We start from the raw sequence: 72089 nt of genomic DNA on the forward strand, positions 1-72089 counted from the left end.
TTATACTGACGAATGTTCCGGAAGTAATATTTGGTTTTACTATCATTCTTTTCTTAACTGATAATTACAGCATATTATAATGACATAAAACAGGCGTCCCAGCGGCCAAAATATGAAGTGGACAGCAATAATGGCGCGTATTTCCGTACAGCAATAGTATTTACAAATCGCACACTTTGTCCAATTTTTGTAAACTCATTTTTAAAGGAAATTATCGATATTTATGAAATGAGAGTGCAATTCGTCGCTTCTAATGTCTATTTTCTTTCTTTTGAATGCCCATTTGTCACGATCGGTTACTTGTGAGCGCCACAAAAGGGATCTATACTACTGAAATAATATATATGATAATTTACAGACAAAAGTTTGAACAGTTCGCGCTGTTGTCTTCAAGTTGTCTTCAAAATCTCAGTAATTCTATGGGAAGTTCATACTCGCAGTCACAGTGCTCTTTCGGATGAGACAGTTGGCAGACCTGAGCTGTTGAACGAAAAGCAGAGTTCCCGCACTTTGCGTGTTGCCGTGAGTCAACCTAGTGGGATCTACACAGGAAGTATTTCTGAGCGGTATATTTCCTTTCTTTTTTTCTCTGAGTGCCTGTGTATGTGTTGAGGGACTGTTATTCTTGCTCATGTTATTCTTGCTCATGGAAGCCAGATAATGACGCTAAAGCCCTAATTTGTTTTCTTACCGACACAAGGAAAGGATGTCCAATTTCTAGTGTGATAATTAGTCACCTTTCTTAGGTAACCAATGTCATCGGTGTTGTAAGGTTGTCGTTTGACTTAGAGCACGAACAGTAAGTTTCGCAGAACTTTTCTATGAAATAATAAGAAACTGAAAGCGATACTAATTTCTATATCAGATACACAACACAAAAAAGGAACCCATTTCCTACAGCATACAGAGTCTGGCACTGCTTCCACTTAATTGTTCCAGGTGGCCTCCTGTTCAACATCCGTTTGTTTGACCTCGATGGCATTAGATTTGGATTCTTTCATTTTCCTACTTTTCATGGCCCTTTTCTTTCTTATCCGAAACCCTCGTTCTTGGAGGAGTCAGAACTGCCTAGGTTCCTTCTTCGTCCTTCGCCTATACCTCCTAGTTAGAAACGGAGTGGCCACTACGCGACCTCTAGCTGAGTTTAGTATTGATCCAGGTTTCTCACTTTGATATTTTCTATCCGACCTCGCTTAATCCACCCTCTTTCTTTTCCGAATCTGATGAATAAGTTACCCAATGGCCAAGAAGTCTTTCAGTCACTTAACGACCCTTCTCATTCACGGGATTTCTTTTCTTCACGACCGCATTGCGCTTGAAGTAGACTTTCAGCTTATTACGTCAATTTAAGCAGAAGTGTCCAATGGAACTGCCTTGAAGCTTGACTCGGGTCATGGACGTGAAGAACGGGCATGGTGGGGAGCACACCGTGACTCAATGCAGTGACGAGTTCATTTACATGTAATAGTATTTCAATATTTTCGAAGAAATTCTTCTAAGAATTACATGAAATGTTTCTTTTCACTGTAACTTATTATGAAGATATAACTTAATTATTCTATGGCTAAGTGGTTAGCGTACTGGCCTTTAGTCACAGGGGGCCCGGGTTCGATTCCCGACAGGGTCGGGAATTTTAACCATAATTGGTTAATTCCGCTGGCAAGGGGGCTGGGTGTGTGTGTCGTCTTCATCATCATGTCATCCTCATCACGACACGCAGGTCGCCTACGGGAGTGAAATCGAAAAGACCTGCATCTGGCGAGCCGAACATGTCCTCGGACACTCCCGGCACTAAAAGCCATACGCCATTTCATTTCAACCTAATTATGCCTTTGCTGGCAAGATGTGATATTTACAGTGCACTATGTCTTCTGGTATGGGCTAGAATAAATTTCTTACTTTCATTGAACTGTCTCAGTCTCATCCTTGGCTTTGACGATATGAAAGTGACCGAGGTATGAGCGATTCTAGTAATACAGTTCCTTATGCAGCCAGTCCCTGTTATGAATGGTGTAAAATATCGCTCACCGGGCAAGTTGGCCGTGCGGTTAGGAGCGCACAGCTGTGAGCTCGCATCCGGGAGATAGTGGGTTAGAACCCCACTGTCGGCAGCCCTAAAGATGGTTTTCCGTGGTTTCCCATTTTCACACTGGACAAATGTTGGGGCTGTACCTTAATTAAGGCCACGCCCGCTTCCTTCCCATTCCTAGGCATTTCCTGTCCCATCGTCGCCCTAAGACCTATCTCTATCGGTGCGACGTAAAACAAATAGCAAAAAAATATATATCGCTCATAGGGTCGGTCGGTGCATGCCTTTCAGTGGGCATGACAGACTGATATGTAATAGCAACTTCTGGCCCGGTGAGGAAAGCAACGGGGAAACTACCTCACTCCTCATTTCCCTAGTATGTCTCTTCAGTAACACCTAGGCTATCTATGACAGCTGTTGGTGGAGCTGTGGAGGATCAAACCAGCCTTCGGGTTGAATACCCATCATACATATATAAACTAATTACATATCATTATAGAACAAATATCTTGCTTGTAACAACACAGAGACCAATAATTTTACGAAGAATGTATTAAATTTGCACTACAAAATAAATTAAAAAGGGCCATTTTCTTACAAGGTCATACAATTACTGGGAATTCTGTACCGTTTTACAGAAATCTCTGATCCCACAGCTCGTCACCTCTTCTTCCTCATCACTCGACCTCTATTGAATTATAGCTATACCCCCACCCCCACCCCCAACCCTCACCTCTTCAATATTAACCAGGTAGTCAGGAAACGTGTCCTTCTTTGGTGTCATTGCAAGGAATAGAAACCCCAAGCTTTGAGATCAGTCTGTGGAGCAGGTATTAAGGGTGATAATAATGAGTCACCGCTGCACATTAGGTGACAGGCAGCTGACCTGAGTTTCCTTCATGGAATCTTAAATGTATATTTCCATTCAAAAATCTCATTTCACGGTTCTCTCTCCGTGTTCCTTCACGCTTCACCAGATGTTCTCCGCATTCCCCACTATCAGCTCACAAAATTCTACTGATCCTTTCTAATCCGTCTCCCAACTCTCTTTAACAAGATTAATAAGAGACAGGAGCTTGATACAGCATAAAGTGAAGGTATATTCAAGAGGAGTGTAAATAATTTGTTAAGTTCTGTTAACACTAATTGTTAACTGTGTGACATGATTTTTAGTACGCCGAGATGGCGGTGCTTTTTTATCACCTGATGACACACACGAGGTCAGTCTATTGCTGTCCGGCTTCATGGCTAAATGGTTAGCTTACCGGCCTTTGGTACAGGGGGTCTTGGGTTCGATTCCCGACCGGCTCGGGAATTTTACCTTTCATAGGATAAATGGGACTGTGTGTTTGTGTCGTCTTCAGCATTATAATGTCCGACTCGTTGGCTGAATGGTCAGCGTACTGGCCTTCGGTTCAGAGGGTCCCGGGTTCGATTCCCGGCCGGGTCGGGGATTTTAACCTTCATTGATTAATTCCAATGGCCCGGGGGCTGAGTGTTTGTACTGTCCCCAACATCCCTCCAACTCACATACCATACATAACACTATCCTCCACCACAATAACACGCAGTTACCTACACATGGCAGATGCCGCCCACCCTCATCGGAGAGTCTGCCTTACAAGGGCTTACGCGGCTAGAAATAGCCACACGAAATTATTAGCATTATAATTCATCTCTGGTAGGGGCCCATCCTTACAGACACTCAGGTCACCTTTACGGCGTCTACTCGAAAGGACTGCACAAGGCCTCTCCGGAGTACACAAGCCATTGTATATTGTATTTTTTTTGTTATTATAGTCTCTCGCTACTAGATACATATTTTATACTTTCTGTTTACAATGCTATATTGCACAGTGCCTGTGTTATCTAGAAATTATTTCCATTTTAAACTTTCATGTTTTTTAAATGTCAACGTCCCATTTATACACGTACTGACAAAACACTTCGAACGATAAAAGGCTCAGAAATAAATAAGTAACCAAGAAAATAGCAATTGTATTTTGTAAAACCTCGGTGAGTATCACAGACGATGGAATGCTGACCTTTTGAACTCCAGTTGACTAGTTCGTCCCGGCTCAGTCCAGTGATATTTGAAGACGCTCAAGTACGCCAGTCTCATGTCGGTAGATTTACTGGCAGGTAAAAATAATTCATATGGGAAAAATTCCGATACATCGCCGTCACCAAAAAAACTGTAAAATTAGTTAGTGAGAATTAAAAGAGTAACATTATTTGTTCTGTAAAAATCCATACTTTTGAAACTATCCTTCTCGTTCATCACTTTGGCGCCCGCCGGCTGAGTACAGTCCTGTCATCTGCAGCAGGGAATTACCTCCGTGGATAGGAGGTAGAGTGTTTGATTAATGATCCGAAGTTCACAGCTTTGATCACGAGTGCTTTTTGAAGGGCGAGCAGCGAAACTCCTGGCACTCTATTTCATAGTTGCTGGCATGTTAAACACCTCTGGTAGTACAGTCTACGTCGACCATACCAGAAGACCTAAAACCCGGTTGCTAACCAATTATTATTATTATTATTATTATTATTATTATTATTATTATTATTATTATTATTATTATTATTAGTACTATTTATTTTTAAAAACATCCATCCTCCAGTGAGGGTGAGCATAATGGTCCGCAATACATAACTTATTATTGTCATTATTAATCCGTTTATCCTCCAGGGTTGGTTTTCCCCTCGGACTCAGCGAGGGATCCCACCTCTAACACCTGAAGGGCAGTGTCCTGGAGCGTGAGACTTTGGGTCGTGGTATACAACTGGGGAGGATGACCAGTACCTCGCCCAGTCGGCCTCACCTGCTATGCTGAACAGGGGCCTTAGTAGGGGATGGGAAGATTGGAAGGGATAGACAAGGAAGAGGGAAGGAAGCGGCCTTGGCCTTAAGTTAGGTACCATCCCGGTATTTGCCTGGAGGAGAAGTGGGAAACCACGGAAAACCACTTCCAGGATGGCTGAGGTGGGAATCGAACCCACCTCTACTCATTTGACCTCCCGAGGCTGAGTGGACCCCGTTCCAGCTTCGCACAACTTTTCAAATTTCGTGGCAGAGCCGGTAATCGAACCCAGGCCTCCGGGGGTGGCAGCTAATCACGCTAACCACTACACCACAGAGGCGGACATACATAACTTACAGTACATAATAATGAAACATTTTTTTTCAGGAAAATTCATCGAAAGAAGATTACGAATTCAGGTATAAATGCAACTGTATAATTTGTAGAGAATCTCTTAGTATGATTTGTAATAAGATTGCCTCTGTGTTTTTCGTTTTTCGGCAGGGTACCTGTGGATCCAAACAGGAGACTTCTGAAGAACCTCTGACCAAGCGGAATATTAAATTTGGCTGATATATATGGCAGGCGCATAAATTGCCTGTTTTCCAGATTTACATCCTGAGTCTGTTGCAGGTCCCTTCGGTTCAGAGGATCTCAGGTCTGGCAAAGTCACAGATTTTAATAGCATGTGGTTAATTCCTACGAAACGAGAACGGGCTGTTTGTGTTTGTCTGAACACACTCCTCTTCATATACTGTACAAACAACACATCACACTACCAACCAACAGAGAAACACGCAATAGTGAACACATCCCTCCACACAGATTTGACGTCAAGAAGGGCATCCGGCTGTAAGACAGGGCCAAGGCCACATGTGCGACTCAATTCAAACCCATGACCCTACCACGGTGTGGGAACATAGGTCAATTATCATCATTATCATCGTCTGGATGAGCGGTGGTTTCAATGCTGCTGGCGCTAATCACTCTACTGGTATGCAACCCGCAGGACACTCAGATCAAGAGGAAGGTAGATTGAAAGGGGGGATTAGCAGGTTTGTCCGTAAAGCTACTGGAGTTTGCTAGTATCTCACGTTCACATTTACAAAATAGTTTGTGTGGAAGGAAAAACAGAAGAGGCCAAGCAAGAGAATACGTCACGGTCAATAAGTACGTATGTAATCAGTCGTCAACGTGTGTTGTTCTGTGGTCTAAAGAATTTGACAGTTGCATTGGTGTTCATGGATATTCCCACCAGGATAGAAACTGGATAACTAGACTTGAGTAGTTCATTTAAATCCATGGTAACTCACAGAATCTGTCCTTAAGTATATACTATATTTCTCATATCAGTCAGGCATATTTCAAGTATATGTTGAGACAGTTTCGTATTTGATCTCCCTGGGTAGACCAAACATCCTGGATGGACTAAACGTTTACCAACATACACAATCATTAGGCTATAAAGGGTTTCCTAAGCATGTGAGGTTGTAAATCATTATTAAAAAGAGCTGATTAAAAACCATAGAGTGGAAGCATATTTATCTCAATAATATGTTTATACAGTTCTTCCTCTGATCACTGAATTAACTAAAAGACAATAGGGAACATGCGTAATTTTCAATTATTTTTGAAAAGTACTTTAATGAAACAGTAAGCAAACGTATTGCACTGCGATAAGATACTTTGTTTTCTATCATTTAAAAGATGTTTAAAAGCCTTCTTCCGTAAGGCGAGTAAAACATCATGTGACGTAACGTATCAGCTGTTACTAAAAGCCGAATATCTATTATTTGTGATTACGAATAACTTCGAAATTACAGAAGAAGGGTTCAAAAAAGCACAGCTAATCTACCATGTGTAGATGCCATTACAGTGGCATCATTCTTGAAAAATGGCGACTCTTTTGTAGCTGCAAAAACTCGCGGAACAAGAGCAAATTGGCATATTTTATGTATAAGGATAACAAGGAACACGAACATATGCAGTTTATTTCCAGATTGGTTCCCACATTAGAAAATATATTAAACTTTCAAGCTTTCGCCCTTAGTTAAGTAACAAGTCGGACTTCAGCAGCTGGCACTATAGTACCATAGTTCGATAACCTATCATTCCTGAAAAATATATACTGATTAAATATCTTTCGTTCATTTATCTGTTTTTTTACAAGCTGAGAATATTAAGTAAGAACAGCGTCGTGGTGACATTTTAGTCACTCCATATAGGAACGTCTTCTGTCCCTACAATGAATCGTCAATAACATCCTCCAATTAATTTCAGATAGATGAAGGTAATACTGTACATTACCCAATGCTCGAACTCGAGACCTTCTAGAAATACAATTTATTTTATTCATAAACCTTTCATCAATTACGAGTGCAATTTAACATATGTAAGAAGAAAACTCTCTGAGAATGAAAAAATAAGTATTTATTTATTTATCTTTGGTCTTACCTTTTACATGCAAAGTAGTGTGTACCAGTGATTATCCTTTTCCCAGTTAACACAGGAATTTGATGAGTTTTGATAGGAGGTTGTAAGCTTACCTAAAAGAAACAAAGAACATTAGAGAACTGGCTTCAAAGAAATTATATATCAAGTTATATAATAATACTACATTCATAATTCAAATAACAATTCAGATATTAGATCGTGTCGAATACATTCAGCACATGAAAAATCATTAAAGACTGAATTTAACAATCATCACATGGTTCTCTTTCAGTACAGAAAAAAAGGACCGAATGTACAGCGATAAGAACCAAACCTGTAAAATTCGGATTTCTTGACTAATGCTCTACCCAGTGAGCTAAAATCAGATTGACGTTTGTGCTCTGTTGGCTAGGATGTCCGCTATAGGACGCCTTGGTGAGAAGCCACTCGGCTATCATGCCCCCTTTGTACAGTTAGCGCATAATGTAATCTCAAAGATTAATTCACATGCCGATGTAAACGATATGCCACGGTATGGATTCTCCTTTCTCGGCCGATATCGAACTCACAATCGTGGGTTCAACAAATCAGTTCGTTAACCATTGGCTCACAGATGCCGGTAGGTGTACACATAATACATGGGTACTAGCATTTTCTCTACTGCATTTCAAAAGCCTTAACCTGACAGCTTTTTCTCTTCGACCATTTTAGCAACAGGCTATCGTTGAGTTCCAATATTCTCTCGAAGCATTTCGTACAATAGGGGCTGCCTAACCAAGGTGGTAAAGAAAGTTAGATTCCCGGAAGGACTTGAGTTCGATTGTGCGTCAAGGAATCGAAAAAAATTGAAACGAGATTTTACTTCTGGATATGCCCTTGACCCTGTGGTTCATAAAATATTAGCAGGCCTAGAATTCACTCCAAATAAATGTCCTACGCGGTGCGCGAGAGGAGAAGTGTACACTCACTTACAGATCCTACTATGGTTCCTACAAATTTACAAACATTCCTACCGCTCCACCGGCAACATCCAACATCTCAAACCGAAAGACTTCAGGTTCGGTTTTCTTGGTTCTAGAGTAGATCAGAAAGTGAGAGCATTCCCCTGTAAAGGGGAGGTGCTACAGAAAAGCTTGCCACATCGTTCAGTCAAATGTAGACCTCAACAGCGTCAACGTAATTTACGAGCAGTGTGCTAATTACGAGCTGTTTGAATAAGTGACAGAGAATTGGCAATGGTGTAGTTTAGTTTGTTACTCTTTCTCTCCCTGTCCAGCAAGAGTCCCAGATGAGTGTCAAACCCTCGAACGAGCTTAACTCCACCCGGTCCTTCATGGACATGTTGACCACGCGTCCTCTACCATGAGGATGAAATACAGTATTTCAGCTACGACTATCTTAACTCGGGACGAATGTAAAATTTTCTTGTTGGTAAGGGAGTACGATGTTTGGTTTCTGCGCGCAGCGCAATTATTTGTATCAAGTTATATCAGGTTCATTTCTTAGGGTAAAAGTGGCCGAACATGGCAGGTTCGATCCTGGCTCATTCCGGTGGTTTAAAAAAAATACTATTTGTTCGGGGCGTCGACCCATGTGGATCTTTTGCCCCTACTGGCACCATATTGTACGAACCTGCGTGTAATTGGAATGGCGGTAGTGTAGAATGTTGTGTGTGAGGAAAGGAAGATTAAGGGCGTCAAAAACACCCAGTCCCCAGGCCAGGGATATTAATAATTACAATTAAAAGCCCCTGACCCGGCTAGGAATCGAAACCGGGGCCACCGGGTGACAGGCGGACGCGTTTCCTCCTACACCGCGGGGCCGGATCCAGTTCGGTGGTATTTGAAGGGTGCTGAAATATGTCAACCTTGTGTCCGTAGATTTACTGACACGTAAAAGAACTCCTGCGGGACAAAATACCGGCACCTCGGCGTCACCTAAAATCGAAAACGTAGTTAGTGGGGCGTAAATTCAATAACACTAAAATTATTAAACCAATAATATTATTACTATGATGATGATTATTATTAATGTATTCTATTACAGTGCGAGTTTTATTTTGTGAATCGTTAATACTTTTGGTTTCATTCTTTCGCAGCAGACTAGCAGTTCATCCGTGGCACACCGGTTGAAGACATGCTGGGGATGTACCTTCATTAAGGTCATGCTCACTTCCTTCTCAGTCCTATTCCAATGTCATCATAACAGATGTCTGAGCTGGTGCAACGTAAAACCAATACAAAAAACTCATTATCTTTAAGTAGCTAACAACTGCTCTGAAATCTACAGGAAAAATAAACAATTCGGAAATGACCAAGACTCTTCGGTCTAACCCTTAATTACGCTTCTGAAATGGATACTATTTCAAGTTAACAAAAGTAAATCAAGCACTGTATACAACAATGAACACGTGCTCCAGCGTGGTCAAGGTTCGCCAACCTGAAAGTAGCTGAGTAACTGTCGTGTGGGAACCTCTGGCTTGAGAGAAAGTGACCGTTACTCTCGTTCTGCAGTCAAACGAGAAAATCACAAAAAGACTGCTCGCTGTCAGATGATAGATTGCTACTCTAATCAGGATAATTCATCCGCACACGTCATGTCTTACACCATTTTAAAATCTTAACTTCAGTGTTTTGAATTACAAGCTACCGATTTAGTAGTTTGTAAGTAATGAATCAGAAACATGGATTGTTGTGTGAATTAATATGCCATTTTTTACTTTGTGAAACATGAGTAGAAAAATCTGATTTTGTGTACCGGGCGAGTTGGCCGTGCGGTTAGCGCCGCGCGACTATGAGCTTGCATCCGGGAGATAGTTGGTTCTAACCCCACTGTCGGCAGCCCTGAAGATGGTCTTCCGTGATTTCCCATTTCCACACCAGGCGAATGCTGGGGCTGTACCTTAATTAAGGCCACGGCCGCTTCCTTCCCACTCTTATACTTTTCCTATCCCATCGTCGTCATAAGACCTATTTGTGTCGGTGTGACGTTAAGCCAATTATATTAAAAAATATTTTGTGTAAAATCTGTTACGGTTTAGTATTTTCTTGTAATTCGTCAAAAATGCAGATTCCATGTATAGTGTTTGCTAACACTGTAATTTGTAACGAACTGATGGAAAATACATAATCTGTGTTAAGTATTCTACGGTTTCGTATTTTAGAACATTCTGATTTACGCATTTTGTAAGTCTTCTATGATTTCATATTTTGTAAAAATTGACTGATTCACAGATTTTATGTACTTTGTAATAAAACGATCGGAAATGCGGATTTTGTGTGGTCTTTTCCAATGAAGTACATTTCCGTGATTTCCCATTTCCACACCAGGCGAATGCTGGGGCTGTACCTTAATTAAGGCCACGGCCGCTTCCTTCCCACTCTTATACTTTTCCTATCCCATCGTCGTCATAAGACCTATTTGTGTCGGTGTGACTGAGTATTTTTGTAGAACGGGGATTTTTAAAAATCTTTTAAAAATTTTGTAGCAAATTACTCAAAAACACGAATTTAGTGAAAAGTATTTTGTAAAAAATTGATCGAAAATAAAGCTTTTTTTTTGCAAAGTCCTGAATTAATTAGTATTTTGTACATGAATGATTTAAAACAAGGACTTTATGTAAAGTATTTTGTAAGCAATTTCTTGAAAACATAGATTGTATGTAAAGTTTTCTCTGGTTTAGCACTGTGTAATAAATTATTCGCAAATAGAGATGTTGTGTGAAATCTTTTATGGCTCAGTATTTAGTAACAATATGATTGAAAATATAGATTTTGTGCAAGTCTTTTCTGATTTAGCATTTTGGAGAAAAAAAACTGGCTGTATATGCGCGGCCGTGGTTGTTGTAGTAGTGTCTTCACGACTTTACTCTCCATCATGTCAACAACAATAATAATAATGTTATTTGTTTTACGTCCCACCAACTACTTTTTAAGGTCTTCGGAGACGCCGAGGTGCCGGAATTTAGTCCCGCAGGAGTTCTTTAACGTGCCAGTAAATCTACCAACACGGGGCTGTCGTATTTGAGCACCTTCAAATACCACCGGACTGAGCCAGGATCGAACCTGCCAAGTTGGGGTTAGAAGGCCAGCGCCTTAACAGTCTGAGCCACTCAGCCCGGCCTGTCAACAACAGTCAAGCTAAACGACTTAATATGAGTTGAAATGTCCTAGACAAAAAAAAATCGACGTATTAAGTCACCAACCGAGTTTCCCTGACTTACATCTTCTGTCCGCCTATGTAGCGTAACGGTTAATGTTATTAACTGCCTTCTTGGGGGCCTGGGTTCCATTCCCGGTACTGCCAGAATGTAAGAATAGCAGGAGGGCTAGTATGTGACTGAAACGGTACATGCTGCCCTCCTCCATTCGGGATGTGTTTGAAAAGAGCTGCACCACCTCGGGATGAGGACATGAGGTATCTCTATTCATGAGAGACAAACAACACACTCCTTCCCTCTAAACAGTAAGCTGAGTCGTACTCACACGTGGCCTTCAGTTTACACTTACAAACGGGTATTTGGATATTTTTGATCAGATAGTGTTTGAATGCATTGTTGAAATATCTGAGTCTTCTTTCTTTCTTTCTTTCTTTCTTTCTTTCTTTCTTTCTTTCTTTCTTTTCTTTCTTTCGTAATCCGTTTACCCTCCAGGGTTGGTTTTCCCTCGGACTCAGTGAGAGACCCCACCTCTATTGCCTCATGGGCAGTGTCCTGGAGCGTGAGACTTTGGCTCAGGGGATACAACTGGGAAGGCGGACCAGTATCTTGCCTAGGCGGCCTCACCTGCTAACTGAGAGGGGCCTTGTGGGAGGGAAGGAAGCCGCTGTAACCTTAAGTTAGGTACCATCCCGACATTTGCCTGGAGGAGAAGTGAGAAACCACCGAAAATCATTTCGAGGATGGCTGAGCTGGTGATCGAAATCCCCTCTACTCAGTTGACCTCCCGAGGCTAAGTGGACCCCATTCCAGCCCTCGTACCACTTCTCAAATTTCGTGGCAGAGACGGGAATTCAACGCGCAACTAATCACACTAACCACTACACTACAGAGGCGGACTCATAACATCCTCAGTTTACAAATTATATTTTTCCTTCATGTATGCTGAGCAACTTAAATAGTATATGAGTGCTTTGCTGAAATATTTGAGTCATGCAGTACAAATTTATCAAGATGATTCGCGTATGTATCTCTTAATAAGAAAGCTAATTAAAAGAACTACTCTTAAATATTATACGTGCTGTACAACTTCAAATAATTTTCATAACATCATTCGTTTACAAATTATATTTCACCGGGCGAGTTGGCCGTGCGATTAGGGACGCGCAGCTGTGAGCTTGCATCCGGGAGATAGTGGGTTCGAATCCCACTGTCGGCAGCCCCGAAGATGGTTTTCCGTGGTTTCCCATTTTCACACCAGGCAAATGCTGGGGATGTACCTTAATTAAGGCCACGGCCGCTTCATTCCCATTCCTAGGCCTTTCCTATCCCGTCGTCGCCGTAAGACCTATCTGTGTCGGTGCGACGTAAAGCAAATAGCAAATTAGATTTCTCGTTATATCAGAATTTAAAACTATCGATAACGAAAAAAAAATTACAATACTGACACATCTCTCTTTTGTAGACGTGAGTGCAGTTGCTTGTTGCAATTTGTTTTGGGGTAAATCGAATTGTAATTTCTAACAAGCGTGGAGTAGCTCTAGCCTTGTACGATATATTCCCCATTGATTAGCATTAGTTATGCCAGTAGGGAAATTGCTATTCACGCTACGGTATAAAGTGGATGAGAGAGAGATCGACCTTGAGCGGTAGTGCTATTGGCAAGTGGATAGGGGAACATTCCTCGATGACCCTTCGAGAGGCAGGTAGTTGGTCCGTTGCTGGGTCATAGCCAGAAGAGGCAAGTTCCGGATTCCATCACCTTGACCTTCACCTGCGTAGCGTAGCGTAATGAGCAACGTAGCCACGTAGTTAGCCCCTCGCGAATGAACAAGAGCACACCGTTTGTTAACTGTCCAGATTATCGAAATACCTCCCCGTAGTCTACAGAATATGTCATGTGCGTTCCACCACACTGCATTAGGCATAGCAGTTCACGGGACCAAATACAGCCGGCTGACGTATGGAGTTCATTGATACTAGAGCTCCCTGTGTGGATCAATGGCAGAGTATCGGGCTCCGTACCCGAAGGTCGCGGTTTCAAACACAGCCGAGGTAATCAGAATTTTCAAGGGCGGAAAAAACTTCACTTCAAACTCCATATCGTCGAAGACGGCATGCGAAAGTTCTCTAGTGATACATTTGGTGTAAACCTGACAAAATTGATTGGAATTCAGTCATTTCACACAAGTGAGATCCGTCTCTCTGCCATCTGGTGATGTAAAACGAAACGTCAAAATTGACACGCTTGCAAACTAAATGGCATCAGTGCAAAATGCCTGCACACGGCTGCTGAGGCTACACGATTATTATTATTATTATTTTGATTCGTTGTGCCCAACTGTGGAACGCGTTTGAACATATTTTGCACAATGTTTCTTCTTCTTTTCTTCCCAATATCTCTTCATATTTTCACTGTGTTCCTTTCTGCGTGTTTCTGTCCAGCCTGTATTTTTTCTTGTTGGTTTCTCTTTAAATTTATTTTTGTTTACTAAGCTTCTAAATTTTTATTCTATCTTGAATGGTTTCGTCCTCAATACCCATTTCATGTAGATCTTCATGAATTTCTGCTAACCAATTGTTGCGGATTTTCAGGGTTAGAGTTAGATTTAGAATTTTCTTTGTCAGCCTGTTGCTATCCATTCTGTGTAGGTGTCCGTAGAATTTTAGTCGTCTCTTTCTGATGGTATCTGTGATTTTTTCTGTGAATTGAAAAATTTCGTGTGGTTTCTTTTTCATCCAAATTCCATTTTCCAACTTTGGTCCTAAGATTTTTCTGAGAGTTTTCCTCTCTTGTTTCTCAATGCTTTTCATTTGTAACCTGCCGCCAATGATCAGTTTCAGATGCATAAAGTGCCTCTGGTTTGATGACTGTATTGTAGTGTCGTAATTTTGCATTTTTTGATATATATCTTTTGTTATCTGTTCCATGTGATTTTGTAAGCCCTTTGGAGTTTAGCAGTTCTTTCTTTGTTAGCTTCCTGATTTAACCATGCTGGCTGAATAATTTCACCTAGATCCTTGAATTTGTCTACTTGGGAAATTATTCCACATTTGGTGATTAATGGTTGATTATTATTATTATTATTATTATTATTATTATTATTACATTTTATGTACAGTATTTATTTGTTGAATCCGTTTACCCTCCAAGGTTGGTTTCTCCTCCGGACTCAGCGTGGGATCCCACCGATACCACCTTAAGGGCAGAGTCCTGGAACGTGAGACATTTGGTCGGAGATACACTTGAGGAGAAGGACCAGTACCTCGCCCGGGCAGCCTCACCTGCTATGTTGAACAGGGACCTTGTAGGAGATATAAGGTTGGAAGGGATAGACAAGGAACGGGGAAGGAAGTGGGCGTGAACTGAAGTTAGGTACCATTCCGGCATTTAACTTACCTGAAGAAGTGGAGAAGCACGGAACACTACTTCGAGGATGGCTGAGGTGGGAATCGAAACCCCTTCTACTCAGTTGACCTACCGAGGCTGAGTGGACCCCGTTCCAGTCCTCGTACCACGTTTTAAATTTCTTGGCAGAGCCGGGAATCGAACCAGGGCCCCCGGGGACATTTGGTGTTCACCAGACAATTTTTTTTAACTCAGCCATAATTCACCCAAATGAGATCCGTTTTCTTGCCATCTGCTGAAGCAAAACGGAACTACTACTACTAATACTGCAAACTAAATGGCGTCAGTACAAAACGCCTACACACTGAAGCTGAGACTATACGATTACAACAACAACAACAGTAATAAAATAATAATTTCCATTATTACTACTTCGTGGTCCGACTCCTTGGCTGAATGGCCAGCGTTGAGGCCTTCGATTCAGAGTGTCCCGCGTTCGATTCCCGGCTGGGTCCTGGATTTTAATCGCATGTAATTAAATTAATTCTTCTGGCTCGCGGACTGGTTGTTTGTGTTTACCCAACTCTCATCTTCATATTCAGACAACACACCAGACTACAAACAACCACAGAAAAACGTAATAGTGATTATATCCCTCCACATAGGGTTGGCGTCATGAAGGACATCCGGCCGTTCAACAGGGCCAAATCCACATGTTCTACACAGTTCGCACCTGCGACCCCACAGATGTGGGAAAAATGGTTGAAGAAGAAGGAGAAGAAGAAAATGTTCGTTGAAAGATACGAGTGACTTAATTCAAAGTGTATGCGTTCGTCTTTGTGAAGTGTAGTGTTTACGAGGCATGGCTGTTCGTGCGGACCGAGGTAGAGAACAGGGGAAGCAGTTGCCGTCGAGTGAAGCCAGCTATGCACTTTACACTGCTTGCATAGGTACGTTGCCAGAATGGTAAGGATTGCTTAGAATACGATGCGGTATCTGGGGAAACATTTCCAGGAAATTAGAAATGTTGCTAGATACGTATCCTGGCACGGACCGCCGAAGAAAAAAATCCCAGCGCAGGATCGTTTTGTGTGTCTACAAGCTCTCCGAAACCACCAAGTTACAGCACGAGCACTACAGGTGTACCTGGAGCAGGCTTCTGGATTACGAGTTAGCGAGCATACGACCAGAAACAGGCTTCGAGAGGCAAATTTAACATCCCGACGATTCGCTAAAGTATCTGCACTGGGTAGACGACATCGAGACTGCAGTTTTCTACAACATCTGCACTGGCATCCTGTGCTGCTTTTGGTTTAATGCTGTTTCGCGTTTTATCGTTCGGATGATCATACGCAAGTCTGGAGAAGATGTGGGGAGCGATTTCATTCGACAGCTGCACAATGTTCCGTAGATCGGTTATTGTGTAGGTAGAGAGTTTTTTTTTTTGCTAGGAGTTTTACGTCGCACCGGCACAGACAGGTCTTATGGCGACGATGGGATAGGATAGGCCTAGGAGATGGAGGGAAGTGGCCGCGTCCTTAATTAAGGTACAGCCACAGCATTTGACTGGTGTGAAAATGGGAAACCACGGAAAACCATCGACAGGGCTGCCGACAGTGGGATTCAAACCCACTATCTCCCGGATGCAAGCTCACAGCCGCGCGCCTCTACGCGCACGGCCAACTCGCCCGGTAAGTAGAAAGTGGGAAGTCTTGAAACCGATCTCCTGATCATTCGCAACGGATTCTTAACTGCTCGACGGTACATTAACGAGATCTCAGTGCCTGTGATTCCTCACCTGAGGCAACTCGGAGAAAACACGGCATTCATTTATGAAAAAAAAAAAAAAGAAATGGCGTATGGCTTTTAGTGCCGGCAGTGTCCGAGGACATGTTCGGCTCGCCAGTTGCAGGTCGTTTGACCTGCATGGCGTGATGAGGATTAAATGATGATGAAGACGACACATACACCCAGCCCCCCTGCCAGCGAAATTAACCAATGATGGTTAAAATTCCCGACTCTGCTGGGAATCGAACCCGGGACCCCTGTGACCAAAGACCAGCACGCTAACCATTTAGCCATGGAGCCGGACATTCATTTATGATAATGCTTGAGAGCATGATGCTAACCACGTTCGGAGATTGCTTCAAGAGCACAACAACGTACGACAGATGGAGTAACCATCCAAAATTCCCGATTTGAATCCGAACGAACGAGCCTGGGTCCAACTAGAGCAACGCATCCGAGTGAATAATTAACCATCCCCAACACAAGAAATACTTTTGGAGGAGTAGGGAGTAGGGACCTCTGCTTCAACTGAACAGCATGAGAAGGTGTTGGGAAGCTGTTATTTTTTTGCTAGTTGCTTTACGTCGCACCGACACAGATAGGTCTTATGGCGACGATGGGATAGGAAAGGTCTAGGAGTGCGAAGGAAGCGACCCTGGTCTTAATTAAGGTACAGCATCAGCATTTGCCTGGTGTATGGCTGCCGACAGTGGGGTTCGAACCCACTATCTCCCGGATGCAAGCTCACAGCTGCGCGCCCCTAACCGCACGACCAACTCGCCCGGTGCAATACTCCTTATAAAGACGCTTAATTACCACGTAAACCGCCTCTGTGGTGTAGTGGTTAGTGTGATTAGCTGCCACCCCCAGAGGCCTGGGTTCCATTCTCGACTCTGCCGCTAAATTTGAAATGTGGTATAGGGCAGGAACGGGGTCGACTCAGCCTCGGGAGGTCAACTGAGAAGAGGGGTGTTCGATTCCCACTTCAGCCACCCTCGAAGTGGTTTTCCGTGGTTTCCCAATTCTTCTCCAGGCAAATGCCGGGAAGGTACCTAACTGGCCTCGGCCGCTTCCTTCTCTCTTTCTTGCCTATCCTTTCTAATATTCCCATCCCCCACAAGGCCCCTGTGAGGCCACCTGGGTGAGTTACTTGCTCTTCTCCCCAATTGTATCCTCGACCAAATGTCCCACGCTCCAGGACACTACCCTTGAGGCGGTAAAGGTACGGGGGGAAAGCCAGCCCTGGATGTTAAATTGATGATGAAATTCAATGAAATTACCACGTAACCATTTAGGTGTATGACGAACGACTACTCTGTTTATGACACGTTGTACAAGGACGACGTGAACTGAGTGTCCAAAGAACGCTTTTGCTATTTGATTTACGTCGCACCAAGACAGATAGATCTTATGGCGACGATGGGATAGAAAAGGACTAGGAGTGGGAAGGAAGCGGTCGTGGCGTTAATTAAGGTACAGCCCCAGCATTTGCCTGGTGTGAAAATGGGAATCCACGGAAAACCATATTCACGGCTGCCAACAGTGGAGGTTCGAACCCAGTATCTCCCGGATGCAAGCTCACAGATGCGCGACCCTAACCGCACGGCAAATTCGCCCGGGAAGTACGCTTTTAATTTCAGTTGTTAATGTGTCAAAGAATAAGATTTGTTTCCATATCATGCACATTACGGGGGTATGAACATATTGAAAAGTGACGAGATTTTCTTGGGTAATGTATTGTACCTTAATTTCAAAATATAATACAGTAGAGTGGGTTGCATGGATGGGGGGGGGGGGTTACAATGTATAGTACTGTACTGTATCGAGACTTGTTTAACTCCCGGGATGAGTAGTTTGGACGGTGGAGCGGTGGCCTTCTGAGCCCAACTTGGCAGATTCGATCCTGGCTTAGTCCTGTGATATTTCAAAGTGTTCAAATACATCAGACCGGTGTCGGTAGATTTACTGGCACGTAAAATAACTCCTGAGGAACAAAATTACGGCACAATGGCGCGTACGAAAACCATAAAAATGTAGTTAGTGGGACATTGAAACAAATATTATTATTATTATTATTATTATTATTATTATTACTTGTTTAACTTCGACGTGATCTATTCCATTGCCATGACCCTGTCGAGCAAACAGCTAGGGAGGGAATTATGCATCACATCCTACATATACGGTGCAGTGACCGAAGCGTTCTCCATAAGGAGCTCACAGGATACGGCATGTGTTGCCGGAACTTCCGTTCTGTACCAAGGAATAGAATGTTAATGAGGTACACACACAAATAAGGAACTTTCTCCATTCCCTCCAATGTCAGATAGTGATAACAGGCCAGGTGTCAGCACACACCGTAAAGGGAATGTGATCTTAACAACATAGAAACGAAAACACATGACGAGATAATTATCTCGAGTAGGTCTTCAGTTATAAATATTTATTCTTAAAGTTGGTCGGGATATCTCCTGATGCAGTTTTAAGCATTTCAGAATTTCAAAGTAATTAAAATTAAGTAAAATTAATCAAATTACTTGTAACTATTGCATTAGTAATATTTATTAGTAACCGTTACATTTTACAGAATGTATTTTTGTAATTTTGTCATAATGTAATATATGTGGTTATCTATCACAGACAGAAGGGCGTATTCCGTTCACCCGGAAACATACGGATTTGATTTCTCGAGAAGTTACCATAATTTTTGGGAAGGCATATGTCCCAAGGGTTTACTTAGTCTAGATAGAAAAGAGATAAACTCCAAGGGAATGATGCCCGAACATAGAGTTAATTTCTCTATTCTATTCTTACAAACAGTCGAAGCCTTCACCTTTTCTTTCATGGTTTGTCGGAGATAGCCTTGTTTTTATTTTAGAAGAGATGGGATTGTGATTTATTTAGATCTTTCGCTATTGAATCAGGATGATACATCACACTCGGTTTCATGTTGCACCGATTCAGGCAGGTTTTTTGGCGACGAAGGGACAGGACAGGGCTAGAACTGAGGAGGGAGCGACCGTGATCTTAGCTTGCTTGCAGTGAAAATGGGAAACCATGTACGGCCATATTTAGGGCTGCCGATAGTGGAGTTCAAACCCACCATTTTCCGAATGTAAATTCATAGATACGTGACCTGAACTGCGCAGCCAAACTCGCTCGGGTAGGAATACATTGGCCAATCTAGTTGAAGCATCTATTTATTATTATTATTATTATTATTATTATTATTATTATTATTATTATTATTATTATTATTATTATTATTATTATTATGTGCGTATGGACCCAATGGATCACGCAAAGCTCTAACGATTTTGTTTTCTGAGTTGCCAAACAGTTCTCATCCTTTCCCCGTGGATCCTTTTTCGTTCTTTTGTCCACTTGGCTCCAGTCTTCTTTTTCACTTCGTTCTCTGGTTGCACTTTCCATCAATTAATTCTTTTTCCTGTAGAGCTTTCTGTCCGCGGTGTCAGTTGAGTTCATATGGGCTTTTTCCAGATCCTTCTTCACTTCCAGAACCCATGGAATATTTTTGAGATGTTCTATGTAGGTGAGAATCTTGTGTGTCAGTCTACTTGCCGGCAGTCTGCAGACGTGCGCATAAAATTTCAGTCGTCTTTTGCGGATGTCTACTGCAATGTTGGAAAGCTCTTCTGTCACTTTGCATGACCTCAGTCTATTTCCATCTTCTGTTTTTCGGGGGCCGAGAATTTATTTATGTATTTTTTAGTTTTGTCGATTGTAAGACATGTAGTAGATTTTAATGGCCCGTGTATTATAAGAAAAAAATCACAGTTTTAGCCCTTGAGGCAAACAACTCAACGTTGAAAACATCCTACGGATATGAGGTACGAATTTTAGATAAATAACACATAATAAAGTATGAGAAAATATTCTTTATTTATTCCTAAAAATTACAATCCTTTTCTTAATCATCGTTATCCGATCGATTAGATTAGCAATTTGCCTTTTTCTACCACTATGAGCGCTAAGGTGAGTCAATGCAGAGTTTCACTTAAGCTCTTATAACTTTTTTTTTCTAGTTGCTTTACGTCGCACCGACACAGATAGGTCTTATGGCGACGATGGGACAGGAAAGGGCTAGGAGTGGGAAGGAAGCGGCCGTGGCGTTAATTAAGGTACAGCCCCAGCATTTGCCTGGTGTGAAAATGGGAAACCGCGGAAAACCATTTTCAGGGCTGCCGACAGTAGGGTTCGAACCTACTATCTCCCGAATACTGGATACTGGCCGCACTTAAGCGACTGCAGCTATCGAGCTCGGTGCTCTTATAACTACATTCGGTGTGGACATTTTTCAAAAAATCAAGAAACGCCTGAGGGTATTGAACCAAGGAACACATAGCAGAAAGAATTATGTATAAGTTAGTTTGTCTAGGATTTAAATCAGAAAACGAACAAATTTAGGCTGCATTTAGGCCGGAAGTGATTTTCGAAATTTGTTTTTTTTAATTTTAATAAAGTTATCCAAGACTTACAATTTGGAACCCTTTCGGGCCCTTTAGTCCTTTTACTTTCGGCACAATTGAGGAAATGTCTTAATTTTACGTTTTTCGCAGTATGGGGACCCCTACTTTGTCTGCCAAGAATGTGTTCTACGTACATTAAAAGGTAAATATTAGAGTTTGCTTCTTCTTTAAAACTCGGTGGTGTGGGTCAAGGGTGTCAAACGCACGTTCCGCGGCAAAATATGAAGTTTCTCTTAAGGTTAGCCGTAATCTATTCAGTTTTTGCTTAATGAGTTGTGGAAATCAAGTATAAATGAATACATCAATCAATGACACAACAAATTCAACCATAGCTGGTCCAAAGCCCGGTTAAGAAAGGAGGAAGGACGCTGATTGAATCCTAATGGGACCTCAAATGAAGTACTCTTACCTCTATCCGTCTCATCGAGTAGCTATAAACATCAACCCGTGAAGCAACCAAGTGGGCATAGACGCCTTGAGGAGGCAGCTCCTGCAATGTGCTATAGGGACTGGGATCCAATAACTAGTATTCCCAAGAAACTATTATTACAAAATCTGCAAAGAAAGAAAAGAAGCCGACCTGATAAATGCCAGAAGATCTTTGGCACGAAAATGGTTATGAAAACCGAATAGCGGAACCCAAGAACCATGCGAATAACAGGAAAATAATTGCAGCAGGTCTGTTCAGAGATGATCACCTATCATCTCGAAATCTTGGGATTAGGAAGAGATGTGGGGGCCTGACAAAACCTGGGCAGGGGACGAGACCAATGAAGAACATTTGTTGCAATCTTTTGCTTCGAAAGGCGATTTAGGACATATCAAGTTAAATAAATCAAATCACACAGCATACTATCTCTTCCTTGGCAAGTATTAGTAATTATTTATCTAATACAGAGCAATAATTGAGTGAAATATTTGACTGAAAACACCTATATCATTTTCCATTCTACCGTCAGAGGTAGTATATTCGGTTCTAGAAACACGAGGCTGTGCAGCGGGCAGCATGTAGCACCCTCTTAAGATACTTTCAATGCTCGGTGGCACGTCTTTTTTGCGAACACTTTTTCTTCGTCTTAAAGTTGAAAAAATCCACATTACGGAGTCAGCTTACAGATTACCAGGCAAATGCTGGGGCTGTACCTTAATTAAGGCCACGGACGCTTCCTTCCCATTCCTGGGCCTTTCCTGTCCCATAGTCGCCATAAGACCTATCTGTGTCGGTGCGACGTAAAGCAAGTAGCAAAAACAAAAAAAACAAAAACAAACAAACAGATGAACATTTAAAAAAAGAATAATGAGAGTTATATCAAAACAACACATTTCACCAGTTTTTGCAAGTGCGGCAGGCAAAAAGTGATGCCACACTTCCAGAACAAGATAATTTATTATTATTATTATTATTATTATTATTATTATTATTATTATTATTATTATTATTATTATTATTATTATTATTATCGTCATTATTTTCAAATATGATTCGGTTTACTTTTCTGGTAACGGTAGTATGAAAGCCAAATTACGCCCTTTTTTTTTCAGGAGACCAGGTAAGAATAGCACCGTTTCCCATTCTAAGCCAAGTATTAACCTTTGGGTTTAACGATTTCGTTTATGCAATCTTTAATGATGACATTAAATAAGTGTTATGGCAAAGAGTACCTTGGCCTTGCCTTGAAGGCCATTAATAACTACCTTTACCTCTTCGTTTTTATACAGATTTAGTACTGTCCCTGTAACCTTTCAATGCAGATGTACCTATTTCAAGGTCTTGCACAATAAATAACTATATATTTTCCTTTGGCTATTGGTAGCCTGGTTCGATGGAGGTGGGCGGAATCTGACGTGTTCAGGAAACTTCGCGTTACTATGGCGGAGGGTAGTGTTGTGTGCGGTGTATGAGTTGCAGGGATGTTGAAGGACAGATCCGTCATTGTTTAGAACGAATTGCCAGTGTCGTGTCTCTAACGATAAAATGATATTGAAAATCTGAATCCTTAAATAACCTGTCCGGCACAGCGCTTCAAGCGTCAACATGAACTACCTCAAGGCACCTGTTTACCCTTTCAAATAAAGCATTGAGAAGGACAAACTTAACTCTAACTTGGTTTACATCAACCTACCACCGCTGACAGACCTGGACCTCAATCCTAGCTCATTAGCCGCCATTATCTTGGTGAGGCACAGCAATCCAACTGATCAGTCCAATGCCACACTGGTGTGACACGCTGGCAATTTAGGAATTAAAAAGAAGCTTAAAGTCTAAAGTTCTTGAACGTTTATAAAACGGTATTATCAATGAAATTTAATTCCTGATCCTCTTATGGTATCTTAGCACGCATGGTTGGAGGTGTAGGTCAGTTAAATATGTTACTTTTTTTAGTACGTTTGTGCGTGAGACCAATTTAATTTTCTTTTTGCTAGTTGCTTTAAGCCTACGTCGCACCGACACAGATAGGTTTTTTTTTGCTATTGGCTTTACGTCTCACCGACACAGGTAGGTCTTATGGCGACGATGGGACAGGAAAGGGCTAGGACTGGGAAGGAAGCGGCCGTGGCCGTAATTAAGGTACAGCCCCAGCATTTGCCTGGTGTGAAAATGGGAAACCACGGAAAACCATCTTCAGGGCTGCCGACAGTGGGATTCGAACCTACTATCTCCCAAATACTGGATACTGCCCGCAGTTAAGCGACTGCAGCTATCGAGCTCGGTAGATAGGTCTTATGGCGACGATGGGACAGGAAAGGACTAGGAGTGGGAAGGAAGTGGCCGTGGCCTTAATTAATGTACAGCCCCAGCATTTGCATGGTGTGAAAATGGGAAACCACGGAAAACCATTTTCAGGACTGCCGACAGTGGGGTTCGAACCTACTATCTCCCGAATACTGGATACTGGCCGCACTTAAGCGACTGCAGCTATCGAGCTCGGTGAGACCAGTTTAAAAGAAATTTAATGAATGAGTGTTAAAATGAGTTAAAATACATACATTTTTATTTGTCGTAATGACAGAACTCATCACACTTGGACGAACGGCGGTAATTTCAAGATTTTAAAAAACTGAAGAGCTTAAAATTTGACATTCGTAACGTGTGAAGTTAAATTATGGTTACCTTCCGGAAACACAATTCTTGAAATAATACTAGTGTTGGTTGTACTCCCCATTTACTTCATAGACAACGAAGTGCGGAAATTTAAAACCTGAGGTGTTGTTTCTTACATGCCGGCAAAGCTACTGACACAAGGCTGGTGTACTTGAGCTCTTTTAAATACCACTGAAATGATCCGGAATTGAATCGGCCAACATCACTTAGCCCGGTAGAAGTTAACAGGGAAGTAAGCGTAATTGGCTAAACGCTCGCCTCCTGCACACAAGGTTGCGGGAAGAGTGCTTAATTGCACATCGACGCCAACCCCGTGCCTGCCTCTCATTCAGAGGCCCTGGGTTTAAATTTCGGCCAGTCGAAGGATTTTAATTTTGAAATTAAGGCATGAAAAGGGTTCACCTGGCCTCGTGTGACCAAATAAGAAGCTATGTGATACGAGAGGCAATAAATTCAGTCATGAAAGGGAAGTAAGCCGCCTCTGTGGTGTAGTGGTTAGTGTGATTTCCCACTTCTTCTCCACGCAAATTCCGGGATGTTACGTAACGGCCGCCTCCTTCTCTATTCGTTACAATCTCCCAATCCTCCACAAGGCCCCCGTTCAATGTAGTAGGTGAGCCCACCTCAGCGAGGTACTGGTTCCCCTCTCCAGTTGTATCCCCCGACCAAATGTCTCACGCTCCAGGACACTGACCTTGAGGCGGTAGAGGTGGGATTCCTCGCTGAGTCCGAGGAAAAAAATACCCTGGACGGCAAACTGATTAAATAATAATAATAATAATAATAATAATAATAATAATAATAATAATAATAATAATAATAATAATAATAATAATAATAATGTTATTGATTTTGCGTCCCACTAACTGCTTTTACGGTTTTCAGGGACGCCGAGGTACCGAAATCTTGTCCCTCAGAAGTTCTTTTACGTACCAGTAAATTTACCGACACGAGGCTGACGTATTTGAGCACTCTCACATACCAGCGGACTGAGCCAGGAATGAACTTGTCAACTTAAGCTCAGAAACCTAGCGCCTTAAACGTCTGAGCCACCCAGTGCGGCCGTTGTATAATTGACAGAGGCTTGCTGACCGAACGCTGTAGGGCATAAGATGTATTATTATTATTATTATTATTATTATTATTATTATTATTATTATTATTATTATTATTATTGCTGTCAATATTATGTGCTAAATGTTAATCATGGCAGCTTATTCGAGGTTATTCTGTTAGTATTTCTCTTCTTTCTTGGGACTACATGAGAATTTTAACTGTCGAACCGGGATCCTAATGGCTACGAGAAGATAAAGGGAGTGGTCTCTCCAGTACATGGGCCAAGGTGATTTACTAATTGTCAGCCTAAGTCCCAGTGAATTACTATTGTTCGCTCCCGACTGACCCAAGGCTTGCGGGGACACGCCTAGTACTAGGTGTTTCACACACAACATACAGTTGAGTGTCTCATTTCACAACGTCATCTAGAGACAATGAACCAGCAATTTATGTTATAACGGCCTGAGGTGACCATGTTTCTTGTTTGCACGAAGAACCAACTGGACAACTGACCTTATACCTAGCGCCGTCTTCTGCAGAACGTCACATATCATACAAATACTATCCCGCAACACATAGCCTGTAACAACTCGAAGGATGAATCTTGGTTACACATGTGTTCCGGGTCAGTATCTCCAGCACTACAGACGGTTTGTGAATACCGTTTTATAGCTGGTGTACCGAAATAACAGAAAATAGGGGTTGTATGCCCCATGTCTTTCTTGATTACCCACACATTCTATGGCTGGTGAATTCTACCTTATTACCGGTGTGCCGAAGTGGTGGATAATAGGAGTTGTATCCCACATTTTCTCCCTTGCTTACCCACGCATTCCATAGCTGATGATCGCTGTATAACTGACGGGAATACATACACACTTGCAAATATTATTTCTACGCAGGATTGTATACTACTATAATTACACACAACTCCGAAAGTCATCCAACACGGCATTAGAAAATTAATGGATGACTTGAAAAGCGTGAAGTACTGGACTAAAATAATTCGGTGAAAGATTATCCACTAAGATCACAATCAATAATAATAATAATAATAATAATAATAATAATAATAATAATAATAATAATAATAATAATAATAATAATAATAATATTAGGATGTAATTTATTATAACTGAAAAGTGTCAAAAATTCCTCTGATCCTCTTCCACGCTTTATGGATGCTTAGTGATACGAGCTATGACAACGATACTGCTTCTTCTTATCGCTCCAGTTGGCGTCCTTGCACTTCCTCGTTTTCTTTGTGTACTGATTTTGTTCCCATGCAGCTGCTGTTGTTGTTATACGTATCTTTGGACCTGCTTTTATTGAAGCCACGCAAAATGCATAGGCAAAAACCTGAGAAAAGCAAACTGATGATAGGAACCGTTACAATGTAGGCCTAAATGTTGAAAGCAGAGTTAAAAATAGAAGATAATTTTAACTAGCCTATACTTACACATGCTAAGAAGTTGTAAAGTATGTAAAGAATAATAATTAACTTTCGGTTGCTACAAAAGCTGTAAAAAATATACTTTATAGCAAGATTTGCTTGCTTGTTCGAAGGGGCCTAACATCTAGGTCATTGGCCCTTAGGAAGATTTCTGTAGTTAGCAACTGTTATATAGTTTTAGTTTATTTGTTTGTTTGATGCAACCTGCTTTAAGAATTGTTTATTACTGTTATATACATATTAGCCATTATCTCGCATCAAAGTTTGCCTTATTTTGTCAAGAAAAAGTTGGCAACCCTATGAGATATCTACTCTCTTATACTCATTTAACTTTTAATGAATGAAGTAATATCGCAATATATTCCTTAAATTTGATCAAATTTTACAATTCTTATTCTGGTTTCCTCAGTATATTCGTCTTCATCTGGTAGCAGTGACCCTGACTAAGCTAACCCCATGGCACTAAAGCCCTGAAGGGCCATGGCCTACCAAGCGGCCGCTGCTCAGCCCGAAGGCCTGCAGATTATGAGGTGTCGTGTGGTCGCACGACGAATCCTCTCGGCCATTATTCTTGGCTTTATAGATCGGGGCCGCCATTTCACCGTCAGATAGTTCCTCAATTGTAATCACGTAGACTGAGTGGACCTCGAACCAACCCTCAGATCCAGGCAAAACTCCCTGACCTGGCCGGGAATCGAACCCGGGGCCTCCGGGTAAGAGGCAGGCACGCTATTTTTGCATCACGGGACTGGATACCAGTGACCCTAAGCAGACAATTTTTTTTAATCACCTGCAGATCACCCACATTTTGTATATTTTGAGTCCCATTTCCTATCAATACTCATTGGGTTTCTCCAAGTTGATCTACAAATCTATTTACACAGTATAGGTCTTGTTACTTACGTCCGACTCGTTGGATGAATGGTAAGCGTACTGTCCTTTAGTTCAGAGGGTCCTGGACTCGATTCCTGGCTGGGTCGGGGATTTTAATCGCTTCTGATTAATTCTTCTGACTCGGGGAATGGGTATTTGTGTATCTCCCAACACTATTCTCTTCATATTCATACAACACACCACACTACCAACCACCACAGAAACACGCAATAGTAATTACTGTACATCCTTCCATATAGGGTTGGCGTCAGGAAGGGCATTCGGCCGTTACAAAGCCAGATTCACTTGTGCGACGCAGTTCGCACCCACGACCCAACAAGTGTGGGAAAAGCAGTAGAAAAAGAAGAAGAAGAAGGCGAGGACTTGTTACTTACTGTATCACCCTCGTAGCATTGCTGTTTCATTCTTTATTTCAAGTGATGCACATTAACGTTTCCCCATATAGTTCCCGTGGATGCCTCAAGTCTTGCTTTTATGGCTGATTTTTCTTTTTTGGTTGCGCTACTTAAAACATTACTCAGCATCGCTGTGGTAATTATGTGACGGCTTACCTTCCCTGAGTCTTGGCGAAGTGGTTAGAAGATAAAATCACCTCTACCCACATTCAACATGCCATGAGCTGTTCGTAATCCGGATATAGTACTGAGGATCTGGTGATCTCACGTTGAAAGTTCAACACGTAACAATGAGTACCAAAAGGAGAGAGGGTAATTCGACGACGATTGAGGAGAGCAGAGAGAGATGATTAACTCGGATAGTTCTTTTCGTTATGTTACAAGGCCGAAGGTGAGGTTTTAGATATGAGTTGAGGAAGTTCAAAATAAATATATGAAACATTTCGACCATATAACGTAAAATATTTTATTTTATACATTGCTGAATTTATTTTAATTAAAATAATATTAAATAAGCAAACACGTTGTCCGTCTCCACGGCTGAATGGTTAGTGTTAGCACTGACGCCTTCGGTTCAGAGAGTCCTAGGCTCGATTCCAGGCCGGGTCGGGGATTTTAATCGCATCTGGTTAACTCCTTTGACTCGGGAACTGGGTGTTTGGTCCAAAACATGTGGACTTCGCCCTATTTTACGGAGGAATGCCCCTCCTGACTCCAACCCTATATTGAGGGATATACAACCGTTGCGCCTTTCTTGTGCTGGTTGATAGTGTGGTGTGTTGTGTTTATAATTATAATGAAGTGTGGGTTGGGGCAAACACAAACACCCAGTACCCAAGTCAGGGGAATTAACCGGACGATAAAATGATCCTAACTCGACGGAAAATCAAACCCAGAACATTCTGAAACAAAGCCCTCAACGCTGACCATTCAGCCAAGGACCTGGGCGTATTCTTTAAATTGCTTATCAGTGACACACAAACGAGTTGTGAACACAACATATACATAAATAATACTATGACAGAATAATTTAACTGAGCGAGTTGACTGCCAGGTACTGGGCATGTAGCTGTAAGGTGGTGGGTTCGAAACCTGCCACCGACAACCCTGAAGATAAGTTTCCAGTGGTTTCCTATTTTCCCATTAAACAACTGCTGGGGTTTGTACCATAAAAAATTTATATGGCCGCTTCCTTCTCAGTTTTAGTCTTTTCCTATTTAATCATTGCCGAAGAACCTACGTAGGGCGAGTTAAACATCTACCAAAAGAAAAATATTTCATTTATGTTTTTGAGTAATATGATTTCAAACGTCAATGCTGAAGTAATCTTAATAAAATTCTATTGAGGAGGGAAGAGTAACATGAAGAAATAAATTCAGCTTCTGTCATGCTGGACCAACAACGTACGGATGGTTTTACATCCTATTAATTTAAAGGGGTTTCGAGACGGCGAGATGCAGGATTTCATTCCGCAGGAATTCTTTTACATGTCGGTAAATCTATCTACAAGAGTTTGGCGAATGCAAACACCTTCAAATACCACTGGTATGCGCCGGGATTGAATCAGCCGCACCGAGCTTAGAGGACCAGCACTCTACCTCTGTCTCACTTAGCCGGGCACTGTTTTATTAATTAGGGAGTTTTAACGAATTTCAGATTTAATCTTGGAAATAAAGAATATATTTTAGGTTGACTTAATTTCTATGGTGTATAAAAAGGCAATGGCAGCAACATATTTGAATAATCGATTTGTAATCGATTATTTACTTACACTAAATACATATTCTTTACAGACTGTTACGACTGCAAGTTTCTGAGAATTACCTAAAGGTCTCCACAACCCTCTATTTGAAACCTACGTTGTTTAGTTCCATATCTCTTATCTTTACACAGTTAAAAACTAAATCTAACCATCGTCACCGTAATCTCTCTCTACTTCCCTTACCCTCCACAGTCATCTTATGTAACCTATCCTCCTCCTTTTGCCTCACATGACTCTACCACAGAGGCTAGTTTATTTATTCCTCGAAAAGGGTCAATTCCTCTAACTTGCGGAGAGAATGTTTGTGTTCGTTTTAATTCATGCCTTCATTTACACAGGGTGTAACAAAAAATACAGGACATGATTTCAAGAGTGGATTCTGTATACTCATAGAATAAAAATAGGTTAAATATTTTTACAATTCTTTACGTTGCACCGGCAAAGTTAGGTCTTTCAGCGACGATAGGATAGTAAAGGCCTAGGAGTGGGAAGGAGGCGGCCGTGGCCTTAATTAAGGTACAGACAAAGCATTTGCCTGGTGCGAAAATGGGAAACCACGGAAAACCATCTTCAGGGCTGCCGAAAGTAGGGTTCAAACCCACTATCTCCCGTATGCAAGTTCACAGCTGCGCGCCCCTTATCACACGGCCAACTCGCCTGGTAGGTTTTATTAAATTGGGTCCGAAAAGGCCTTGGGTTTCAGTTATCTGACTTTCAAAAATGATCTTACCGTATCCAAATATGGTTATTTCGTGGAATCATGTTACAATTTGTTGCCATTCTTTAAATCCAATATTGCGTTCGGGAGAAGGTGGGTTATCCCACCGTCGGCAGCCCTTAAGATGGATTTTTATGGTTTCACATTTTCACACCAGGCAAATACCGGGGCTGTATCTTAAGGCTACGGCCGCTTCCTTTCCCAATCCTATCCCTTTCCCATCCTTCTGTCACCGAAAACCTTCAATGGGTTAGTGCGATGTTAAACCACTAGAATAAATAAATAAATAAATAAATAAATAAATAAATAAATAAATAAATAAATAAATAAATAAATAAATAAATAAATAAATAAATACTGAGTTTAATCCACACTAGATCCAACCCGAATTAACTGGGAGAAAACCCCGGAAAAGAAGAAGAAGAAAATACCCGCAGGGATACTTTTTGGTCGTGGTGTATGACAGAAGGCCGGCATCCGACCGTAGAACAGGGCCAAATCCACATGTACGACACAGTTCGCACCCGTGACCCCAAAGATGTGAGATAAGCAGTAGAAAAAGAAGAAAAGAAGAAGTGTATAATAACAGAAGGCCAATGAATGCGCGTACAACTTGTTTTAAAGCACAATGCGTGAATGTAATTCAGAAGTGACCAAACAATCTCCGCCTCACTGAGCTGCTACAAACATTATTACAGTCATTCGATACGAAGCGACAAGGTGAAATGGCGTAGAGGTTATGGTAACGCAACACGGGCAGGGCGTGGCGTGGTGTTTGGTATTCAGTTCGGCGTGACCGGCCCCACACATGCATACAGAGCAGGGTCGTATTGTACAATATTATTTTATAATTCCATTATGAGAATTTCCGGTGCCACTATAGACTCTCCGCAGCAGGAAGTTCCTGATCTCAACGTATATCTCATAGTACCTTGATGAAACCAACTACTTCAGAAAGATGTTAAAGAGGAAAGAGAAATGTATTATCCCTTCTTCTTTTTCTTATTCTTCTTCAAGATGTCCCTGCGAAGTTTGGCAATCCAACTGATTATGATAACTCTCCAAAGAACGGCTCGAAATATTTCAATAGAAGTTTGTACATATCATCGGCGCAAGTCTTTAAGCCACGCATTTCTCCGTCTCCCCACCAAGGACTTTAATATTACTTATTCTCCCCACAGACTTCCGTCCTTCAATTTTTCCCCCTCGATGATAAGTTAGGAGGGTTATATCGATTCAACGCGTTTGAGACGCTGGGGCAACGAAGGATTAGGACTGAGAAGGAAGCCGCTGTGGTTTTAATTAACGTACAGCCTAAGGGTGGAAACGAGAAACCAAGTAAAATAATCTTCCGGGATCCCGACGGTGGGCTTCAATCACTCTATCCCCTGAGCAGAAGTTTACGGTAGAGTCCTATATGACCGAATATGAAGATGCTCTAAAGTATTCTGACGCCCAGCTGCATCGGCAAACCGCCAAACGTATCTGTGAAGCAGTGTTGCATAGTACAACCGAGTTTGAAAAATTCAGCCGCTGGGTCCGCTTATGCTCCGCCATGTTGGTTGTTCATAATTATTATTACAGAAGCGTAGCTGCAAATATGAAGATGAAGAGAGTATAGTGTCGAACCTAGGAATCTCCGAACCAAAGGTCATTATGCTGACTATTCAGGCAAGGAGCCAACAGGGTGACTAATCGTAAAAAAAAGAAGCATGAATAAATAAACTAAATTCCAATCGTTTGATTTAATATCATTATTCAAAATGCCGTAAATGTGTTTTGAATAGTAATACACTGTGTACGAAAAGTGCAGCCCACCAATCATAGGCTGCGATAAAAACGATCAAGAAAAATAGAATGAATTCAAAGTTTTAAAGAAATAATTTATCAGGCGGAAGGCTCTACAGTCATTCATCTCCTTCTGGGTTCCATGTTTTATTTTTATTTTTGTAGAACTATAGGAGTGAAGGAAATACTGTATCAGTGCAGAAATTCGACTTCCATTTTGACGGATCCTGGCGTTTCATGACGTTGAGACCCCGAAAAAGTGTATTTTCAACATAGTTGTGATTTAAGACATCTTGGGGACTCCTTTAGGGAAATTTGAAAGGACATCTGGGCAGCAGATCTAGTCTAAAACGACATCACATTAATTGCCTCAGCTGACTTTGGAAAACAGTTGCGAGTTAGAGAGTTGATTCCTATCCTCATCTCTATTGTCCAGATCTTCTTTATCGTGGCCTGAGATTCTTGTATGGAAACGTTCAAACACACTGTATACCTGCATATAAGGATTAACGTTGCAAACCGTATTATGACCACCTCTGGACAAAATTGAATTAGATAGGGTTTCATATAGTTTCTCATGTGCTCTTTCCATGCAGTTAAATCAAATTGGGTCAAACCGCATTTAGTCCTTGTGAAAATTAAGCTGGAAAACTAGCAGTCATTGCAAACCGTATTTTGTATTCGGCGCAAATCGTGTTAAGTCCACGGATACATTCTGTCACGTTGAACACAACGGAAGTTGTTGTTGTCTTATGTTGGCTACTATACAGATTAGGTGCCAAATCTTTAACAATAACACTAGCCGGCTTTACTTGCATTTTAGTGTCAAGGTGGAGCGTGATATTAGAGTAGATTCTAAAGCGGGCCGAAAGAAACAAGAAGAAAAAAAGAACACACGACAGCTAAAATCAGAGGCACGGTACGTATGAAGTGCAAAAACCATGACAATTTGTTTTGCGATAACAGCTATCATACTGAAGTGCATTATTAGACACATTATTTCAATCCAGGTCGACGGGCCGAGTGGCTCAGACGGTTGAGGCGATGGCCTACTGATCCCAACTTGGCAGGTTCGATCCTGACTCAGTCCAGTCGTATTTGAAGGTGCTCAAATACGTCCGCCTCGTGTCGGTAGATTTACTGGCAGGTAAAAATAACTCCTGCGGGACAAAATTCTGGCACATCGGTGTCTCCGAAAACTATAAAAGTAGTTAATGGGACGGAAAGCAAATACCATTATTATTATTATTATTATTATTATTATTATTATTATTATTATTATTATTATTATTATTATTATCAATCCAGGTTATATGAGTTATTTAAATGGAGACGCAATGTTCATTCCAGAATTGGTATTTATTTTACAGAAAATGTGACGAAGATCTTTAGATGCTTATATTTGAGTCACTGCTTGGAGCCAGACGGAGGCAAATATAAAGTTTGTCAAAGGAGTGTACCCTCAAACTAGTATTAATAATGACAGTGTGATTTTGCACTTTAGAAACCTTATAGACTTGCATGTAATAACAACGGTGGAATAGGAATGTGACAAATGTGACAAATTACATGTCTCCTTATTATTGTTACAACGCGATTATCATATTGTGCGGGTCAAACCGTGTTATGTTCAGAACGTTTCTCCAATGTTCATGAAAACCAATTTTGAAGTGATTTCATTTTCAGCAGATTTTTGATACACACCTAATGTAGTTACACTTCCGTTTGAGTATTTAGAGGTAATTTACATTGTTTGCTCACAATAAGTATTTTGCTGTTGCTGTAAAATTCTGTTCTGTGGAAATATCACGGTTTGCAACAATACTCCTCATATGGGCTACCGCGCTGACATAGTTCACCAGTCGTCCCAATAACTGGACTCATCCGCTTTAAAGCCTTACCACCACTTCTGTTACCAGATGACAGACCGTGTGTTTTCTTTCAGGAGGTTTGCCATTTATTTAGAAATGCATTTATTTCTGCTTCCCCCATTTGGAGGCTGCCAAAAAGACAAAGCTTACATAAAAATTTTGATTAGTAATTACAAGGACCGTTTAAAATGTGTCTATAAATAGGTATACTGCAGTAAAGCCTAAATAATAAAAAAATGTATCAGTCAATAGTTATAAAGTCCATGAGAAATTCCTCATAGGACAAAGATATAACTCGGAGTATAAATGATTTTTTACTATTGATAACGATCCTTTCAGGGCTGCTAACCCAATGTCCTTAATAAGTTGGTTATGCAAATTAAATTTCTTACAAACGTTGTGTAATGTGTGAGTAATGGTGCCTCTTGCTCCTATCATCAATCCTAAACACATCTATGGAGTCCAGATGATATTTCTCGGCGGAGTGTGGAATTGTGGGTTCATATATATCACATTTCTCCTTGTGTGCATCATGTGGTTGAGTGGATGATGCTTCGGTTCTAATTGTGGGGTCTATTATGAACCCTTTACTTGAGCCCGGTGGTATAGCAATCATGTCAATCAGCCGGTTTGGCCCTGTCTGAGACAATCCATGTACCTCCTCGTGGACAGTATAGTGCTTTTCTCTCAGGGCTTCGGCAATCATAGATCTTATTCGATGATGTCGTGAATTCCGCACTAAATGGACAGGAACCCAAGACGTGACCAAGTGTTTCAACTCACTGTGGCAACGACGACAGTGGTTATTGTCTTGGGACCTGCCAGGTAATGCACGAACTGGAACTACATTTGCTGTCAGTTTTATGGCATTTCTCCAGTCGCTGCTGGTTAAACCTTCGGGCTTTCTTACCCACTGATTGGCTGGAGTGTATTCCTTATACAGTATAACACCCTTACCTTTTTGTGGTAAGGCACACCAGGCATCGAATTCTTTCTCACGGAGTTGTTGTCGCAGGAGCGAGACTTTGACTGATTCGCGTTCAGTATTCAGGAGTAGAGCTTTTGCATGTACACTTCATGGGATAATACGCAGTTAGCTGAGTAAGGTGCGGTGAAAACCAGCAAACTCATCACTGCAGCATATTTATCGTGAACAGGTGGAATGTGTGACGTTACAATGGAATGCTTGAAGTCCACGCTGGCTGTAAGAGCAGTTATCTTCTGGCTTGCAGCAATCACATACACGTGGCACAACATATTCAAGGCAATCGAGAACTTTTATTCTCTCGAATGCATGGCATGAAAGGTCGCCAGGTATTTATCATCAATTTCGTAAGATACATGAAGAATATGTTGTGATTTTTAAATTTTGAAATTGTAAACTTTAATTTTAGATTTTAACATTGAGCATTTTGTACAATTTTGTGGCGTTTAGAAGAAAATAATGGATTTTAAAATATAACCTACTTTCTATGGATGTATTATTGAAGTTTTATCTTTGAGACATATCTCACATGTATTAAATAAAATTGAATGGCGTGTGGCTTTTAGTGCCGGGAGTGTCCGAGGACAAGTTCGGCTCGCCAGATGCAGGTCTTTTGATTTGACGCCCGTAGGCGACCTGTGCGTCGTGATGAGGATGAAATGATGATGAAGACGACACATACACCCAGCCCCCATGCCAGCGAAATTAACCAATTAAGGTTAAAATTCCCGACCCTGCCGGGAATCGAACCTGGGACCCCTGTAGCCAAAGACCAACACGCTAACCACTTAGCCATGGAGCCGGACTAAATAAAGTAAAACGATTGTAACAAAACTGTATCTAATGAAAATAAGTTGTTTGACTTGGTTATCTAAGTTTAAATAATAAACAATGAAGTGACTATAAGACCAACTTATCTTATTTTCAATCCCATAAGCCATCTTAAGCCTTTCCCGCGGTGTAGGGGTAGCGTGCCTGCCTCTTACCCGGAGGCCCCGGGTTCGATTCCCAGGCAGGTCAGGGATTCTCACCTGCATCAGAGGGCTGGTTCGAGGTACACTCAGCCTACGGGTTAAAAATTGAGGAGCTATCTGACTGTGAGAGAGCGGCCTCGGTCTAGCAAACCAAGAATAACGGCCGAAAGGGTCCGTCGTCGTGATCACACGACAACTCGTAATCTGTAGGCCTTCGGGCTGAGCAATGGTCACTTGGTAGGCCATGGTCCTTCGGGGCTGTTACGCCGTGGATTTTTTATAAGCCATCTTAATCTAACGTTTGAAAGAAGTCAGAATCTAAATTATTAATCGTATAAGTAATTCTTTCTTTACCAATTACAAGCAGATTATGCTCATTTTTAAATACTTTAACATCTATAGCGTTGATAAGACGCCAATGGGCTCTCAGTTTGTGAACTTAAAGAGGTCACAACGTGGCTCAGCTGAGTTTGGCATTGCTTCCGCTGAGGTGTACTTGTGCCACGGGCTGATTTAACACTTCTGCGCTCCAAATAGGCTCAATTAACAGAATGCATCCTCAAAAAGAAGAGCAATAGTCAAGTCCTTGAAATAATTACGACCGGGCGATTTGGCAGTGCGGTCAGGGGCGCTCAGCTGTGAGCTTGCATCCGGGAGATAATGGGTTCGAATCTCAATGTCGGCAGCCCTGAAAATTGTTTTCCGTGGTTTCCCATTTTCGCCCCAGGCAAATGCTGGGGCTGTACCGGTGCCTAAATTAAGGCCACGACCGCTTCATTCCCACTCGTAAAAAAACAACAACTGTGGAGTATGGTACAACGTACAAGCACAGACTGGCAAAATTAATGGATCACTTCAATTTTCAAAGGACAAAAACACGTTCAATTGTGAAACACCGAGCTCGATAGCTGCAGTCGCTTAAGTGCGGCCAGTGTCCAGTATTCGGGAGATAGTGAGTTCGAACCCCACTGTTGGCAGATCTGAAAATGGTTTTCCGTGGTTTCCCATTTTCAAACCAAGCTGTACCTTAACTAAGGTCACGGGCGCTTCCTTCCCACTCCTAGCTCTTTCCTGACCCATCGTCGCCATAAGACCTATCTGTGTCGGTGCGACGTAAAGCAACCAGAAAAAAAAGTGAAACATTTGTTTTATTATTTTCAGCATTTTCATTATGTAAGTAACTAAAGGTAGCGAAAGCAGACAGATGCCATTACTTCGATGACTTTTTCATGAAAATAATCAACGTAAATAACATGTTTAACGATTTAACATGATTTTTCCTTTGGAACGGTCTAGAAAGCCAAGAATAACGGCCGAAAGGGTTCGTCGTGCTGACCACACGACACCTAATGATCTGCAGGCCTTCGGGTTGAGCAGCGGTCGCTTGGTAGGCCTTAGCTCTTCGGGCTGTTGTGCAGTGGGGTTTGGGGGAATGATCCCTTTGAAACTTTGAATTTTTTTACACAAAACCGGAATATGTAGAACCTGATCACTTTTGTGTGCTAGCAGATGTCAGATAAGCCACTGCTATTTCGGAATTATTATTAACAATTAAGGGGCACACCGTTAGCCAGTTGAGACATATCGAGAGACAAAACTGTCATATTGAAAGTGGTTGAGAACAACAGGTATTAAATGTATGTTTCTCAGCTGTTAGAAAATAAGACCACACAGGTGTTTTAAAAGGAAAACTAAGACAATACCTACTAATTGTAATCAATCAAGGCATAAAAATATTGTTTTAGGTATTTAAAAAAAGGCAATATTTGCCGCCCCCAATGCTGTTGCCCCTAGTGGGCCTATATTATAAATTCGCCTCTTCTTGTGCCGGTTTTCTCTCTTTCAGTTTTTTCTTCTTCCACATCCTTGATCAACTCTTGCTCCGTCCTGACCGCGACAGTAGGTTTGCGAGGCCTACGGAGTCTTTTATTTTCACGCCCTTCATGGCTCCAACCTTTCTTTTACTGATTGGACTCTCTCTCTTAGATTTAAGAGGTAATAATTATCTCACTACATTATTCCTTAAAAATAGTTCCGTAGGATAGGGGTAGCATGCTTATCTTTTACCCAGAGGCTCCGAATTCGATTTCCCGGTCTGTCCAGGGATTTTAATTCTGGACTGGCGGCTGAAGCACGGTTCGCTCAGCCCCGTGAGACCAACTGAGGAACTGGCTGATACGAGAGGCAATGGAACCAATAAATATGGTTGAAGATGTTGTCACGCTGACCAAGTGGAATTCCAGTGTCTGCAGGCCATCTCCCTCGGCAGCAGGCACTTTGGCAGGCCAATGCCTTAACTGCTGTTGTGCCTCATGTTTTTGTTTTATTATTCCTTAAAGCAACAATCTGCACTACCACGGTACCTTCTTTAGCAATAAATGTGGTGTTAAGTAACGCCTAGAGTTAGTGCACCTTAGGCAATGAAGCGGGGAGGAAGAATGGCAGCTTAGTCACGCCACTCCACCTCCTCATGACCATCCGTCGCTGGAGGGCAATCCGCGACGCTAGTCATCACCTATACATAGAGTCGAAGGACTTTTCTACAATAATGATTCCATGGCCGATGTTGTCATCGTCCTCACGATTAACAACTCCGCGATCAGAACGGCCTCATCTAGAGACTTTATGTTTCCTGAAAAGGGCTTGAGATTTCTTAATTCTTTCCTGTTCAATAAGCAGTCTCGTGCAATGCCCTCCAATGCTGCAGTGCCTTGAACTCTTCTACCTATACCTTGGTAAAAATTACAAGTAAACAACCCCTTACTCACGGCGCAATTGCACCTTAGGGCCTCGTTCTTTTTTCTGTACTTTCCACTTTACGATTCCTTGAAATATGGATTTTCCATTATAAGCGCTCCAGTTTACGCTGTGTTATATACTCCGTTTCTCCGGTTTCTTTCACACTTCCAAGAGTCTTTAGAGTAATTGTCGATTCATTATTCTCCTTCATTTCTTTGGTACCCTGAGATCACCCAGCAGAACTGTGTAGTACCTGTTCATTTCAATCCTCTCCGGTCCAAATTTATCTGACACATGAAAAAGAAAAGTTTTGAAAATCCCTCTCAAATAGGACGAATAAAGCGTCTGTGTAAAAATCCATAAAACTGTAGGAAAAATAAGGAAAATGGAACAGTGATTCCAAATGGAATCATTGCTGAGTATGAATGAGTTACGTAGCAAACTCATAGAAAACATGAAAGTTAGTGAATCCAATAATTGGAATCATAGGGCTGGAGTGGTTTTTAATACGCTGGATAAGTCAGTCGTATTTCACGGTTACTAATAGTTGCGTTTAAGACACTATATTTTCAGGGAATAATTTCGAATCAGAGCTAGTACCATCGCGTCATAAAATTTTTCAGAGGGCTCCAGGTTCGAATCACGGCCGGGCCAGGGATTCAAACAGCGTAATTTCTTGGGCTCGGGAGGGAATGTTTGTGGTCACCTTAATGCACTACCGACTACCAGAGAAACACGCAACAGTGATTACATCCCTCCACATAAGGTCGGCATCAGGAAGGGCATCCAGCCGTAAAACTAGACTGAAACGCCACCACGAGCCGAACCCAATAGAAACTGTGGGAAAGGCCAGAAAGAGGAACAAGAATTCAAATTACTGTTATTTCCACAACCGATCTTGGCCAACAACCTTGTCAAGTTTCCTGGGAGTTCGGGGTTCGTTTCCTGATTCTATCTGAGGTTTTTCTTACTGTGTTCGGAGTTCTGCAACAGAGCAGACTATGTCTTGTGTGGACAACTAACTGACATGTTCCGAACTGTGATACAATAACGGCGAGTTTCATCAAGTAAACCTCGTGACAAAGTGTGCCGTCCAAAGGGAGCCAGCCAACTGCTGGTAAAATCGTGTCCTGACTGAGTGATGCTATGCTGCTGGCTGACGTCACAGCTTACCAACACGCTCCGGATAAGACTTTTGAAATATGATGTCCGAGACTGGTGTTAACGCAGACAATCCAAGAAACATAATAGTTTTGCATGACTGTTGACATCGTGCTCATACTCTCTGGATCTCCAGCGTACCTGGAATCCAAACCGCACGAATGAGACTTGCCGTTTCAAAAATTCCATTTGCACTGACTGGGACTTTAAACGTGGCTGCACCAGGCGAGTTGGCCGTGCGGTTAGAGGCGCGCAGCTGTGAGCTGTGAGACCTATCTGTGTCGGTGCGACGTAAAGCAAATAGCAAAAATAAACGCGGCTGCCTTGAGAAGACTCAGAGATACCGCTCAGCCACTGCAACGCCAAATGACATTGTGATGTTCTCGCTTGCATTTAAATGTTTTTTTCTATCAAAAGCTCCGAGCTTGTTCTAAAGCTCAAGGTTTGGCAAGCCTGGCCACTGCATCGTGGTCGTACGTGCCAGTAGCATGACCTCCCATTCTGAGTTATTCAATTCTGCTGAAATTCGGACATTTTATGAAATCATTCGTTCCTAATCCGATGAAGATGATGATACTTAAATCATTTCGAAGGATGTTTCGTCTTTATCTTCATTCTAGATTGCGATGCCATTCAGCGTTCAGTCTGGAAGCCTTCTTGTCTTTGTTTCTTAATTTGTTTACCCTCCACGGTTGGTTTTTCCCTTGGACTCAGCGAGGGATGTCACCTCTACCACCTCAAGGGGAGTGTCGTGGAGCGTGAGACTTTGGGTCTGGGGATAAAACTGAGGAGGAGGACCAGTGCATCGCCCAGACGACCTCACCTGCTATTCTGAATAGGGGTCTTGTTGGGGAATGGGAAGAACGGAGGGGTTAGTCAACGAAGAGGAAAGGAAATGGCCGTGGCCTTGAGTTACGTACCATACCAGCATTTTTCCTGGAGAAGTGGGCAACGACGGAAAACCACTTCGAGGATGCCTGATGTGGGAATGGAACCCCTCTACTCAGTTGACCCCCCGAGGCTGAGTGGACCCCGTTCCAGCCCTCGTACCACTTTTCAAATTTCGTGGCAGATTCGGGAATCGAACCCGGTCGTCTGGGGTGGCAGCTAATCACATTAACCACTACACCACAGAGGTGGACACCTTCTTGTCATTGCTCCCCAAATAATTCTCGCTACCTTCATGTCTAGCTTCATCTTATGAATAAAATATTGAGTCCATCCGCCTTTCACTCTCGTGCAACAGAGTCGGTCTGAAAACAGAGTGACCGAGAACTCACTTCTTGCTTACACAATCCTCTATTTGCAGCTAGCTCAGTGACATCGTTCAGTTTTACAACCGGACTAGGTGGCTAAGACCGTTAATGCGCTGACTTTCTCAGCCCAAGTTGGCAGGTTCGATGCGATTCTGGGTCAGTCATGTGGTATTTGAATGTGTTCAAATACGTCAGCATCGTATTGGTACGTTTACTGACTCGTAGAAGAACTTCCGTGGGACAAAATTCCGACACCTCGACGTCTCCGAAAAGTAATCAATGGGAGGTAAAACAATAACACTGTCATTAGTTTTTCACTTTTAATTTTCAAATAATTACAAATAGAATCTGAATATCTTCGTCTCGGTCTTCCTCTGCTTCTCTTTTCCTCTATGCTCGAGTGCATTATTCTCAAACGTAACCTATTCTGCTCCACCCGTCTCACGTGACCCCACAACTGAAACCAGTTTGTACGCATTGCACACCTTGGACTTGACCGGCTCCATGGATAAATGATTAGCGTGCTGACCTTTGGTCAGAGGGTCCCGGGTTCAATTCGTGGCACGATCGGGAATTGTAACCATAACTGGTTAATTCCGCTGCCACGTGGGCTGGTTGTATGTGTTGTCCTCGTCACTTCATCCTCATCATGTCGCGCATGTCACCTACGAGCGTCAATTCAAAAGACCTGCACCTGGCGAGCCGAACTTGTCTTCGGGCACTCCCGGCACTAAAAGCCATAAACCATTTCATTTCCGAGACTTCACCTCCTCATTCTGAGCATCTTCCTGTCACTGCTCCCAAATAATTCTCGCTACCTTCATCTCTGTCAAAAGAAGAATTGCTATGGCAAAAGCAGGAAAAATCTATTGTTAAATAAACACATAGGAACTGAAACTAGGAAGAAATTTTTTAAAACCTTTCTTTGGTGTGTGAGACCTGGACTTTGGGAAACAAGCGCAATCAATACTAGAAGATGCGGAAATGTGGTTTTGGAGAAGAATGGCAGGGACGAGTTGGACAGAAAAGAAGACTAATATCCAAATTTTGAATGACGTTAATGAGAAACGGACCTTACTTTATTCAATAGAGCAGAGGAAAGCTAAATTTCTCGGACACGTCCTACGACATGACACCTTTCTCCAGAATGTCTTCGAAGGAAAGATTCTAGGGAAGAAGTCGAGAGGAAGACCACGTCTCTCATACCTTAGGAACATAATCACTCAGCTGGGTTTTGTTTCCTATGTCACGATGGAAAGGACTGCTGAAGACCGTGGGATGTGGCTGCAGCGACAAGGCTTAGCCTTTAGATAATGGATGGATGGACCTTCATGTCTGTTACTTGCATTTTATAAATAAAATATCCTGTGTCCACCAGCCTTTCACTTTCGTACATCAAAGTCGGTCTGAAAATAGAGTAACCGTAAAAATCACACTTTGTTTTCAGAATACCGTTCAGAAACAAAAAAAGATGTATAACCTATTGATTTGTAACAACAACAGGTGCTATTTTCTGTAGTTCCGCACTTCGACTCAGGGAGAGGTCCGAGAAGTGCAAGCAGTGAAATTAGTGGTCACAGGGTAAACTGTCTTATGGCTGGGGGTCATTTCAAAATTTGTATCATGAAATTAGTGATTTTAAAAGTGTGACGCGATGTTAGCTGGCAACCGTGCAAGCTGTGATGTGAAGTACTGATGTGGTAGCTTCATAGGCCATGAGTCAGTTTCCTCCTTTCGGTGCTCTGAATCCTACACTTGTCGACTCCAAATTCCATACATTCTCGAAAATGCTTCATTAGATGCAACTATATTAACCGTTTTCAATTTGAGCTTCATTTACTGTAAGATATAAAAGAAAAGGCAAAGTCATCACCGTACAGCCCGTGAAGGCCTTTGGGGTGGTGGAAGGTAAAGTCTTCCACTATCCATAACCTCGGCCCTTGATGGGGTAGAGTGGTTAGCTCTACGCCCAGCCGCCTTTGCCCCCAGGAATTAACCTGGTACTCATTTTTGATGTATGGTTGTACGCTAAGTGAACCTCAGGACCATATGCACCTCCGAAAGTGGAAATTTCGTTTCTTAAATTTTCGACTTCCTGCCGACGAATCGAACCCAGGTCATTCCGGATGAACCGAGCACGCCTTTACCGTCTCGGCCAGACAGGCCCCATTGAAAGACACATTTATGATTATTTTATTTTCCCAAAGGGGAATTTGATACATTTTTCTTTTCTTTGTTTCTTTTTTCATTCCTTTCAAAACAATTCATACATATCTTTGAAGAATAAAACAGACTTACAGCAATGAAGAACCTAAAATTCGTTTTAAAAAAAGGAATGCAGCTGACGTGTGATTTACTTCCCACAGATCTTGAATCACATGTTATCCACCATTAACGTGGCTCTTGTTCGTGATATTAGAATTGCTGTTGATGTACTAATGTACTGGGACAACGAGACAGTCTCTTCCAATGAAACAGATTCTGTTCCACACCTTCTGTCATTAGTACACTTTATCTTAGTTTCACGCGTGTTTATGTGACCTTCTTAATGACTTGCTTGTGACAAAATGACCGGATCTCAAATAAAGTAACAATATTTCGCTCCGCGTTTCCAAAATCTAAACCAAAGTTGTTCTACGAAGGATTTCTCTTGGATACTTCTTCCTCCTCTTTTTTATATGTTTACCCTCCAGGGTCGGTTTTTCCCCCTGACTCAGCGAGGGATCCCACCTCTACCGCCTCAAGAGCAGTGTCCTGGAGCTTCACACTCTGGGTCGGGGATACAACTGGGGAGGATGACCAGTACCTCACCCAGGCGGCCTCACCTGCTATGCTGAACAGGGGCCTTGGGGGGGATGGGAAGATTGGAAGGGATAGACAAGGAAGAGGGAAGAGCGGCCGTGGCCTTAAGTTATAGGTACCATCCCGGCATTTGCATGGAGGAGAAGTGGGAAACCCTGGAAAACCACTTCGAGGATGGTTGAGGTGGGAATCGAACCCACCTCTACTCACTTGACCTCCCGAGGCTGAGTGGACCCCGTTCCAGCCTTCATACCACTTCTGAAATTTCGTGGTAGAGCCGGGAATCGAACCCGGGACTCCGGGGTGGCAGTTAATCACACTAACCACTACACCACAGAGGTGGACTATTTGATTTTCTCAAAGGGAAATTTGACTCATTTCTTTCTTTCTTTCTTTTTTCCTTCTTTCAAATAATTATTTTGTCACAATCCTCCCCTTTGTTTCTTTTCAAAACTACACATACCTATCTTTGAAGAATACCACAGACTTGCAATAATGATGAACCAAGATTTGTTTAAAAAAAAAAAAAAGGAATGCAGCTGTCGTGTAATTTACTTCCCACAGATCGTGCATCACATATTATCCACCATTAACGTGGCTCGTGTTCGTGATATTAGAATTTCTGTTTATGTACTAATGTACTGGGACAACGTCCAGTGGATAACGAGACAGTATCTTACAATGAGACAGATTCTGTTCCACATCTTCTCTCATTACTGCGGTTTATCTTAGTTTCACGCGTGTTTATGTGACCCTCTTAACGACTTTGCTAGTGACAAAATGACCGGATCTCAAATAAAGTAACAATATTTCGCCCCGCGTTTCCGAAATCTAAACCGAACATGTTCTATGAAGGATTTATCTTGGATAATACGATATTTATTTTCCAACATTTTTTACAAAGAGGAAATTAACCTTGTCTATACTGTTGTTGTTATCTCGTTATCTTGTTATCTCGTGATTAGCCTCTTCAGGGAGATTGGCATATATGTGGCCATTCTTTACATTTTTAGGGTAATAATTCCTTTCTGAATTGGTTTAGAACCATACAAACTGGATAAGATGAAAAATTGGGTGTTTAACATCTATGTTTCCAAAAATGTATGACAAACTGTTGATTTTTTAATTTCCTACCACTCAAATATTCCTCAACAAAATACAGAGAAAAAATAATTTTTCCCCGAAGAGGTTAGATATACCGTATAATCTATTACATGGTCAACTGGCATTTATATAAATACGGAACTATTGCTATTGCTCTTTGAACTGTAGGAGAAGATACAAAACAAGAAACAATGACAGGCGGTGAAATTCATACGACTTTAATTTCTGAATCATCTTTCTTTTGTTTGTTTGTTTGTTATTTGCTTTACGTCGCACCGACACAGATAGGTCTTATGGCGACGTTGGGGCAGGAAGGGGCTAGGAGTGGGAAAGAAGCGGCCGTGGCCTTAATTAAGGTACAGCCCCAGCATTTGCCTGGTGTGAAAATGGGAAACCACGGAAACATCTTTCTTTTAAAGTCATATTTCGAGCATTAGAATAGTAAGTGTTCACCTCTGTGGAGTAGTGGTTAATGTGATTAGCTGCCACCCCCGGTGGTCCGGGTTCGATTCCTGGCTCTGCCACGAAATTTGAAAAGTGGTACGAGGTCTGGAACGGGTTCCGTTCGGCCTCAGGAGGTCAACTGAGTAGAGGGTAGTTCGATTCCTACCTCACCCATCCCTGAAGTGGATTTCCATGGTTTCCCACTTCTCCTCCAGGCAAATGCCGGCATGGTACCTAGCTTAAGTCCACGGCCGCTTCCTTCGCTCTTCCTTGTCTATCCCTTCCAATCTACTCATCCCCCACAAGGCCCCTGTCCAGTGTAGCAGGTGAGGCCGACCGGGCGAGGTACTGGTCCTCCTCTCCAGTTGTATTTACACGACCCAATCTCTCACGCTCCGGGACACTGCCCTAGAGGATGCAGATGTGAGATCCCTCGCTGACTCCGAGGGAGAAACCAACCCTAGAGGGTTTTTTTTTTGCTAGGGGCTTTACGTCGCACCGACACAGATAGGTCTTATGGCGACGGTGGGATAGGAGAGGCCTAGGAGTTGGAAGGAAGCGGCCGTGGCCTTAATTAAGGTACAGCCCCAGCATTTGCCTGGTGTGAAAATGGGAAACCACGGAAAACCATCTTCAGGGCTGCCGATAGTGGGATTCGAACCTACTATCTCCCGGATGCAAGCTCACAGCCGCGCGCCTCTACGCGCACGGCCAACTCGCCCGGTACCCTAGAGGGTAAACGGATTAAGAAAGAAAGAAAGGTACTGTACTATTTATCGATAATACTTCAGGAATTAGGTATATCTTTCACAGAATTTATCTGGAACGGAAGTCACGTATAATACTTGTCGACTCATCTGTGGATAGTCTGAGGCTAAGAAGAAGAAGAAGAAGAAGAAGAAGAAGAAGAAGAAGAAGTTTACATCGACATATGAACAGCGAAACGTAAGAGTTTCATAGTAATTGTAATTTTTCATGGGGAACAGTTCTCTTCGTTAACATTTACCCAGTTTTGCTACGAGCTCTTAATTTGAAAGTCAGTCTTCAAACAGGTGGAAGTGAGACAAATCATGATACACTACAGACAGACTAGACAGTGTCTGTGAAACTAAATCACACTTCACTTGAACATTTCCTGTCTGTACCGCTCGGACCGTATGTGTGTCAATGGCGGCACACTGCGGAAGTGGCGATAAATGTACCGCACTCTTTATTATACCACTTGCCAGTAGAGCGATATCCTGTCCCTGTCCGCCTTCCACACGTTTGAGATTACGGAGTCGTTTCCTGGAAGACTACAAGTCAGATAATTCTGTCTTTCCCACTTTAGTAACTCCAGCCTTCATAAACTGTGGGGAAACCGAGCGAATGGCTGCGTGGTTTGGATCACGTAGTTATCAGCTTGCATTCGGGAGATAGTGCGTTCGAAACCAACTATCGGCAGCGCTGAGATAGTTTTCCGTAGTTTCCCCATTTCTACACCATGCAAATGCTGGGGGCTGTACCATAATTAAGGCCAAGGTCGCTTCCTTCTCACTCATAGCCCTTTCCTATCCGATCATCGCCCGGCTCCATGGCTAAATAGTTAGCGTGCTGGCCTTTGGTCACAGGGTTGTCGGGTTCGATTCCAGGCAGGGTCTGGAATTTTAACCATCGTTGGTTAATTTCACTGGCACGGACGGCTGGATGTAATGTGTCGTCTTCATCATCATTTCATCCTCATCACGACGCGCAGATCACCTACGGTCGTCGAATCGAAAGACCTGCACCTGGCGAGCCAAACCTGTCCTCGGACACTCCCGGCACTAAAAGTCATACGCCATTTCATTTCATCCGACCGTCGCCATTAAGACCTATCTGTGTCGGCGTGAAATAAATAAATAAATAAATAAATAAATAAATAAATAAATAAATAAATAAATAAATAAATAAATAAATAGCTGTTAGGCTGTCACTAATGCAACGGCTGCAGGGTTTTGAAGGTTTCGTAGACTTACTTATTGTTTTCCTTTCAGCTAACCTCCAACTGAGGGCGCGAGTCAACACAGCTCCATCTTATAACAGAGTATGCGTGTGACGTCACATATTTAGCACAAATTTTAGCTTATTTTGAAGCACTATTTCATAAAAACGTTTCAGATATTTTTTTGCAGCAGGTAGCGTCCTCTTTGTAGGTGTAGCGTGCCTGCCTCTTACCCGGAGGCCCCGGGTTCGATTACCGGCCAGACCAGGAATTTTTACCTGGACCTGAGGGCTGGTTCGAGGTCCACTCAGCCTACGTGATTAGAATTGAGGAGCTATCTGACGGTGAGATGGCGGCCTCGGTCAAGAAAGCTAAGAATAACGGGCGAGAGGGATCGTCGTGCTGACCACACGACACCTCGTAATCTGCAGGCCTTCGGGCTGAGCAGCGGTCGCTTGGTAGGCCAAGGCCCTTCAAGGGCTGTAGTGCCATGGGGTTTGGTTTGGTTTTTAGCGTCCTCTTTTATCTGTCAATTGGGACATTAAACATAATCGTAAGGTAAATACTCTCGGCGATATATGCGTTCCATCCAAACACTAAAATGATTTTAAAATTTTTCTTCCTCTGTACCCGTTGTTGAGGAACGTAAGTCTACGTTAAAAACTGGGGAAAAAGGTACACAGTGCAGGAAGAAGTCCACAGTCTTGCGACTGGTGGCGAAACGAGAAAATTCGACATGATTGTCTTTAAATCTGGTGATAACAAGGGCTTCCATTCTCCATTCGACCATTCCGTTCGAGATTCTTCTTATTATTATTTATCTGCTTACCCTCCAGGGTCGGTTTTTCCCTCGGCCTCAGCGAGAGATCCCACCTCCATCGCCTCAGGGGCAGTGTCCTGGAGCGTGAGACTTTGTGTCGGGATATACAACTGGGAAGGAGAACCAGTACCTCGCCCAAGCGGCCTCACCGGATATACTGAAAAGGGGCCTTGGGGGGGGGGGGGAATGGGAAGATTGGAAGGGATAGACAAGGAAGAGGGAAGGAAGCAGCCGTGGCCTTAAGTTAGGTACCATACCGGCATTTGCCTGGAGGAGAACTAGGAAACCACGGAAAACCACTTCCAGGATGGCTGAGGTAGGAATCGAGCCCACCTCTACTCAGATGACCTCCCGAGGTTAAGTGGACCCCGTTCCAGCCCTAGTACCACTTTTCAAATTTCGTGGCAGAGCCGGGAATCGAACCCGGGTCTCCGGGGGTGGCAGCTAATCACACTAACCACTACACCACAGAGGCGGACCAGTTCGAGACTCATGTACAATAACCTGATAAACTGGAGGATGAGAAGAAAAGGAAATATATTGATACAATTCCATATCATGTCTTTGCTGGAGAGACGGAGTGGTTACGTTGCATTATGTATTTTTGTATGGGCTAGAAAACATGTCATTTTAATTTTCCTTGTAGTATCATCCTTCCATGGCTATGCCAACATGAAAGTGACTGAGGTTTGTGCACCCCATCCCTGTTCTGAATAGTGTGAAAATGTCGCTCATACGGTCGGCTGGCGCCTGCTTTTCAGTGGGCCTTGGGGCCGATGACCTCGATGTTAGGCCCCTTTAAACAACAAGCATCATCATCATCATCATCAGTGGGCCTTACAGTCCACGCAGAACCTTGGCCTTCCTACTCATCTGCCTCCATACATCTCGCGATCTTCAGCTTTCCTTCTCCGCCCTCTCACTGGGTCCTCTCCAAAGTATCCACATTCACCGAGATAATTTTCAGTGGTCTTGGCATACTTATATGTAATATCAAACTCTAGTTTGGTGAGAAAAGCAACGGGAAACTACCTCACTCCTCATTTCCCTTGTACGTCTCTTCAGTAACGCCTAAGCCATCTATGACACCTGATAGCGGAGCTGTTGAGGATCAAACCAGCACACTGGATGACTAAACATGAAAATGAAAATCCACAGCCTGTTTCCAGTCATTCGACCGGGTCAGGGGTGGAATGAATGAAGCTCCCATCTAGCGGCGAGGATAGAAATTGTGCCGAACCTGTCACACTTCTCTGGGGCAATGATTAATGACTGACAGATGAAATGATATTGGGAATGTTGCTGGAATGAACGATAACAGGGAAAACCGGAGTACCCAGAGTTAAACCTATCCCGCCTGCGCTTTGTCCAGCACAAATCTTACATGGAATTACCGGGATCGAAACCATGGAGTCCGGCGCGCTGCCACCTGAGCCACGGACGCTACTGACTAAACATACATGCCATGTTATATGGAGAAGTACAGACATCGTCAGCGATGGTAGATTAATGTCAACAAAGCGAGAGTTTATCTGGTTCTTCCAAATGCGTGAGTTCGAAGAGTAAACAGCGATTGTTGTGTCTTGATTTGATGTCTCGAGCGCAGTAGCGGACAGGCTAACAATTTTTGGACATTAGTTTATCATTAATGTACAGTCCTGATCTTGCTCCCAGTTATCGTGTTTTCTTGCGCCTCAAGAAATTCCTGTTCTCCTGTCAGCATTTTCACACTGACGAAGAGCTGAAGACGAATGTCACACGCTGACTTCATTCCCAGACGGCAGACTTCTACGACACAGCCATACAAATGTTGATTACACGATATGACAAGTGTCTCACTTCTGGTGGTGATTATGTCAGAAAAATAGCTTCAATATTGCCGTATAAGGTGCCAATAAAATTTTTCATGTAATCTGTCTTGTTTTTTAATATAGGAAACTTATTTTATGGATGGCCCTCGTACATAATATTACCTTTCACATACATAAACAATATTTTTTGGGTAATTCCAATGCAACAGCTTCCCCAGTCAGTCCTTTGACCATTACTGTCCAGTTTGCATATCACTGCATCTGCGATTCGTTCTGGAAGCATATGTGTTTTACACATACGTCTGGCTCCTTTGCTGAACGGTCAATAGTGTGGCCTTTAGTTCAGTGGCCTCTGGGTTCGATTCTCTGTTGAGCCGGGTATTTTCACCGCGCGTGGTTAATTCATCTAGCTCGGAAGCTGGATGTTAGAGTTCATTTACATACAGCATTTTACGCTACAAACCAGGATATATAAGTAATAGTGAGTACATCCTTCGGAGTCAGGAAGGGCATCCGGCCGTAATACACATACAGTGCCGACCCCAAGTAATTGGGAAAAGGGCAGGAAGAATAATATGCCTTCCAAATTGAAAATATTTCGACTCCTGTTGACTTGTGAAAGCACTGGAGCCATGCTAGTCAAGAAATAACTTCTTGTAATCCCGGCCCCTACATCAGACAGGTGACCCTGCGTTTGTTTACATCGACATATCTGTACTAGTTGTGATGTTTTGAACATCACATCTCGGAATGTATCTAAAGGTATCAAACTGTGTAATTAATTGGAAATATGTATATATTTAATTGGTGGTAAGTCATCCCAAAATTATTATGTTTATTCACTGACTGACAGAACAAATGCAACACCAAGAAGGAGTGGTTCGAAAGGGATGAAAGTTGGGGAAAAACAGAGACGGCACGGACGAATAATTGATGTTTATTTCAAACCGATATGCAGGTTACACAATGCGCACGGCATCGACTCAGTAAGATGTAGGACCACCGCGAGCGGCGATGCACGCAGAAACACGTCGAGGTACAGAGTCAATAAGAGTCCGGATGGTGTCCTGAGGGATGGTTCTCCATTCTCTGTCAACCATTTGCCACAGTTGGTCGTCCGTACGAGGCTGGGGCAGAGTTTGCAAACGGCGTCCAATGAGATCCCACACGTGTTCGATTGGTGAGAGATCCGGAGAGTACGCTGGCCACGGAAGCATCTGTACACCTCGTAGAGCCTGTTGGGAGATGCGAGCAGTGTGTGGGCGGGCATTATCCTGCTGAAACAGAGCAATGGGCAGCCCCTGAAGGTACGGGAGTGCCACCGGCCGCAGCACATGCTGCACGTAGCGGTGGGCATTTAACGTGCCTTGAATACGCACTAGAGGTGACGTGGAATCATACGCAATAGCGCCCCAAACCATGATGCCGCGTTGTCTAGCGGTAGGGCGCTCCACAGTTACTGCCGTATTTGACCTTTCTCCACGCCGACGCCACACTCGTCTGCGGTGACTATCACTGACAGAACAGAAGCGTGACTCATCGGAGAACACGACGTTCCGCCATTCCCTCATCCAAGTCGCTCTAGCCCGGCACCATGCCAGGCGTGCACGTCTATGCTGTGGAGTCAATGGTAGTCTTCTGAGCGGACGCCGGGAGTGCAGGCCTCCTTCAACCAATCGACGGGAAATTGTTCTGGTCGATATTGGAACAGCCAGGGTGTCTTGCACATGCTGAAGAATGGCGGTTGACGTGGCGTGCGGGGCTGCCACCGCTTGGCGGCGGATGCGCCGATCTTCGCGTGCTGACGTCACTCGGGTTGCGCCTGGACCCCTCGCACGTGCCACACGTCCCTGCGCCAACCATCTTCGCCACAGGCGCTGCACCGTGGACACATCCCTATGGGTATCGGCTGTGATTTGACGAAGCGACCAACCTGCCCTTCTCAGCCCGATCACCATACCCCTCGTAAAGTCGTCTGTCTGCTGGAAATGCCTCCGTTGACGGCGGCCTGGCATTCTTAGCTATACACGTGTCCTGTGGCACACGACAACACGTTCTACAATGACTGTCGGCTGAGAAATCACGGTACGAAGTGGGCCATTCGCCAACGCCGTGTCCCATTTATCGTTCGCTACGTGCGCAGCACAGCGGCGCATTTCACATCATGAGCATACCTCAGTGACGTCAGTCTACCCTGCAATTGGCATAAAGTTCTGACCACTCCTTCTTGGTGTTGCATTTGCTCTGTCAGTCAGTGTATATAGGTTTTTAGTCATCCATTTCACATTATCATCTCATTTCTTTGTATGACGGCAATAACGAACTCTGAACGAACTAATTCTTGAGTAAGGTATTACAACATCACCCGTATTTATAGCTTGCAGTAAATTTCCAGTAGCCGAGGTCAGGTGACCGGACACGACATGCTAATATTAGTCCCTTGCCAGGAAAAAGACGTCATCAAGCTTGCAATATTGCTTACCCCACTCCATATTCTGAAGGGGCAGTTACAACTTGTTAACGCCTACTTTTCGAAGTTCGCTACATGACGCTTTGATTGCCCGCGAAAGTTCAGCCTATGTGATTGAACGTTATGAAACAAGATGATGGATATACACGAACGGATTGGAGAAGGGATGAAAATCAGATCTTACTGGACCATGTGATATGGAACATGGAGGAAGATTTTGGAGCCTATATACATCAACGACAAGAGTTGGAGAGCGTCAGGTCTATCCATCTATCTATTCTGGTAGGGTCTTTGTTTAACATCGGAGAAGGGCTGTACATCTTATCCTTACATCGGAGAACGTCTTAACATGGGAGATGGTCTTAACTCCAGAAGGTCTTAACTTAGTTAACTTCGCATCTGAATAGAGCACTACTAAAAATTACTGGTTATCTCAATGACGAGAGATAAAGTCAACGAGAGACCGGTTTTGACTTGTCTAGAACAGGAGATATCTTTGTCATGTATTTGGTTACGCTGCAATTCTGTAAGACGGACGATTAAAAGTGTATTCTCCTCATGAATGTAACACAAGTTATTTTCTGATATTGAAATTAGGGCTCATTACAACATTAAGCAAGGAGTATCATAAGAAGTGTTAAAGCCAGGAAAGTCGTAGTATGCACGAATCAGAAATAGGCTGGTACCTACAACGAGGGATGATGACGGCTGTACGAGAGGTCCGTTAAACATCAGCTGCTACATCGAACTGTCCAGATAACAGTCTACAAATGGTGAGCTAAGGGCATAAATTATCGCAAGTCTACGCCCAAGAGTTCATTTTCCTAAAATTTATTTCATTTAATTTGTCTTTTGTTTCCGTAAGTTCAGATTTCATAAATACGCCGTCACGTTTTTCATCCTAATAAATAGTTATTTTAATTGGTACATTCTGAAATTCTTATTAACGATCCTTAATTTCCAAGTTAGTGTGTACTTAATGGTTAGTGTATTATACCTCTGGGAGTATTTAGAGTCTCATTACGTATTATTATTATTATTATTATTATTATTATTATTATTATTATTATTATTATTATTATTATTATTAATTATCAACTATCGTCTTCAAGCCATAAGTTTGAAGGCTGGCACCCATGGGATATCGTATATGGAGAAGTAAATGAGCAAGCATTTATTTACATTAAAATTAAGCTGACCCGGCACGTCACATATTGTCGCACATCCGTCAGCAAGAGTGGGTACGTCACAAAGTTAGGAGGTATCAACGTCTGGAGAGACCTATTACCAGACTGTTGGTAACAACGATGATAATTCTCGGTGTGAAAAAATAGTTATCTCCGTACAGGCCATGAAGGCCCTAGGAGGGGTGTAAAGTAAAGGGTTCCACTATCCGTAACTTCGGCATTTGGTGGAGTAGAATGGTAATGTCTACGAACCTATGGCTCGAAATATATTACAAATACATATACATCACATGTGTATTATTCTGTGTTTCAAGGCAAGCCCATTTTAATGTTAGAAATTATTATTATTATTATTATTATTATTATTATTATTATTATTATTATTATTATTATTATTATTATTATTATACCGGGGGTACACGTTCTGCGCCTATTTGAACTGCGCACCTTCAAGAAGGCCTAGAAGGCCATCTGTGTTGTGAACCCTGAACTATGTATCTGAAGAAACTTGGACCTATAATCTTCAGAGGTCTCTACTAACGGCCTATGTGCCCCCTCTGGCGGGAGAACGGACAATTAATTTTAAGGGAATATCCTATTGTATAAGTTGGTAAACCTTAAGTGTTGGTAGATTGTTTTTTTATGTGCTGAGGTTGTCAGCTCTACTTCGGCTTCCTTCTTCCTTAAGTTACTGACCAATCAGAAATTTTTGTATATATTTTTGTAGCCAATAAAAATTGGGGGTGTGTACAGGCATTCTGCCTAGGTCAAGAGAGTTCGGGAACCTTCCCCCTGAGTTGCTATGTAAGTTGGGAGCTTTAGACCCGTTTTTTAATCTTCATCGCTCCTGTCTAAGTGTGTGTACGGCATAGTGGGGCAGGGGTAGCCTTGCCGTCGTCGGAAGGCCCAACAGCTCAAGGTAATGGCAGACATCTTTTAAAATATCTGATAGCTCCAGACAGTTAAGTTGAGGGGAAGGTTTCAAACTTCTTTCTTAATGTAAAATTCTCAAGTTTAATATTACATTTTAAATGTAAATTTGCAGCTAAGTCTAAGGACTCTATTCAAATCCCGGCTGGAAAATATGTAACTTAAGGAATAAAGAGTGTTCACCCTCTATTAATTCCCATTCAACTTGGTATGGGGTGACAATGATTGTCTAAAACTCTAAATTCTTGAAACCATTTTGGAACTTAATATTTCCCATTTAGTCACCCCTCTTGGGCTCTGTAACTTCGGGCCATAAGCCCATGTAGGATTTTAAGTGTATTTCAAAAGGGGTGCAAGTGTTTCGACTTCTAGGATTTTGTTTATAGCCGGTCCTCTTACACCTTTTCTTTCGTACTTCTAGGCCATTATTATGGGCACTCATTGCCCCTGTTTAACTGTAATTATTCATAGGCAAGTGTGTAACAAACTGTTGAGCAGGAATGACAGTTAAACCCTGTTCTGAAGTTTATCTAGAGTAAAATTTCGCAGAAAACTTGTGCCTCTGAGAGGATGGACTGTAGTAAAATTTTGGAATGTAAGTGACTGGAGCAAATGTACTCTTTGAAATAGTGTACTTTAGAGCTACAAAGCTCATTCCTTGTAATTTAATGTGTCTGTGATCTTCTCCATTGTACCTGATTTTTGACTTTAAGTCATTGTTGTTATCAGAGCTGACGAGCTCATCGTTATTCTATTTAACTGTTATTTGTAGTTGTTCATTCAGATTATCCATCAAACTTTAAACAAAAAAAAAGGAAAGAACATTTCAGAATTTAGTGTTAAATTATGCTATCTTTCCTCTGTCCACCCGTTCACCGCGGCTCCTTCTTACGCCTTTGTAAACCACGGAATTTCCTTAACAACGATGATAATAATTATTACGTTATTATTATTATTATTATTATTATTATTATTATTATTATTATTATTATTATTATTATTATTATTATTATTATTATTGATTTCGAGTCACGTTATCAGATTTAAAGTAAGTTTTTTCCTAGTTATAGGCCTAGGTTCTATCTTAATGTTAGTACTGGTCCAAACACACCCACAAACTTCCCGTTATGTGGTGATTGTTCTAATTCTTCAAACTTTTGACTCACGCTGTGCATCAAACTTGTCTTTGCATATTGGTGCAGAATCGTATATTTGGTGCTTACAAAGTTGGCCCGTATGGTCGGGCAATTTCCACTCCATGGAGAGGTTATAAGACTCATCAACTTACCTTATAAGGCTCGTGGACTTCATCCGTTACCTCCATACGTCCATAGCCCGCGCGCTCTGCATCAGAAGCATAGAATTAAATAAATTATCGCCAACACACTTCAAGCACGATGGAAGATTACTGGCTTATTTGTGACAAGCGCTCCACCTTTCAAACACTTGCAATTGTTGTATCATATCACACGTAAAGTAGGGAGGAATTTAATACACTGGTAAGGAGTATGACAGTCTTTCAAACCCTGGTGTTTAGTATATATCTGTACGGAATATGTTGTAGAATAAATGTCGACAGAAGGAGTCCAGTCACTGTTACGGAGGCTTCACCATATTCAGATAAGCCACAACGGTATTTCCCTTGTAATCGCCTTTTACGACAGACATGATAGCCTGTAAGCGTATTCTAACCAACAGCAACCAGAAAGAGGAGCCTCGACTAACTGAATATTTTATATCTTGGTACGGGGGATGTTGAGCTGGGCCTACGGTTAGTGATGTTCACAAAAACGACGGTTGATTTGGGCCCATGGTCAGCTCCATTGCCCTTCAGTAGGCACAACTTTTTGAAACCAGTTAAAATAAACAGTTAAAACAGTTTTGGAAATCAGTTAAAATAAGTTTCGGAAATTGGTTAAAACCACGGAGTCCAACATTGACTGACTGTCCACGGTTAGCCCCCCTTTTATAGCTCGGGTGACGTAAACCAGAATATTCGCGACGGAACATTCTCGTTGCACTCCAAGAAAATAACAGGTTAGCTGAGACGGGCAACGCTTACCCATCGGCATTCAAACAGTTCGGCAAACATTTGATCTCTCGGCCACTTGCTTGCCCAGTAGGGGGTGATTTATGACAGTAGTTCTCAATCCGCAACAGAAATATCCTCGCAGCTCGGTTGCCAATGCAACTCTTATTCCAATAGATGCCAGTCTCTTTTTTCACCTCACGTGCTTTGTTCATTGTTTGAAAAACTTGCAATATTATTGCTTCATTAATTAATATTTGTGAAGTGTACCTATTGCTTTTCACTTAGCTTCATGCAATAATGGGGAGGCAATGGAAACCAAACCTGTAAATTAATGTACCAGAAGATCCTGAATTAAATCTATCAGTGCGTGCATGCGATCCTCAACTGAGCACCAGTAGAAGTGATATTTGACCAAACAGTGCTGGTTCGGTGCCCACGAGAGATAGAGTTCTGCGAAGAAAAGAAAGGAGACTAAAACTTTAAGTAAGCAAAGTCAACGGCTGGTATGTAATGCATACGAATACGTTACGAAGAACAACGTAGGCAACGGTTATTATTATTATTATTATTATTCAAGTCCATAATTCGTGATTTTACTTTTCCTTTCTTTACTGTAAGCGAGACACTGATATTAGCCGCATAAAAGTAATATTTTAATACGTGTATTTACTTTGATATGAATTCAAGCATAGTATTTAGGGAGACCTGTTATTTGTATTCGTACAGCTCATGGGGATCATTTATGGCTATTTGAAAGTTTTTTGTCGAGTTTATTTGCCAATTCCTTCTGTTTTCTTTCTTTCCTTCTTTGTTCCTTCTAACATCTGCGACCACTGCACCGGTTATGCACGAAACAAAATATTATGCAACATTACTTTGTACTGTGGTTCATGATCGGGTTTTTATATTTATTTTCTTAAAGCTAAATTAAATGGTAACATGTTCAAATAATCGACGCAAAATATGACAACCTTGCTATTGACAGCGTTCGCTTGCTTTTTAAACGACACGCACCCCTTATGTCCAGAGGAAAGAAACCGACTTATAACTCTCATTATCACCAGGACGGGCCAACTGACAACCCTCATTATCACTAGGGCGGGCCATGTTCTGGGATCAGAAGCTGCCGCATGGGTATAAGTTCAGCGTAGGAGTATAAGCCAGAACGATACATGGGAATGCCAGCCATGCCCTACAGGCCGGTGGGAGCTTCCCGGTCATCTAACTCACTAATCTCTTCCAAGAAGTACCGAAAGGGACTACCACAGGCCTGACGCGTAACAATATAATAAATGTTTATATAAATAAAGGTGTGTTCCAGGCCCGCGCATATTTACCTACTTTTTATTTATTTTAAAAGGGAAAGTAAATTTGAAATTTTACGCTATTCTTTAACCTCGTTTTCATGTACCGCTGAACGTTAAGTTTTTGCACATAAATTAAAGCACAGGGAGTTGATATTCTATTTAGTGAATTGTATGTATATTAACTGAGATTCGAAGTGCAATCGCCTTGATGATAAATTATAATTTATTTAGGTTTATCCACATTTATCCACGTTTTCATTGAACCATCAAGCCCGTGAGGTTATTTATCAATCATAATGTTACTGTGTTTACGTCTCACTAACTACTTTTTACGGTTTTTGTAGCTGAGATGCCGGAGTTTTGTCCCGCAGGAGTTATTTTACGTACCGGTAAATCTATCGTCACGGGGCTGACGTATTTGGGAACCTTTAAATACCACCAGAGTGAGCTATGATCGAACCTGCCATCTTGGGCTCAGAAAGCCAGCGCCTCAACCGCCTGAGCCATTCAGCCCAGCTACCTATTTATTTATTTATTTATTTATTTAGTTAGTTAGTTAGTGTCTCGCGGTGTTATTCCGCAATTCTTTGAATCGTTTCGGAATAAATTCAGATTATCTCAATCTCTATGAGACGGAATTGTCACAGTGGTGTGCCATACTACAATTACTGTAGTTCCATCACATAGGCCTACATAACGAAATTATCTTTTACATGATTCAATATAAAAATTATTTTGAGAGTGTACTGAGTCCGATGAGACTATCTTCAGTGGGAGACAGTTTCAAATAAATAATAAATACCCTTTATTAATGAGTGATTGGCATGTGCTGCAATTTGAGAGCTTGCTGGGCTACAGATCGCGTACCTGTGAGAGAGGCTCACATCCGGCCGTGTTTAGTGGCCCACCACAAGGAATGTGGCATCCAAGGCGTGCTGGTGGGAGCTTCCCAGAAACAAGCGTGTTCACCACATACAGTTAGTCTGGACGGGGCCGTGGGCACTTATTTAAGCTCTATACACTTTCTATTTCTGCAACAAGAGGAGTTTCGACAAAACGTTACGAGTAGCGATTACATTGAGAATGTCACGTTTTGCTGATATTTCATGCTTTTGAGTGTGGAGGATGACTAGAGTCGCTTTCGCAATATATTTATCCTAAATCAATCTTGCGATATGCTTTTCCTTAAATGAGTTACAGCAAAGTACTCCGTGATTCGTCTTGTGCAATTTGTGTCAAACGGCCAGAAGGACGATCGAACTAAGTAGTATTAGTTGTGCTACATCGCCACGCTCGAAACTACGGAAATTTAAGTGAAGTATGATGCCAAGATTTAGACAAGAATTGCAATCGTTTTAAAACTAGCACATTCTACATCTGTATTCTTTTCCTGTCCTTTTTACCACACCCCGCTGTGTCCGTGGGTGCAGTACGAGAGGACTGGCCCACTTTTATGTCCGGATGCCCTTCCTGACTCGAATGCTTCATGAAGGGAAATACTCACACTTGGATATTTATGTGGTGTTTGGTAGTGTGATGCTTTGTGCGTCTCCGAACCAGAGGAATTCTTCAGATGTGGATAACATCTCGGACACGGCAGGTAATAGAACACGGGACCCTTTGAATCGAGGTCTTAGTGCTGACCATTCAGCGAAGGAGCCGCACTTTTTACACTAGCACGTTCACCTATACCAATAACTAGAAGTGCATAATGGTTAGGTATAAAAACGAAGATAGATATGTATTAATGTGGCATTCCCAGGCAGCCTAGGAACTTAAAAATACCTGAAAAAATGACTACCCCATTATCCCTAGAAACATAGAAAAAACGAGATTTTCCAGAAATCAGTTATTTGAAGTTAAGGCTCTGAAGCAAAAAAGCGTAAATACACAAAAGTAAGCACATTTTTCACCCAGCGGGAAAGAAATATGTCCGCCTCTGTGGTGCAGTGGTTATTGTGAATAGCTGCCACTCCCGGAGGCCCGGGTTCGATTCCCGGCTCTGCCACGAAATTTGAAAAAGTGATACGAGGGCTGGAACGGGGTCCTCTCAGCCTCGGGAGATCAAATGAGTAGAGGTGGGTTCGATTTCCACCTCAGGCATCCTGGAAGTGGTTTTCCGTGGTTTCCCACTTCTCCTCCAGGCAAATGCCGGGATGGTACCTAACTTAAGGCCACGGCCGCTTACTTCCCTCTTCTAACCAAGCTTCCCTCCCCACCTGTTCAGCATAGCAGGTGAGGCCGCCTGGGCGAGGTACTGGCCATTCTCCACAGTTGTAATCTCCGACTCAATGTCTCACGTTCCAGGACACGCCCTTGAGGCGGTAGAGGTGGGATCCCTCGCTGAGTCCAAGGGAAAAACCAACCCTGGAGGGTAAGCAGATTAGGAATAAGAATAAGAATAAGAAGAAGGGCTGAGTAGGTCGGGCGGTAGAGCACTGGCCTTCTGAGCCCAACTTGACCGGTTTGATCTTGGCTCAGTCCGGTGGTATTTGAAGGTGCTCAATAACGTCAGCCTTGTGTCGGTAGATTTACTGGCACGTTAAAGAACTCCTTCGGGACAAAATCCCGGTACCTCAGCGTCTGCGAAAACCGTAAAAGTAGCCAGTGGGACGTAAAATCAATAACATTATTATTAAACATTTTTGCAAACAAATGGGTTACTATTATAAATTACTCCAGTTCAAGGTACTTAAGTTTCGATGAATCCTCTCGGCTGTTACTCTTGGCTTTCTAGACCGGGAACACTATCTTACCACCAGATAGCTCGTCAATTGTAATCACATAGGCTGAGTGGACCTCGAACCAGCCTTCAGATCCAGGTAAGAATCCCTAACCTGGACGGGAATCGGACCTGGGGCCTCTCCGTAAGTAGCAGGCATGTTACTCGTACACCGTGGAGCCAATAATAGACTAATAATAATAATAATAATAATAATAATAATAATAATAATAATAATAATAATAATAATAATTATTATTATTATTATTATCATCATCATATGAGCCTCCGTGACTCAGGCGGCAGCGCGCCGGCCTCTCACCGCTGGGTTCCGTGGTGCAAATCCGGGTCACTCCATGTGAGATTTGTGCTGGACAAAGCGGAGCCGGTACAGGTTTTTCTCCGGGTACTCCGGTTTTCCCTGTCATATTCCATTCCACCAACACTCTCCAATATCATTTTATTTCATCTGTCATTCATTTATCATTGCCCCAGAGGAGTGCGACAAGCTTCGGCAGCCGGCACAATTCCTATCCTCGCCGCTAGATGGGGGCTTCATTCATTCCATTCCTGACCCGGTCAAATGACTGGAAACAGGCTGTGGATTTTCAATAATCATGTATGCTTTGCGTGATTTCAATTGCTGTCTGTTTTGAGGCGCTAGAGTGCCGAAATTTTTGTCAGGACGGAAGTTCTTAAACGTGTCAGATAATCTACCAGCCCTTATTCTTATTCGCTGGTAGATGAAGGGGTTTAGGAGGGTATAAGAGAGGACGAAAATCGTTGTTTATTCTGAGGGGAATCAATGTAAGAGGCTCATATATCGAGAGCACATAGGAAGACTGATTCATTTATGGTTAAATATCTGGCTAATGAATATAAAGTAAAAATAGGAGGAGAGAAAGAATTCTACACAATTCTACAATTATTAAATAAAGAATTGATTGCACCGAGAAGAATAGCAAAATAGCAAAAAATTTCTGCGTTCTAAAATATATGTGCCAAAACAAAACAAATCAAAACAAATCAAAACAAATCAAAAACATAAACATAAACATAAACATAAATCAAACTTAATCAATGAAGGGTAGGATACATGTCTATCCTAGAATATATCTCATTGTTTAAAATTTAGGACAAAAGGAAAAATAGTAATAATTCGGAGTGAGGTTCGATTCCAGGCTCTGCCATAAAATTTGAAAAGTGGTCGAAGGCTGGAACGGGGTCCACCTAGCCTCGGGAGGTCAACTGAGTAGAGGGAGGTTCGATTCCCACCTCAGCCATCCTCGAAGTGGTTTTCCGTGTTTTTCTAGTTCTCCTCCGGGCAAATTGCGAGATGGTACCTAATTTAAGGCCATGGCCGCTTCATTCCCTCTTCCTTGTCTATCCCTTCCAATCTTCCTATTCTCCACAAGGTCCCTGCTCAGCGTAGCAGGTGAGGTCGCCTGGGCGAGGTGCTGGTCCTCCTTCCCAGCTGTATCCCCCCGACCCAAAGTCTCCCGCTCCAGGACACTGCATAGGCGGTAGAGGTGGGATACGTCGCAGAGACCGAGGGAAAACCAACCCTGGAGGGTAAACGGATTAAGAAAGAAATAGTAGATAAAATTTTAAAAAGTGTATCGAAGAAAATAAAATGCATGTACAAAAAATGGATTGCAATAAATTCTACTCTGTTATATTCTACTCTACCAGCGTGGGTTCTTCGTGTTTAAGCCGACCACTTGAAATGATAAATATCAATTGGCAGCTCCAAGAATCAAACCTACACTCGAGTACAGCAGGTGAGCGAAACCAATTAATCTATGCAGCCAGTCCTGGGGGTGGTCGGATGGGAACAAGTGCTGGAGATGTTACTTTAGCCTAGCGTGAGGAAGCGGAACGAAGCTCTGACAGTCACACACGTCTCGCAATTTGCGGCCACCTACTGGAGGCCGGTACAAAAAGATGAAACGGTCCAATTCGGGAATTTCCAAGCTATGGATGCATAATGGGTACCACGTAACATCTTTCATAGTTGTTATGCTGAACCCTAAGGTGAATAACTTCCCTGCCTATCACTAGAGGCAGAAAGGTTCGTTCATCGACCTGTCGGGTCGCGACGGTCATTGTGGTCGTGAGAGGTGACCCAAAAGGTCATGGTATTCGCAGCTTACCTTCAAAGAGCGAGAGTTAAGTAAGTGAAGAACGCTAGACATGGAGGAATCTCAGGCAGTGTTATTTTCTCCTCTGGCAGTGACTTTGCTTCACTTAGCTCTATATCCTCTTTTTCTTCTGCTCCTTTTCACCTGGATTTCTCCCATTATTTGGATTAAGTCCAGTTTTACGAGAGGATGCCCCTCCTGACGCCAACCCTATGAAGAGGGTTGTATTCACTACGGCGTGTTTCTGTGGTGTTTGGTATTGTGACGTATAGTATGTAAATGTGTATTATGACGATCACGAACCCCCAGTCCCCGAGCTAGAGAAATTAATCGTATGCAGTTAAAATCCACGGCCCAATCGGGAATCGAACGTGGGGACCTCTGAACCGAAGGCCAGTACGCTGACAAATCAGAAAAAAGTTAGCTCTATATTATCTATCTATATAAATTCTCTGAATAATATTTTTTTCTTCGTCTGTTCCTATCCTCTAGTGTCCAAACATTCTCACCGGAATCCGATAACCAAGCTGGTATGTTTCTCAAGGCAGTGACTGACGAAGCTATCCATGTCAGCATATCGTTGCTTGTCCTAACCTCTTCATCGTTACATAGCTAATAATCAGTCTTATCTTCTCCCTGCGTTCTTGTAAGGGAAGTGAAAGCTAGAAGAAGTAGAAATGAAAAAGAAAATGAAAATTGAAAAGAAACAACGTACTGAGTACTAGAGTGTCTAACAAATAATCTGTGTGCTAATGATACATCTACAAAGTAAAGCAAAGTCATCTCCGTACAGGTTATGAAGGCCCTTGGAGGGGTGGAAGGTAAAGGCTTCCACTATCCGTAACCTCGGCACTTGGAGGGGTAGAGTGGTTAAGCTCTACGCCTGGCCGCCTTTGACCACAGGAATTAATCTGGTACTCATTTTTGGTGTAAGCTGAGTGAACCTAATGGCCATGTGCACCTCTGGAAGTGGAAATCTCCTTTCTTAACTTTTACGACTTCCTGACGGGGATTCGAACCCACATCCTTCCCGGCGAACCGAGCACGCGTTTACCGCCTCGGCCATGCAGCCCCTTAATGATCTGAGAGTCTATAACATGGAGTATGCGATTTCTACTCTTCTTGAATAGAAATAGTACGCAGTATGGTCGGCAACAACGTGAGCCGTGTATATGAGCATTAGAGAGGTGGTCATACTGATAAATAATCAGCTGCTGAAGTTAGCTAATCAAATCGCTCCGCGGGTGAAGTCAAATGTCACCGTAGTATACTTGTTAAGGCGCGATGCTGTTAGCTCTGAGGTCCGTGTTCATATCACTCCTCTGGTGAAATTCTTCTTCTTCGACAGGTGCTCTAAAGCAGATTTAACAACACCGCCTCGCAAAGTCCACTTGTATTCGCTCCTGGAGCGATCTGATTGGCTAATTTCAGCAGATCATGAAATGACAACGGTGCGAGATAAAATATTTATTTCAAAATAGTTATCAGTACGACCATCCCTCTAACGTTCATATGCACAGGTCACTTTGTTTCCGACCACCCTGTATAGTACTACCTCGACATTTGCCTGATAAGACAGGGGAAGAGCATAAGATAGTTATCGTGGGTGCTGGATTTCTGACCAAAGCCCTTCGAACTGGTAGCTTCCCAGTCCTATAGTGAAGCATAACGTATGTTAACGACGACGAAAGTGAGTGCAATGAGAGTGACAGTGGTGGCAAGAAACCTGCGCAAAGGCGTAGGACGAACAATTATATTACGGACCGGGATAGTGGTAATTTTGTCACCTTTGGACAAATAAATAAATTGTTCATGATTTCCTCAAACATTACTGCGAGGATATTTCAAATGATTACTGTAACTGGTATTATACAAGTTTTTTTTTAAATATTTTTTTTTAAAGAATCTGAGCTTGTTTTAATATACATATCTGCATCAACACACAACACTATCATCCAACACAGAAACAGGTAAGCTAACAGTACTGTATCACATATTCCCCCACACACAGGGCTGGCGGGAAGAAGGGTATCCGGCCGTAAAACTGGGTCAAGTCTACATGGGTGACATCGCATTCGTGACCCAACTGGGTATTGAAAGGACAGCTGCGTAAGAACTATAATAACAGGCCACCTTCTACTGTTGTGCCGGGATTTGAGATTCAGGCGGCAGAGCGCTAGCCTTCTGATTTCGGGTTCGATTCCTGCTGATTTCGGTAGTATTTGAAGATAGGCTAATCCACTACGCAAGCCTCGTACTGTAGATTTGCCGGTACGTGAAAGAACTCTTATGGGTTAAAATCCATCACCTCAACATCTCTGACAACCGTAAAAGTAGTTCGTGGGACATCATTCGATTATTATTATTATTATTATTATTATTATTATTATTATTATTATTATTATGTCCGACTCGTTGGCTGAATGGTAAGCGTACTGGTCTTCGGTTCAGAGGGTCCCGGGTTCGATTCCCGGCCGGGTCGGGGATTTTAACCTTCATTGGCTAATTCCAGTGGCTCGGGGGCTGGGTGTTTGTGCTGTCCGCAATATCCCTGCAACTCACACACTACACATAGCACTATCCTCCACCACAATAACACGCAGTTACCTACACATGGCAGATGCCGCCCGCCCTCATCGGAGGGTCTGCCTTACAAGGGCTGCACTCGGCTAGAAATAGCCACATGAAATTATATATTATTATTATTATTATTATTATTATTATTATTATTATTATTATTATTATTATTACGTTCCATGAACAATTTTCCGCCTTCGTAGTGTAACTGTTAGTGCTATTAGCTGCCATTCTCTGGAATCCGGTTCAATTCCCGGTACTGCCAGAAATTTAATACCGGCAGGAGGGCTGGTATGTTGTTAGAAACGATAACATGCAGCTCACCTCCGTTCGGGTGTGCCTGAAAAGTGCTGTACCACCTCGGGACGAGGACACGAACTTTACCCTTCTAGTTTTCACCGGAAAAATCACATGGCGTCAGGAAGGGCATCCGACCTTAAATTCCCGGCCAAAACCAATATTGCGCCAGATGACTCCAACGATCCCAGAAATACATTGTCCTTCTATTTTTCTCAACCATTCTCCTTAGTCACGCTCTTACTGAACGAATCTTCTTCGTCTTCGTTTTGCCTCATGACTGAGGCGTCGTGACTCATAATATTCAGCCATCTAGCCGATGAACCATACTCCGCCATTCTTCCCTATCTAAAGCTTTCAATGTGGTTGTTCTGAGAGAACTCTATAGGGGGCCGTTCACCATGTCAATCCATCGCGTTGGTACTCGTCCTCGTTGTCTGGTTCCCTGGACTTTGCCCTCAACAATCAACTTTTGAAGACTACCATCTCGGCGCATTATGTGTTCAAAGTAGCGTACGATCCGCTGGGAGAGCTTACACGATAGACTAACTTTTATCTGAAGTTGGTTCAGGATTGATGTGTTCGTGCGATGAGCTGTCCAAGGAATCCTCAACATTTTCCTCTAGCACCACATTTCAAAGCTTTCTATCCGCATTGATCAAATACCTAAGACAAAAAAACTCGGACTAGATTAACATTTCGTTACGTTATATTACGCTGCATTGCGTAGCGTATCTGTGCATTGTGGCACTACATTATTTTTATAAAATTGAGCGTAATTATAGAGGTGTTATTTCAACTGATAATAGAAAGTGACAAATCGAATTCAGACGTACTAGTAAGAGGGGTTCATTCGTTATGTTTATGTCGAAATAAGCTTGAGTACAGTAAAATGTTTCATCATATTTATTGATGGTATCGCTATTTACAGTGCTATTTGTAGTTCGTCTCACAGGCGCCGGAAGGTATGGACGAGGCGACAGGTATGTTAATAACAGTCCATGTTTGAAACACATCGTGTGGAAGTTGAGCTTCTGCCATGCTCAAGAGTAACACAAAAGTATGCTGAGAACGGGAAATAGTGGCCAATTTTGGGAGAGGCAATGCAGGTCCAGCGTTCGCTACAAATATAAAATACCATCTGATGTGCTCGTGCTTCTCTACGGAATTCTATACAGGGTGGTTGGAAACAATGTGAACCGGATATATGAGCTCAGAGGGTTGGTCATACTGATAAAAATAATCTGAATAAAATAATTCAATATCTCGTACCGTTGTCACCGAGCTCGATAGCTGCAGTCCCTTAAGTGCGGCCAGTATCCAGTATTCGGGAGATAGTAGGTTCGAATCCCACTGTCGGCAGCCCTGAAAATTGTTTTCCGTGGTTTCCCATTTTCACACCAGGCAAATGCTGGGGCTGCACCTTAATTAAGGCCACGGCCGCTTCCTTGCCACTCCTAGCCCTTCCCTGTCCCATCGTCGCCATAAGACCTATCTGTGTCGGTGCGACGTAAAACAACTAGCAAAAAAAAAAAAAAAAAAATACCGTTGTCATTTTGCAGCTACTGAAGTTTAGCGGGCTAATTCAAACGGGCTTTGCGAGGGGGTGTTGTTAAATCTGTACGTGACCAGTTTGAAAGCCACTCTCAGAAATCAGCATCAAACACAGACACACCATGGGTTTCACCCGATGTCACCGTAGCGTACTTGCTATGTCCCGAGAAACACCATGGGGAGGTCGCCATGCGCCCTTCCTCGTGTAAAATCAGGGTTGGGGAATTTTAATTATATTGGCAGGTCTCCTTACTTAAGAGATAGTGTGCGAGGAAAACACAGAAAGGCATCATTTTTCTGGAATAACATTAGCATTCCGAAGGAAATGCTTACAAACTTGTTTCTAGGAAACATAATTTTAAGTACACTCACTGACTCCATTATTTAGTAGGACTAACTTATGATGATGATGATGCTTGTTGTTTAAAGGGGCCTAACATCGAGGTCATCGGCCCCTAGGACTAACTTTTAAGATAGGGTCAGGCGTACATTTTCCTATAACGTGCTTTATATTTTATTTCCCTGTAGGGCCCCTTAAGATTCACTGCAATAGTAATTAGCCTATATATTAACCAAAGGTTCCAGTTGTATGTTTGCTAAATTTGAGCACGATCCGTCAAATAGTTTTTACGTGAAAAATAACAACATAAAGAAATGAATGACAAAGCATACACCAAACACAGCAAAACTTATTTTCTCGAAAAATACTGGAGATACGAAGAAAATTAATGTAAAAGTTTGTTCTGGCAAATAGAATTTCAGGTACGCTTAGCTCACTCCATTGTTCAATAGGACTAACCGTTATTATTATTTAGCGTATGACATAAAAAATAAAAAACACACAATCACAAATTAAATATACAGTACACTATGTAGGTTACAGTTTCACCATCAAGCTCTGTAAATAGTCTATACAAGAAGGATTTGGGTCAAGAAAGTATTTTGGGCTACCGTGATAAGCACTCAGGGGCACTGTTCCACTATATGACGAATTGTTTGCTTAGGGGCACCGCAGCTACATTCCGGGGAGGGAAGTTTGCCCCATTTATAGAGAAAGTCAGCGCACTTTCCATGGCCTGTCCTGATACGATTGAGGGTTGTCCAGGTTTTGCGAGGTAGGTCAAATCCTTTTGGAATACTTGTTATACTGATACTCAGCTGGAGCCATAGAAGTCCATTCTTGAAACCAATCCTGCTGCAGACTCAATTTATCAACCAGGATTTTGGCAGTCCTTATTGGTGGATTTCTGGACCGAAGTCTGTTGTTCAAGGCGTAGGGTATATCTCCATGAATTGGCAGATTGGAATTCCTCGACAGCCTCCGGTATTCATGCAACAAGGCATTCTTTCTCCGTAGGTGAGGTGGAGGAATATGGCTCAGAACTGGTAGCCAAGAAGTGGGGGTAGATTTTATGGTTCCCGATATAATGCGCAAAGTATGATTTAGCTGAGTATCAACCAGTTTTGTGTAACAGCTGTTCAGCCAGACTGGAGAGCAATATTCTGCAGTTGAGAAGACAAGGGCAAGGGCTGAAGTTCGTAAGGTCGAAGCAGAAGAACCCCAGGTGGTGCCACACAGGACTAACCGTTTAGGCAGTGTATTCAATTGTAAGGGTCCTAAGCGTACCTTTTTCCGACTTGCTTCACATTATCTGTCGCTACAAAGCCCACTGAAAAGATAGCGTAATACAGTGAAACGTGCTCAAACCAGAACTTGAATAAAGCGGAACCTTGTCTACTACGGAATATTTTCTCGATCCCGGAGTAGCTTACGGCGTTACAACGTTCTTACTTTTGTATAATGCGGAATCTCCTCAACGTGGAAAAGGAAACGAAAAATGAAAATATTATTTAAAATCTACTTGAACAATGCGTTTCTGGAGGTTGTATGATCAATGTCATTATTTGAATAGTACGAATGGGGAAACGAATGAAGTGCCCGAAAACCCATCGGCAATATCCAACTTGTGTCAAGCAAGAAACATTCCCTGAGAGGCAGAGAACTTCATTCAAATTGTCATACGACACACCACATTTTCGAATCAGCCACAGCTCTTCTAGCAGTGAGAAATGTCGAGAAAGAGGAAGAAATGGAAAAAGGAGACGACCAAGAAGACTAAGACCAAAACAAGATTCAAACCCACGAACAAGCCTAGAGTGCTTTTGTGGCGTAAAGCAATTTGACATATCTAACTCTTCCACTCTTCTTGAACTATTGTACTCAACTCAGGACTGCATTCAGAAAGACACGATTACAAAGAAGAGGAAACAAGTTTCTTTGTTTGATCTGTGGAAGAAAGCTTAGGCCCGGTTTCACAGTTTGAGTTTAAGCCGAAGCTTTAGTAAGCCACGCACGCCGCTTAAGCAAGGCTTCCTCTTTGGCTTAAACACTACGAGTTTCACAGTAGGGGGACCATGTGCAGCTTTACTAAGCTGAACATCTGCGAAGTTGGTAATGCTTGCGCATGCGCAATGATTCAATTCTCATCTTTGTTTACATCCGTAGCCTATGATTGATTGACTTGTAGGTTATACATCGTTTATCAGCCAAGATAATTTAGAAAAATGAACGGAAAATGTGATTCGAATAATAGTAACAAAAATAACGTTTAAAAAAGGTCACTCGCCCGTCCTGCTCACACGTATTACCACTACAGTCTAAAATGGCCATAACTTCTGCACCATTCATGCAAATAATGTCCTGACAAGGTTATTGTAATCCTTATAAAATACTGGAGGAGGTCAAACGATTTATTTCGATGAGGAATTCGAGGATAATATCGAAATATTTATTTAATGTTAAGGAGTTATATTTTTTTACCGCTGAGTATAGCATAAAATCGCTTCTAGAGGGCAAACGGTTGGAAATAGGTATATACCATCGCGGACTTTTTTTGTAGAGGTTTCTATGCTCTACAATTCCTACGCTTACACTTGGGGTCTATCGTTGATGGTTCACGCAGCGTAAGCCAAGAAAGCAAGCGACCGACCGACATTTTTGTCTCTTTTACTGTATATCGGAACACGGAAACTATTATTTCACGAGCCTCGAAATATATTCAGAAATATAAGTTATTTAATGTTAATGTTATTGGTTTCACGTCCCACTAACTATGAATTTGAGCACCTTCACCACAGGACTGAGACAGGATCGAACCTGCCAAGTTGGGCTATAAGAAGGCCAGCGCTCTACCATCTGAACTGAATCCTTAGCTTAAACCTCAGTTTCATACAGCTTAAGCCAGTCCCAGATAAGCACGGCTTACCACTTGCACGCCCCACTGTGAAACTCGTCCAGAGTTTAAGCTCCCGCTTAAGCCCAATCCAAGGCTTAAGCGTATACTGTAAAACCGGGCCTAGTGTTGCTAGGTACTGTATAGAGTGTTGTGATGGAAATAGTGTTGTAATAGTAACAAAATGTTACTACATACTTTATACAGTAATAAAGCGCAGCACATCAATCTGGATAGTCCGAGCGTCATGCGTAGGCAAATACGGGTAAGATCTAAATAATATTTAAAAACACTGTATACTGTATTATGTTCTGTGTAATGGTCGTGGTGATTGGTGTTTTAAGGCAAAAGAGAAAATGTGGAAACTTGTCTCATCCGGAATTTTTGGGTCCCTTGCGATTCCTCTTTGAACAATTTTTACTGTAGTAAGTAGCCCGTGTGTTGATGAAAGGTATCAGCTACAAGCTTGTCAAATTTGACCTCCATCAGTCAAATATATTTTACGCGAAGAAAAAAAGAAACAACAAAATAACACAGACTTGCAAACGTAAAAACTGTGAGATTTATCCTTGACGATTTTCCCCTTAAAACGATCCTCGCAGGAACCTATTGATATTACGGGATGATACGTAGCCTATGTTAAGCGGAATATTATCTTTCAAATGGTAAAATAAATGCCCCCCTCCTTGATTTTAATAGGAAAAGGCACTGCAATGTTTCAAAACAGCTGGTCATCGAAATCGGTCAATTAGTGTCTGATATTACCCGTTACATATAAACAAACGCACAGTCTCTCTTTATATACTGTACTGGTATCGATTTCATCCTGACACCTACAGTTGGAGTCGAAACAAAACAAGCAAGGCTCCTGAACAGCAGGTGCAAGAGTGGAAGATGCACCTCAAAGAATTTGGAATGTGATACAATTTGAGAGAGATTGAGTAGCTGGTAGAACTGTGCAAAATGACGTGTAGATTCGTTCAAACTGTACACAAGTCTCACTCAATATCTCGAAGTCCACACTCGTTCAAAGCTTCATGATCGAGCACTCTGGTCGGTGAGTGTTTGAAAGTACCAAACTCGAAAAGACGTTCAACTTCCCTGAACAAGTGAGTCTACCGAACTGCCCACGCGAAGAGAACGAGTCTGCGCAGAACAGAGCAGCTCGGAAATTCAAGCGCCACACTCGTTCGTACACTGCCCCATGCATTAGCTCTCGGCACATCTTTATTGTACAACGTTCTTTGCGTCAGCATTGCATATAACACTCGTAACGCATTCGTAACAATCCGCAGTCTGGTCACCTACTGAGTGACCGAACAACTAAATGGACTGGTACACCCAGCCTGTTATCAAGTTTAGAGTTTAGGTGGGTCCGGTACACAAGCCGACTATCTCCTATTCAGGTCTTAGAAATTTTTTAACCTTAAGGGCGAATTCTACCATGTCCACTAACTGTAAGTCATTATTAAATGCAAATATTTGCCAAGCGCT

This window comes from Anabrus simplex, chromosome 7 (genome assembly GCF_040414725.1).
Source record: "Anabrus simplex isolate iqAnaSimp1 chromosome 7, ASM4041472v1, whole genome shotgun sequence".
Lineage (NCBI taxonomy): Eukaryota > Metazoa > Arthropoda > Insecta > Orthoptera > Tettigoniidae > Anabrus > Anabrus simplex.